The sequence below is a fragment of the Aulostomus chinensis genome, chromosome 2 (genome assembly GCF_037954235.1).
Source record: "Aulostomus chinensis isolate RoL2024-O1b breed Wild chromosome 2, RoL_Achi_v1.0, whole genome shotgun sequence".
NCBI classification, from domain to species: Eukaryota; Metazoa; Chordata; class Actinopteri; order Syngnathiformes; family Aulostomidae; genus Aulostomus; species Aulostomus chinensis.
The window spans coordinates 31,979,341-32,051,429 of NC_141321.1; the positions used below are offsets into that span (position 1 = coordinate 31,979,341).

The 72,089-nt window shown below is 44.7% G+C and overlaps 1 long non-coding RNA gene across 5 annotated transcripts; it reads left to right on the top strand.

Annotated features, from left to right (window-relative positions):
• Window positions 1-1,186: 1,186 nt before the first annotated feature.
• LOC147269755 (uncharacterized) lies at window positions 1,187-31,478 on the top strand. Of its 5 annotated transcripts, none has more exons than XR_015111581.1 (3): window positions 1,187-1,256; window positions 5,344-5,446; window positions 31,326-31,478. It is a non-coding gene; the product is annotated as an uncharacterized LOC147269755 (long non-coding RNA). The 5 variants fall into 5 exon arrangements; XR_015111583.1 differs by lacking the exon at window positions 31,326-31,478 and adding an exon at window positions 18,294-18,657; XR_015111579.1 differs by lacking the exon at window positions 31,326-31,478 and adding an exon at window positions 15,495-15,951.
• Window positions 31,479-72,089: the final 40,611 nt, after the last annotated feature.

Consider the following 72,089-nt stretch of genomic DNA (forward strand, 5'->3'; position numbering starts at 1 on the left):
ACCTGGGCTACAGGTAAAAAAAATTTAAAAAAAAGTATCCACACTTGTCAAAAAATGGTTTCCCAAGGTCGGTCTCTGTCATTTTAGGCTCCTCTTGTTAATTTTTTTCCGATACATTTTATTTGTCGGTTATTTAATACTGTGACTCCACCGTCTCCCTAAGGCTGAGTGGGAATTAAAAAGAACCAAACAAAAATAAAAGATGTGCGATAATCAGCAAACATTACACCTGGAGAAAAATGAAAAAGTTCAGGCACAAATAAAATATCAGCCGAGCCATCGACGCGCAGGTCACCTGATGCATTCTGAGACCCAATCAGCACCCACAGGTAAGCGCTGATCAACCCAAGAGGAGCCGTCTACCAATCACTGGAGGGGGAGAGGCTTCAAGCAACACGATGCTGACGTGATCTTGCCAGATGCCGCCTCTTTGCTCTCATTCTCTTACTGGTGAGGAATTTATGGGGTCATGCCAGGTTCACGCCCTGGGTCACGACTTTCATTTTGGAATTTAAAGTTCCCCCCAGGGCTTCTCCTTATATGTAGGAGCACTGTGACACCAGCGAGGGAGGGGCTGGTCTGTTAGGTGGCAGAGCTCTTAACCTGGACGCGGCATCACGAGAGACGCTGCTCTCGTCCCAGCTTTTCATGACATCTGGAAAATAATCAAGTGGCATATACTTTGGATGTTGGTCTTTATTTATAAGAGTATTGTCACACTCATTGCTTTACTTAATATACAACCAAAGGCAACACAACTTCAGTGAGCGCTGATGTGTCTCTGTGTCGCGGTGACTGTCCAGTCTCCAGTGTGTCCTGCGCCATCTTGGCTTTTTGTGACCAAAGCAATGGGAAGTCCTGGACCCATAGAAGAGGTAGAAGGACCAACACTAAACTGACGCCATGGCAGCAAACTGGCTGGTTACCAAACCATCAAGGAACTCAGTGACACAGGAAGTGGAAACACACACACCAAAAAAACACTTTAAAAAAAGGGAAACTAAACAGGACAATTTGTCTGTCAGTTGAAATAAATATTCTATTGATCAAAAAGGTGTTCAAATTCCAGACTTAAGTCTAATAGAATACAGAAAATAAAGGAATAATCACACCCCTCCCCCCCTTTTAGAGGCTGGCACTTGGTACGATCCAATTGGACTTCCCAAGACCTCACCTTCCAGGTGTCAGTCATTTGCCTGATACTGGACCGATGATCCTGGCAGATCCTGACAGAAGCAAGGAACCCTCAACCACCGGTAAAACCAAAACAATTGAAGGAGTCCTAACTTGATGAGCGCAGATATCGAGAGTATGAAACTTGACGAAAGGCGTTTAGAGCTACAAGTAGAACTAATGTGCTTTCAACAAACGCTGCCACTCGCGTTTAGGTGGTGTCAGAGGTCATCCTTCGACTGTCGCAGGGCTTGTGCATTGTGGGTGTTATGAAATGTCTAAATTTAAGAAAGCTAACAGGTTTGGACTGGTTTCTGTAGTCTGTCAGCACGCGTGGCCCTGAAAACGTGTGTTCACTTAAAGAAGCACGTGGCAGTGGTGAAAACTGGGAACGAAGTGGAAGAATGCTGAAAACAAATGGCGTTTCATTGGTTTATAGCTTGCGTGTAGCACACTGAGCTAGCATGTAGCACACTGAGCTAGCAAGTAGCAAGCCAGTCTGACCACTGATCATCCAACCAACCAACTAAATGGAGTTCATGCAATTAAGCAAGTCAAGTAAAAACCATGAAACCAATGTGGTGACCAGAGCAAATTCACATTCCAGAAATAAGCAATTAACAAATGATTGAAATAATCAGTCTCAGTTCATAGCTCCACACCTCTTCCGAGGCTTCCTTTTCAGCTCACTCTTGGTAGCCAGGAGTCTGACACGTATTTGACACTTGCACAACAGTTACTTTGCTGTAATGCTGTTCTTTGAGAGTGACGCAAGTTCAAAATGGCTGCCGTGGGGTTTCTCTGTGGTGTGACTGTGGTTCCCTCCTGTAGAATTCCTCTGTACATATGTCGGCCCCCCTCCGCGTTCACCCTCCTGTTAGTTTGGGGGGGGAGGGGGGGGGCGCGCGGTGCCTTTAAGAGCGGCATGCTCTTGCTACTCCAGGCCTAATGTCATTACTCTGTACAAACTTGGTGTGACAGAGGCAGGAGGCGCCCACAGATTGATGACATTTTATTGTTATTGCAGCGCCACTATTAACTGTTCACCACTCCGGCTTCTGCTGCTGAGGGCTCCGACCTAGTGAGAGAGAAAACACAAAAACGGCAAATTGAACACATTGCTGGTGTGATGCGGAGAAAAATGATTAATTTGAGTATACAATTGCTATTTTGATATATTTTCTGTCATGCATTTTCATACTATCATGTTACAATCCTCTGCACAGGTCTGGTGCACATTACCTGACCTGGAGAGAAATATTTAATTTGTGTACCTGGCTGGTTTTACGAACACGTTTTTTTTTTTTTCAAGTGTGGAGGAGAGAATGGCAGGTGGTACATGGAAGTGGATTTTAAAGAGCAGAGACAAAACTAAGGAATGTAAAGGCTGTGGCGTTGTGCAGGAATGAGTCATAAAATCCAGAAATTGGTATTGATGAACATCTGGTTTCTCAGTGAAATGAGAATCTCAAAACTACAGAATTTTGTCAGGCAGGTACAGTAAAATAGGAAGATGTAGTGCTCTAAACTCCTGAAACACAAGTGCATGTGATAAAATGATATTTCATTGTCTAGTGTCTGCAGAGGATTCCCCCCCCCCCCCCAAACACACGAGCGCTATTGGAACAATGCACCTGTGCACCTGCCATGCTCCATCACTGCGCCTTCTTCCCTCTCATTGGCCGACAGGCATTGTTGCCTTGGCATCTGGTTGCCACGGCCACCCACAGCCTGGCACTGCTCCATCACTATGATCAGGATTGCCACTCACTGATGACATCATCATTGCCCATCAGTCAGACCTGCTGTTACTGTCTGTCTGTGTGGCTCTCGTTCAGCCAAGCAGAAGGGTTGGGGGGCGGGGGTGGCGGCAAAAGGTGAGCAACCTCCGTCTGTACCGTCCAGTCACCATCACACCAGCATCCACGGCGCACAACCACATTTCAGTCAGACCGGATTTATTTGCCCTCACTCTTAAAAAAAAAAAAAAAAAAAAAAAGTCTCTCTCAGCCATCCACCTCTACTGCTGGTCCGTTCACCATTTTGGACCGGATGCAAGTATCTTCACAACTCTGTTTTCCACCAAATTTCTGATGTTTTTTTCATCGTCCCCAGACAGCGGTGCCGTGTGACTGGGACGATCCACCAGGGTCTCGTTAGATCTCCTATAACGCTACATTTTTGGCACGTCATGTTTCGGCTTTCCTGTCATTGGCGTCACGTTCTGTTAGCGCAACTAACGCTCCACACTCGACCCTCTCCATAGTAAAGGAGTACTCTGAGACTTGCACGTGTGACTGGAGCTCGGTTTACAGTATACTAGCTTGTTAAATGGAGGCTGGTGCCGAGGGTGTATGCTGATGTGGAAGTGCATCAACCACAACAGCAGTGACTACCGTGCTTCGTAACATCCTGAAGCATTTTCCCGTCTCCTTCGATGGGAGGAGCCCATTGTTCAACATTAATACTTCAAACTGCAAAACTAGATGCTCTGGTTCAGCCACCATTGTTCCAAGTACATGAAGAAAGTCTTTTTCAACTGCATAGAGGACCTGCTGTGAGCTAAGTTTTGTCACTGTGCTACATTGGTGGAGAAGTATGATGACCTACAGTGCAGTCTGAGGCTTCAGCGTAGGGTCCTCGTTGGCCCCCCGCGCACCTACAAATCAAGGTTAACCACCGAAACACACTGGAGACGTGCGATGTCTTACAAGTGGAGCTAGTTCTGTGGAGATGAGGTTGTTTTAGATTTCTGGAGCATAACGTAGCCGGACGATAAGAAAAATAAATACTTGTCACGCAAAAAAAACCCCATCTCGCACTTGTGACAAACATGGTCAGGGTAGCTGCTCCGCGTGATTACAGCGGTTGATGGCAATCGACACGTTATGCGGACGTACCTGGTGTATTTCAGGCCTGACTCTCGGCTCAGGTTATTAGTAGGAAAGATGAGCATATGAAAACCTTAATATAAGGGACTATGGTAAACAGTTCCTGAACACCAGCGTGTTAGAATTGCCATTCCAACCGCTTCGGTACACCGTCGTTAGCATCTTGTATTACTGCAGCAAAATTAATTTTCCAGGTAAATAACGAGTTCTGGTTTGTTGTTTGCTATTGTACAACAAATGCAACATTTGTTTGCTTTTATAATTTGATTATCAAACAAATAACCCAATAATAAGTTTCTTCCATCATTCGTATGCTAATATTGGATTTAATTTGGCTATATTGGGAGATTTCAAAGATTCTTGAGACAAAAGCTGAAGGAACTGCTCATGAATATAGCACCACAGAGATAGAATCTTCCGTTATCAATCGGAGAATCATAAGAAGGTGAGCAGCAGGACTTTAACGGTGTAGGTGAGTGCATTCTTCTGCCTCGGAGAAGATGCTGATTGGGTTCAGTTGTTTCTCTTCCTATTCCTTGCAAGCCGGACAGATATTAAAAGTGCTCCTGGCTAACAATGCTGATTTCAAGTCTCAAAAAATGCTTCAATCCAAAGTAAATTTGCCACGCTCAGCACTCCTCTGCACCTCCAGTGTGATCTACTGTCATGCCTGTGACTTGCATTATATCTCTGTATCTCTGAAGAAGCTTTGTCTCCCCGCATTTATCTGTAGCGTCATTGTCACAACATTCCGGCATTATTACTTAATATTTTCTGAATTCTCTACAAATATCTGTTCTGTTCTTATCTACAGTATATTTTTCTCTGTGCTGCTGCAACAACCCAATTTCCTTGCAGGGATCATTAAAGTCTGATCTTATCTAATCAAATTTGTGTTTATTTGCTGTGGAAAATGTGAGTTTTGTAGAAGCTCAGAGCAGTGCGATGCAACGCTGTGAGAAATTAGCCGCAGGTTTCCATTCATTCTGCCGCCTCTAGATAATACTGTCCTGTCCACTTGTTTCTGTCAATGGAGATTCGGGGTGTGAATAACTGTCAGGTGGATGATTCTATGAGGAGTTTGTATAAATGATGCCGAAAAGTTACCAAGTTTTTGATTGTGGTCTATGAGTGGGATTTAGAGGAAGAGAGAAAGCCACGGACACAGTGAGGTATAGTTCAGGGACAGACTTGATGGGATTTCAGGAATCTATGAGGCTGATGATGAATGTTTGAAATAGGTTTGTCTGCCCATTGAAAAGCCATTTGTTTTCATTAGCTCCTAATGCCAGGCTGAGTCTGCAGTGGGGGACGACGGTGGGTGGCTGAAACTCGCGCTGTGGATGGTTGATTGGATGGACCTGGCTAGCCAAAAGAAATCGGTGAGTGACCTCTTGTGGTTGTGAGTACAAGTGAAAACAGTAAAAAAAAAGAAAAGAAAAGAAAAGTGGTGGACAGTATTGTGTCACCCAAATTCAGTAGTAATATTTCATGATTGTCCTTCCAAATTCCCAAAGCAGTCGCCAGACGTGTATTTAGCTTGAGGCTAATGGAGACTGGCTTCTAACAGCAAAGCCATCCAAAGCCTCTACAACTGCGTCATCCAATACTCCACAAACACTTTGGTTTAATCTAAAAACAAAATACACAGGTGTGGCATGACTATGTCCAGCAACAGTGATGGTTGCCTAACCTTAGGGATGTAGTGACTTGAATTGTATTTAACGTGCATATTTGAACCAAAACCGTAACGTCACTCCAAGCATAAACGTTTGGATTTATTCCAAAAAACAAACCGGACAGCACCCATGCGTCGCGAAGCATCATTACTGAACAGCTGCAGGTGGAGTCGTTCAATCAAAACAACCATACAGGGTTCTCGCTCTGACCCTCAAAACTTGGTTTCCGCTAGTATTAGCAGCTAGGCCGTACACGCCAGCGGTGAAAACCCTCTATGCTCATGTAGAAGTGACTTGATGGTATCTTGTGGCCATTGTAACTGTGACTACTGGAAAGTCGGAAGTCATGTGATGTCAATAAAAGGGGAGAAAAATCTGTATACGAAGGTGGAGGTAGCAGCAGATGAATGGAATCTGCATTTGGTGATACAAAGCGCTTCTGTTTACGGGAGCCCTTTTTAATCTGATGGGTGAATTGGAAAGTTAATCAAGTTCTCAAGTTTGCGCCGTACCAGGAACACTCGTTTTGGTGCACACTTGAGCCTTCCCACCTGCCCAAGATGAAAGATGCCAACGAGACAAACACTCCCAGGTTTGTTTACCTGATCAAAACACAGGCGGTACGACAGAAAAAGGCTGTTGAAATGAGGATGTTTGTCTGTTTGATCTCAGGATTCAACCTCACAGCATCAACCTCACGTAAGAGTGTGGCGAGGCTGTGGATGGAGTCTGGTAAATGATGCAATCACCAAAGTGTACGCCCATTACCTTCCACCTTTAAAACCAAACAACCCCTGGCTCCAACAACAGCCCCCCGAGGCCTGTGTAAACCTCTATTTATAAGCTAAGAGTGTGAGTGTATAGCTTTATGTTGTGTAGATTGTAATATATAACTTGCGCCTTTTAGAGTAAAATCTGTGCCCATCTATGCTGTAGCGTCTCTTATAATACAAGAAGATCTATAAGTAGGGAATATGAACAGCCCTGGATTGGCCTTTCCCAGTCTGAAAGTGTTTGTTCATGTGGAGCTGAGAGCGGCCAGAATCAATAAGAGAGAAAAATAGGAAAATGACATGGCTCTCTCCAGATGAAAGATCTAATCTCCAATATCCATTTACAGCTCAGGGCCTCACACTAGAGCAGCAACACTGCATCCCAGTTACAGTAACAACACAGATCTCATGGGCAGATCATTGTCCACATCCATCCTCGCGCTTGCTCCTCAATGCTTTTAACAATGTTCCAAAGGCTGCCTGCTAAAAGCTACTTTTGCTGTTGTTGCTTTTATGTTTTTGCAGCTCTCTCAATTTCTCCCCCATAATTAGGGGATGAAGGTTGACTTGCATTTGACACAAAGCTGTGTCCTGTTTCTGATAAAGCTTCCACTTAGACGCAATGACAATTTAATACCCTCAATATAGTACTTAAAGTATTTCATTTGCTTCCCACTGCATTTGTGCGGCTCCTCTTTCTTGCAGCTGAATATTAACGTTGAATATTGGCGTGTTGCAGGCTCGCCGGGTCACATTAACAAACACTGACATGCATGTATTAAAACCATACGACATTCTGGGCCAAGTCTTTTGCTTGCCGTTTGGTTTCTCGCTCCCGCTCTTCTCCTCCTTCTTCATCCTTCCTTCTGAAGGAGAAGCGCCTTTGTAGTTTCTGTCTGCCCTTATCGGCCCTGGCATGAAGCACTTGCCTCTGCCACTGTCCTCATGTTCTCTGCAAGCTCCCACTTTTGTGTCGCCTAATGGACTCTGACCAAAATTAGACATACTCTTCAACTTTTAAACTGAAGGAGCCCCTTCAATGGTTCCTTTGTGAAGTGCTGCCACCGCTGTGAAGGGAGGGTGTGTGACTGGAAGCGTGTGTGTGGATATCAAAAAGTAGTGGAATGCTGGACTGTTTTATGGTAGACATGAGGAATTTAGGCTTGAGCTTCAGTCAGCCTTCAGGCGACTGGACCGCTCTCTTCTCTGTCAACACAGACTGAACACCCGTCCCTTCCTCTATTTGCATTGTTACTGGTGAAAAACAACTTCAGTTCCTGCATTTCAGTTCCCCCCCCCCCCCCCCAAATATGTTCATGCATTTTTCAAAGTTCTATGGGATCCTATTGGTCAGACTTTGTCCAGACTATTAAAAAAAAAATAACGAGGTCAAACTCCGGTTTAACACCAGACCGTGTTGGTCTGTGTTTGTAAAAGTGGCCAGTTTGTCAGTGGGTCTATAATGAATTCAATACAGCAATATATCGCTTTTTAAAAAAAAAAAAAAAAAAACTGCTTTATTTCATCCAGAGTGTCGACATCATTCAGCAGTATAGCGCGATAACATCCTATTGTGACCATCTATGTTCCTGCTGCTTTATAATGTGATGAACATATTATTAGACCATGTGGGACCCAGCAAGTTGTATTTTTAGCCCTGAACTTTACAGTAAACGTGTAGCGCACTCCAGTACATCGTGCTAAAATTGTACTGTTAGCCGTGAATGTTGATATGAATCGTATCGCGGGGTCCTTGCTGGTACGCCCTCCTTGAGGGTTCTACATAAAGGCTCAAGTCGTGGTTGGAGCAGATGCTTTTCGCAACCTTCGTTGAAAGCAGCCAAAGATCCCAATCAAACCGCCTTAAACCCATAATTTGGTTCTTGACTTAGACTTCTAAAACCTTCACATTTATTTAGCTTGTTCTATCGGGAACACAGTACGTAACCCTCAAACCTCCGCGTGTCGTTTCAGAGCATCGTAACCCTCACTGTAAACAAAAGTAGCAAATCGCCAAGCAATGATAAAAACGGTCTCCCGTGGCTCTCAGCCCAAGTTCCTTCCGATCGCACGTTTTTCTTTGATCAAAGCTTCTTGGGTTGATATGTAGGGGGCGGCGTGTTTGCTCTCAGTGTTCTGCGTCTTCACACTGGCCAAAAACAGACGTTAGACTAAGATGAACACGTTTGGTGTATTTTCTAATCAGTCCGGTTTTGGTTTCAAAGTGCACAAATTAGAGGGAACCTGCGGCGGTGTGCCTCCATGATGTGTGCTGGTCCCTGTCACCTTTGCCCCCTACAGTATTTTCAGGTCGTCCTTGTGACCCTGTGGACATTTGAGCCAGATTTGAAGCAATTTCCTCAGGTTGCTACACAGATTACTGCTTTGACAAGAATTAGACATACAACCCAAGCACATTGTGCCTCTGGTCTTTGACTTTCCAGTGGAGGTGCAAATGAGTGAAACTGGAAATGTGCTCACAGAACTCTTTAATTTGTAAAAAAAAAAAAAGAGCACCAGTAGAAAAAAGAACCCCTTTGGCCCAGTTGTCAAGCAACCATTTGACATCCAATAATCATCAGTGTTTGGGTTCAGTTCCTGCAATTGGATCTGAGATGCGTGATTCTCATCCGCTTCTTGCTACTTCGACTCCCCTCCCCTACAGTCAGGCTTCACCCCTCAACGTGGGGAGGATGGAGGTGGAGGGAGAGAGAGAAGATTATAAATCAAGGTAAACGGCGCCTGTTTAACCCCCGCTATGATGTCATTTCCATCAGAGCAGCAACACGCTGGCTTCCTCTTCTCAAAGCCCTACTGTACATTACACCTGCTACCATGCATGTTACCTTTGTGTGTGCGCGCGCACGCACACACACACACACACACACACATCCTGCTACTCCCTATGCACCAGACGCAAGGTTGTTAAGGCAGGCTGGGGGCATATTGGGGATAAGAGGGGAGGGAGGGCGAGTACCTTACAGCTGCACTGAAAATGGTAGGAGCCACACACACACACACTTAATATCTCCCCTGGCACACTTCAGACTCCTCATTAGATATTTATGTTTGTGGATCTAAGCTCCTCGTGTACCATGACTTGTCAGTTAGTGTGTGTGTGTGTGTGTGTGTGTGTTAAGTGCATATGTATGTGAACATGTAGTGTCCTCGGCATTTGTGGTGTGTGTATATGAAGGAGGATGATGGGTACCAGTGTTAGCAGGCTGTACTCTGAGCTAATGTTTTGTTTTTTTTTCCTAAGTGCTTCGTCTTGTGGCATTTGTGTGATACATTTCCCAGAAATCTCTGGCCACAAATCAAAAGGTTGTCCGTTCGCTTCTGTTGACGTTCCGTCTCAGTCCACTTACAAAAATAATAAAAAAAACAAAACCACTGGTATGATGATCCAGAACATGTCCAAGGACCGGTAGGTCAAGGGCAACTGGTTGTCCAGGACGTTTCACCTCATCTAGAAGGCGAAGCTTCTGATATGTGGCTCGGTCTTTGTTTCAGCTGTCACCGCGTCAGGTCTGAAAGAAGGTTGCAGATGCAAGCATTCAACATGAGTTCCCTCAGGAGGTGACCAGGCATGTCCCCGGTAGTTGCGAGGCACTTGATTCATATTAAAGAAATGACACATTGGAAACTTGAGTTTGAATCATTTGGAACCTTGATACTGAAGTTCCATTCTGACTGCTGCCGCACTCTGGCTACGAGGGGCATCTTGAGTGCGAGAGGGCCGTCTTCATCAGGATGTTCTGGGCTCCATTTAGCGCGATGATGCACGTCGTCTGACAGGTTAGTGATTTAAACATTTTTCTCGCAGAGACTGAGGACAGGCTCCAAGGCTTTGTTGCTAAAAGTGACTAGAAGCATTTATAGACCTAAACCTGCCGTCCATCACCAATCCAAAGTCTTTAGGGGGGCACTCTAAGTTGAGGCAGAGGTCGTGTACCTGTAACAACGGTTGACTCAGCGACAGGATGGCCCAGATTCTGTAGAAGAAGAAAACTTTGATTGTCATGTTTGTGGCAAATCATATCCATCTCTGTCTGGCACTGTGAGACCACTTGGTTAGGAAGTGCTCCTGGCTGTGGGAACCATAGCTGTTGGGGCCCCCCCTCAGGAGGTCGGGACTGAAGAAGCTCCTTGGATGAGAGGCTCCCCTTTTACCTTTGTCTCTGTGAGACCTCCATCAGTCCACGTCTGCAGCGAGGAAAGGAAGGCGGTGTCTGCCAAGCTGTGCGGCAATGAGGGAGCGATGGGGTCTATTGAGATTTGATTAGCGTGTTGGTGACTGATGTGCGCTTGAGATGGTGCCTGCTTCGCCCTCAGGTCAATGACATTTAAAACACTGCAGAGGGGGAAAAAAGGGAGGCGGGGTTTGGGTGTGTATTCCCAGAGACCCATTTAGGTTGGAGGCCCAGCCTGCCTCGGCTCTAGCAGAGTGAGGAGGGTGAAGCTGGAAATTACTCAGAGGTTTTTACAACCTCATTGGACATCAAAGACAAACATGCTTTTATGTCGAGTTATCCTTTGATCCTTTGACACCACGGACGAGAGGTTCAGGTTGGTTGGGGTAAATGGGGCTTAAAAAAAAAACTTTAAAAAAGGACAAATCAGTTTGGGACCAGCAGAATAAACTTTAGTTGCCATTTCAATTTCACCCGAACTCATCCAAGCAGCATAATGTTCGGCTAGTAATGTAGCAGAGGACAGACGTCGGCTTGGAAGTCATGAAAGGTCACAGGAACTGCTGCGTGTGTGTGTGTGTGTGTGTGTGTGTGTGTGTGTGTATTACTGAATGTGTCTCATCGTTATGCTATAGTTCCTTGGGGTGTTCAAGAATGTTGGCTAATGCAGTTAGCAGGAGATGACCAGCTAACGTTAGAAAAGAGCGCTAATGGCAGTTTTTGTTGTTTAAAGTGATCGCAGTATTTCTGTATTAACGGTACATCCATTGAGCGTGCACGAAAAGCGTCGGAACAAACTACCACTTGTTTGAAAGAGGAGTACCTTTGCTAATTATTGAAGTATGAACACTCACACAAACACACAGATGTCTTGGTCTAATCCTAGACTTGCCCCAGAGATTGATCGATGTGGTTCCAAGCAAGTCTGAGCTGGCTTGAATAAAACAAAAACATCTTGAATGGCGTAAATGGTGAATTTATGCACTAATAATAGTAACACATTTCTATCAAAACACTATAAATTATATTTTCGGGCTTTAGACTTGTCGGGGGAATTTTCTTAAGTTTAAAAAGTCTTGGCAGGTAAATCACGACACGAGGATAATATTTCCATCGCTCACTATCAGATGTTTCTAAACTTTCCACTGAAACCTTTAATTTCAGTATTTATTCGGTTTTTAATCTGTTATTCTTTTTAAAGGGAGAAACTAGGACCACCACTGCTGCCAGGGGTGCAGAACACACACACACACACACACACACACACACACGCTCACACCAGCAGTATGGACAACATACACATGGCCTGGCTGGACTTGATGAATGGGTCTAGTTTAAATTATTTTTGCAGATCTCATTTAGGCCCTTGAAGAAGAGATCCAGCCTGTTTATTCATTTCACATTTGCACCCTGGCTTCAATATCTCTGTCTCTGCCTGCAAAGGATGTTCCCTCCTCCATCCAAGGAAGAAAAAAGAAGCATGGAAAAGAAAAGACAGAAGGAGAAAGGGAGACGAGGGAAGAGAGGAAAAAGCAATTTACACAATGTACATAAAATGATGCGCTCAGAGTTTGATAACCTGCATAAATTATAGAGTATAATTAAATATTATACTCGGTGAATCACCAAGGAGATAGGATGGTAGGAGAAGAGACATGAGGATAAAAGCAGTGTGGGGGGGGGGGGGGGGCAAAAGATGGGGAAGAAGAGAGAGCGGTAGGTTTGGATCTCATAATTGTTTTTATTGATTATTTCTTAAGGTGAAATGGTTTTAAGATAAAAACAGGTGAGGGAAGGGCAGAAACCAGGGTGGTCTCTTTTCCTCCACTCAAAACAAAAAAACCTGAGGAGGATTCTTGACATTGTCGGCTTGCCTCAGTGGTGGCCCATATAAATTAAATGGAATATTAAAAATTTAAATTGTTCGGCAAAGGGTAGGCGTGGAAGTCGTCTCTGGTGAGCGCACAATTGACCCAAAAATATATTCAAATTAGCACAGCTAAACAGTGTCGCCCCCCCCCCCCCCCCCGCAGGCCAAGGGGTGGGGGTGTTTGCTAGTTTGTGTGTGCTGCTACATGGACACGTTTGTTCGCTCGCTTGTCCTCTTGAACCTGCAAGAGCTGTTATGGTGTTTGTGGAGAGGAGGTGTTCTGGGGTAGAGGCCATGACAGGCGAGAGAGGGGGCACCACTGGTGGGTTGAGTAGACCAGACTGGACCCCCTGTGCTGTCGTAGACCACTTATGTCTTTACGCCCCAGCGCCACTGCGCGTCTGTCTATCCCATGCTCCTTAACGCCTGGAGGAAACCTCCCCGAGCTCAGCACAAGTCCTCTGAGACTCGAAGATGACCTGAGAAGACTGTGGTCATCAAAGCTCAAGTGTCACCTCACATGAAAAATTGATTTATATTCCAAAAAAAAATAAAAATAAATAAAAGCTACCCTTCTTAAATCAGCCAATTTGCTATGGGGGTTTTGAATTGCAGTGTAGGCTAACAAAACATGCTAACACTTACGCTTGTGGGACGAAGTAAAGTTGTTGTTAGGATTCTAGATGGAGGTCTGAGCCCACAATACGTCATTTCCAGTTCCTGTGTTTAACCTGAATTCCACTCCACACTTTGGGGGGGAAAAAACCCCCAAAACAAAACAGGTTTTTCATTACGAAACCTTATGATGGCGCTTCTGTTAGCAGAGGACGCGAGGAGTTCAGTGCACCTGGATATTTAGCGTCCGCCGTGATGGCGAGCAGCTGGACACGGAAAGAAAAGAATGTTAGCTTCATAAAGTTTAATAGTATGAAGCTCTAAAACCGGAGGATTGATGGCCTGAGTGATGACGAAACATCAGCCGGAGCACAGATGGAGGGAGCTGCGCCTGCGAGGAGCAAACTACTATTTAGCTTAGAAGTAAAACCACATTACCTAACGACCACTCCATCTTTGTCTCTCCCCCTCTCTCAGCCATTGTTTATTCAAATTTTACAGACGGGGTACTTTTTACAGTTCAGCACCTTCGCCAGTTTTGTGAGCGAACGGCATTATGCCTGTATTATTATGCAATTCATCACCAATAATAGATTTGTTTACGGGGGCCCCTGTCTCTCGCCTGCTCTCAGCGCTGCATTTTCAAAATAATAATAATAATACATAGTGTATAATGACGGTAATGGTACGGAGGCTTTGATAATAGATGTGCTGGGAGGGATAAGGGAGCCTTGATCAGCCTGGGTCTCAGCTCAATTGTCTTCAAAGCGCTGTTTAATGTAGAATAGGCGTCCTGGGAGATTGTCTCGAAACCAAGAAAAAGGTGGGTGTACGGATAAGAGAAATGAACGCACCAATGGGAGTATGTGCACACACACACACACGTACACTACATACTCAAATAAGCTTTCACACACCCACCCACCGGCGTGTCTCTCCTCAGAGGGCTCTCTGGTGTAAATGTGTTAAAACTCTCCCCTGGTCTTTGGCTCCTGCTGAATAAATCTGTGTTTTAGTCTTCACTTTAGCACTTTAAACTCGGGGTATTTCCAGCATGTTTTCTCTCCGCCGCCTCCTGGGCATTAGCTGAGATCTGGAGCTGCCGACGGATATAGCAGCGCTCGTGTGTGTGTGTGTGTGTGTGTGTGTGTGCGCGCAGTGGTACATGAAGGTGAGAATGTTTTATTGCTTTCCCCAGGAAAAGTGCGTACATTCCAACTCCATCATGTTTAAACAATAATATTACAGTTGAGAAATATGTTCTTAACTTTCATTATCACTTGTTCTAATTCAAGATAAATCATGCAGACCCCATCCTGTGACGCCGTTGATGAGAGGGGACAGGAAAGTAAATGATGACGGGACGACGAGAGCATTAATTACAAATTGTGTTAAAACCACTTCAAATCCCTTGCTGCCAAGAGTGCAATATCACTGATTTATGGGAAAAGGAGAAAACATGTCAAACTGTTACAGGCTTCAAGAGAAAACTATTTTGAAATTGCAACTTTCTAAATTGATAATATCCTCATTAAATATTGAATACAATTATCCCTGACTGCATGTCATCACACGCTAATCCCACCACTTACCTGCAATCAGCCTGTCGCTAATAATGGGTTAGTAATGGTGGGTTGGATCGGGTCGATTAGATAGGCGCCTGTCGCTTTAAACTATTGGGTTGAATAGTGTGTATGTAGAGAATACAAGTACATAGAAAAGTCCAACTACAGCCAAACCGGAGTCTCCTCACAGCTCTGGGAGTCGGGTGCAGCCCTGAATTACTGTGCTTTTATCGTTCCTTTTTAAGAACGTCTGCATTGGGAACATGTTTGAATCGTGTTGGTGCTCCGTTCCGTCGGACATCTCAGCGCCTATGCGGCGAAAAAAATTGTTGTTTTATGGGTGTGAAATGCTTGAAAACAGTTTTGTCAGACAGCACTTGAGTAAACGTACCTCTGTCCTTGTCTGGCTGTCAATCATTCAGTTGTTATATAAAAAATGTAATCAATTTGTCTATCAGCTTTCACACAACTATGATTCTGTCACACACACACACACACACACACAGTCGCATTGCACAGTGACATAATCAGTTCTGGCAAGCTCATCACCTCTTCATCCACATGACAGAGTTCTCTCTCTCTCGTGTGTGTGTGTGTGTGTGTGTGTGTGTGTTCACATGCTCCTGTAGTAGAGGCTGTGAAATAAAAACGCTTTGTGGGAAATTTCGGATTTTCTGACTCAAACACACATATCAAGAGCATGTTTTGCATCGGCAGTGTCTGTTATTTTTTCAGATGTGACCAAGTTCAGCGTGGACGCCGTCAGAGTTTCTCCACCTGGCAGCCATGTTGGTCTCGTCTCCAGGCGGTTGTTTCAGGGGGAGTCGGCAGCAGGCTCCTATCTGGATCAATACAGAGATCCACAACCGCACATTCAACAACACAGCAGTTGGAACAATCATCAGTCAAATCTGAGAGGAAAAAAAAAAATACTGGAAAATTGTATTTGAAGTTCCTCTGCACCAACCCCTTCCTGCTGAAGCGGTCGAGAGCGTCCAGGTTTCTTGCTTCACCCTCGCTGCCGGAGCTCGCGCCTTTCACCTCTCTCTACCCGACCAATCAAAATCAAGAACAGGAGGGGCTTATGACCGAGGGGCTTGCAACAGAGTGCCGCAGGAATGTTTTAAATCTATTTTGATTTTACTTTTGTTCAACCAGGCAACTCAGTAAGAGTAAATTCTTAATTCCAAAGGCGGCTCGTTTTGAGGTCCGGGAGTAAAATAACATAAATTTGTGAACAAACCCGGACGTTGGCAACACTGCGAGTTCCCTCGGCCGTAAGCTCTTGGATTGGTTCACTGGATTTTTGATTCTTGCGGATGATAAACTGTGGTGAGCAGAAGTCGATGAAACTTTCGCGTTTATGATGTCGGGAAGATCGCCCTCAACCATGAACACCACTTTGATGATTTATGAAGCGCGAGTGCAACCATTGGAAGTTCAACGCTAACGTGAGGCTGTGAACGAACTGCACCACGGACGTGTGAGTTTGCAGTGACCACAACAAGCTTAGCGCTGCTTCTGTTCTCACTGGGATGACATTGAACGCCCTTGACAACCTCTGTAGCCTCTCTTGTCAGCAGCTGCCATTCTTAAGACGAATGAAAAAGCTTCAAAATTCTCGACTGAGGTGTTCATGAGTGCACTTAATGCCATTTAATCCAACAAAACAGGCAAATTTCTGAAGTTTGTGTTCACCACAGACTCATTTCAGGCATTCCACCAGAAACCATTTGGAGGAAGGTCAGACGTAGACGAGGGAACTGGACAGTGATGCGATTGTATCTTCAGGTTTCAGGACTTACTCTTGCCTCACTCCACATTGTCGGGAACTGACCCAAGCTGTTGTTAAGACACTAATATTGAATGATTTTACCAGATTTAAAATCAAGAGTGGGCGGCACGGTGGTGCAGGGGTCAGCACTGTCGCCTCACAGCAAGAAGGTTCCGGGTTCGAGTCCCAGCTCGGGCACGGGATCTTTCTGTGTGGAGTCTCCATGTTCTCCCTGTTCCTGCTGGGTTCTCTCTGGTACTCCAGCTTCTTCCCACCATCCAAAGACATGCAATTGGGGACTAGACTGATTGGATTCTCTAAATTGACCGTAGGTGTGAATGTGAGTGTGAATGGTTGTCTGTCTGTCTGTGTTGCCCCTGCGATGGACTGGCGACCTGTCCAGGGTGAACCCCGCCTCTCGCCTGTAGCCGCTGAGGTAGGCTCCAGCCCCCCCCCCCCCCCCGCGACCCTTAACAGGAATAAGTGGAAGACGATGGTTGGATGGATGGAAAATGAAGAGTGTGGTCGAATGCTGCTTTCTGTTCAAGACCCTCAACACAGTAAAGTTGTTGGAGGAAACGCTAAACCAGACTTGAAATTTGCGCTCTTGTTGTTCCAACTCGTCAGCGTAGCGTCTAACTTGTCTCCGCGATGTCATAACCGATTTTAGGGAATTCTGTTCCCCCAGTTTCCAAATCGATGGCCGTGTTGTTGCAAAGCCTTGTTTGCGTTCACTTTTAAACCACAGGCTGCTGTCTTCAGACGAGGGTGCTGACCACACCGGCCGTTATTGGTTTAATGTATGATTGTGTTTTCTAACGGACGCTTTGCCGCTTACGCTTTGCTTCTGAGTTGACGCCAGGGGGCTACAGCTGGCTGCAGAAGTGCTAGAGGGACGTTTTTTGTACGTTAAACACTTCTCCCTTGCAAGTGAGATCTCAGATCTCCAAAAAAAACAAAAAAAAAACAAAACACACATCTTGTTAGGAGGAAAAACTTGATACATATGGAAGGGCCTGACAGAGCAGCGGAGCGATGAGGGACAGGTGTGGCCCGATGTGACGGCAAATCACTAACACACACACACATTCCATATGTCGCCAGGTGTGGCTGTCACCCTCTCCTGCCCTGTGCTCCACAGTAATAAATTTAACAGGATAGTTTCATCATCAAATATCCAAATGATGATTGCTTACTTTGCCTAATCTCCTAATGCCGCTGACCTCTAAATGCGTGGAGGGTAATCATGTTTTCCTGCTTGTTGCTGCGATGCTGCACGGGCCGCCTGCTTTATTTTGGTAAAACACTGGGGAATGCTGAAGCACCGCAGAAGGCCTCTTGTAATCAGACTTCTTCATGTGTGTTAGCGAGTGTGTATGTGTGCTCTTTTTTTTTTTTTCTTCTTCTTCTGCTGTTTGTGATTGGCGGTGAATGCAAAGTGACTGTCAGGGATCCTCATGAATGCCGAAGTAGCTCATTGACTGTGAACCGGCTCTTGTTAGCAGTTGGGTAAGCAGGAATAGAAATATAAGCACTTGGACTATTTATTCATGCTGACTGCCTTCCTCTGGCTTTTTGAAGGTAAAGAGGGACCGTGTGTGTGTGTGTGTGTGTGTGTGTGTGTGTGTGTCCCATCTGCCTCTTTCTGCAGATGAGGGACAAATTAAAGGAAAAACAGTTTGCCGTGGCGGTGGAGAGTGAAGTGTTAACATGTCGAAATCTGCCTCACGTTATTTGTCGTGTTTCCGTTTAACTGTCAGGCAAATTTGAAGCAAACTGTGGAAACATTCTTTCAAGGTGTGGAAGAGACATCCCTGCTCGGAGGGACGGACGGACGACCTAAACACCAAAGAGCGCAGTTCCATTTATCTCCGAGTTGGTCTTCAATACCCGAGAAAACATTCCTGACCAGCCTCCATCCGTTTAGTCCGACTCACCACATTCTCCTCCCCTTCCCTCTCAAGGTGTTCCCCTTTTGGTTTTACTGGGGAACCGTCTGTGTGCCACGAGACGGCGGTGATTTTAGCCTTTTTAGTTGACAGCAGCTGTGTGATGAAGACGAAAGAGCCAAGATGGAACCAAACAGTTTCTGCGCTGCAACACAACCCCGTGAAATCTATCTAATTAGGCGCTCAAATTATGAGAATTGTTTTACAGTAGTTGTTCAATTCCCATTTTTGCTGTTTCATCTCGATCCTAAAACATCGTTCTCTGACCGACCCTGAAATGATTGCTGCTCTGTTGGCTTGCAAAAAGAAACACAGGTCATTTAAATCTGAAGCATATATGCATCCAGATCTCCAGTCGGCTCTAATCATCATCATCACTGTCGGCTACACAAGCTTGGACAAAAATATGTGTTGCCTGATTTAGCTTTGTTGGGAGATTTGTTAAAAAGGAAAAACTGGCAGCAGAGGGACAAAATGTTCCTCTGTTAGCTGGTTTCTAGATTATAAGTTTGCTCCAGCTGTCCTGCTGCGGGTCGGGATGGTAGAAGTCTGGATCCTCCTGATATTCAGCCTCCCTGGTAGTCACCTGCTGCCTTTAAAAAAAAAAAAAAAAAAAAAAATGAGACCAATTCATTTAGGGGTAAACAGCTTATATATAATATCAGTCTGACAGAAAATCAAAGTCCTTAAATCTGTTTTACTCCCAGATCATTGCTGGGTGTGTTCTGTCCCATTTCCAGCTGGGGTTGGGTCACTTTTTAATTTGTAAATGGGCCATAATGGGCCATATCTTGTAATCTACTGCAGCATCTGGGGGCAGAGCCAAGTCTCTCTGCAGCTTGTTTAATAGTCACACAATGCATTTGGTCGCTGGTTCAACAACACCCGGACCTGGACTTTTCAGCAGAGGATTGATGTTTGACTCCCGTCCAGGTCCCTACAACACTTTACACAAGTTTAAGTCCAGCTGACGATGTTTCCCAAACTATAAGGGTTAGTTACTCAGAAATGGGTGTCTTGAGCTCACAAATATTTTATTTCCTCCTGTACTACTTGTAGAAAGTAGCACAGGAGGGATTTAGCTTGAGGCTAATGAAACCTGATGGCTAAAAACGGCTACGCTGTCCAAAAAATGTCAGTTTACAAACGCTGAGCCTTTTTTCATTAGAATCTACGTCTTCTCTTTGCAGTGGACGAGCCTGAGTGTGTCGGGTCAGCCAAATGTCCCAGGTGGTCCCGCTGAGCGCCAACGTCATCAAGCACAGAACCAAAAGCGTTAGAGTAGCTTTCTTTTTAGTGGTTGCCAGTCCAAAGTTTGGACTCACCTGCTCATTGAATGTTTTTTCTTTATTTTCATGACTGCTGACATTGTAGGCTCTCACTGAAGGCATCAAAACTATGAATGAACACCTATGGAATTATGTAGTCAACAGAAAAGTGTGAAATGACTCAAAACATGTTTCACATTTTAGATTCTTCAATATCACCACCTTTTGCTTCGACTCCCGCTCTTCTCACTCCTGGCGTTCTCCCCATCAGCTTCATGAGGTCGTCACCTGAAACGGTTCCCCAACAGTCTCGAAGGAGTTCCCGGAGGTGCTGAGCACTTGTTGGCCCTTTGGCCTTCACTCTGCGGTCCATCTCATTCCAAACATCTGGATTGTCTTCAGGTCAGGTGACTGTGGAGGCCAGGTCATCAGGTGCAGCCCTCCATCTCTCTCCTTCTTGGTCAAACAGCCCTCACACAGCCTGGAGGGGTGTTTGGGGTCGTTGTCCTGTTGAAAAATCAGTGATGGTCCAACTAAACAGAAACCGGATGGGATGGCGTGCCGCTGCAGGACGCTGTGGTGGCCATGCTGGTTCAGTGAGCCTTCAGTTTTGAATAAATCCCCAACAGTGTCACCAGCAAAGGCCCCCCCCCCCCCCGCCCACACCATCACACCTCCTCCTCCATGCTTCACGGTGGGAACCCTGCATGTAGAGACCGTCCCTTCACCCTTTTCTGTGTCCCACAAAGACACGGCGGGTGGAACCAGAGATCTCACATGTGGACTCATCAGACCAAAGCCCAGATGTCCTCTGGTCTGATGTCCATTCCTTGTGTTTCTTAGCCAAAACAAATCTCTTCTACTGGTTGCTTTTCCTTAGTGGTGGTTTCTTAGCAGTTGTTGGACCATGAAGGCCTGATTGGCGCGTCTCCTCTGAACAGCTGATGCAGAGACGTGTCTGCTACTAGAACTCTGAGGCGTTTATCTGGGCTCCAGTCTGAGGAGCTGTTAGCTTGTGATTCCTGAGGCTGGTGACTGGGATGAACTCATCCTCAGCAGCAGAGGAGACTCTTGGTCTTCCTGTCCTGGGGAGGTCCTCGTGTGAGCCAGTTTCATCGTAGCGCTTGATGGTTTTTCTGACAGCGCTTGGGGACGCATTCGAAGTTTTTGCAATTTTCTCGACCGACTGACCTTAAAAATGAACCCCGACAAGGCAAACCTGAGAAGTGCAAACCGTTTCAAGTGACGACATCATGAAGCTCACTGAGAGACGGCCAAGGGTTTGCAGCGCTGCCAAAGCACAGGTTGGCTACTTTGAGGATTCTAAAATACAAAACATGTACACTTATTTAACAATTTTTTCTTTGCTACATAACTCCATATAGCTTACTTCATATATTTGATGTCTTCAGTATGAACCTACAATGTAGAAAGTAGTAAAAATAAGAAGATGAGAAGGCGTGTCCAAACTTTTGACTGGTCGTGTACATCGGGTATTTGTAAAAGGATATTTTGGGACAGTTTCAAATATATGTGGCTGGCTCTTGCTTCTGCAGGAATAAGTAACGGTGGAATTAAAATTTTAAAAAAGTTTATATTTGTGAGCTCAAGGCATCTATTTGTGAGTATCTGAAAGACAAACACTTCTTTTGGGTGAAGTATCCCTTAAATGTTAAAACCTCGTTTTGCCTTCAAAAACAATTCGGCTCAGGATTTAGACGCAAGTGTGTCAGGTCGCTATATTTCATTTTTTCATGTTTAAGTCAGAATAAACTGCGGTAACTCACACAGAGTGGTTATGCTGTGTTTAAGGGGGGGGGGGGAGGGCTGGTTTTCAAAGTTTTCGGTGCAATTAAATCTCCTCCTCCCGCCGTTTCTAATTCTTTGTTGTGACACTGTTGTGGGTTTTGTCTTTCAGAGTCACACTGGTGTGTGACATCCTTTTCCAGTTCGGATCAAGCACAGTGTGCAGAGACAGGAAGTGAGAAAGCGACGCAGGCAGCGCACGCGTGTGTGTGTGTGTGTGTGTGTGTGTGTTCAAATGAGTGTGCTTTTATTTTGTCTATGTGAGCTCGTAAGGTGAAGTGGGTTATAGAAGCAAGAAAGGGAAAGGGAATCCTTTTATGCATTATCAAATGTTTCTCTTTGGAAATTCAACACTCTTTTCAATATTGAGTCTAAAAAGAATGTGCTCAAGACTTTACCCTGCCTGCTAGAATTAGTCGGAGGACCATTTTTAGTCATAAATTATGCACTGAAACAAAGAGATAGTCTCTTTTTTTGTTCCCTCAGCGTACAGACCCGAGCAGGCGCCTTTTAAAAATCTTTAAAATTGTCCATTCAACTCAAAGTTACTGAGTGTAGCAAAAATGTCGAAGACATAAAGTCGGGGGAAGATTGAATAAAATAATGCGGAGGGACAGATTAGTCATGGAGTTGAGCCCACACGCTCTTTCAGTCGCAGCACAATGCCACTTTTTATAAGTGGCCCCCATCTCCACAAAGGCTGCGTTCAATATATCGAGGATGATACATGGTCAGACGTGTAATCTCCCTTTGATTCTCTGCTCTCATTCATCCCACAACCTTTTCAGCCCTGACACTGATGAGCTGCTGGGCTCAATCACACACACACACACACACACACACACACACACTTTGACGTGCACGCTTACCAGATGCGCTAACGTCTAAAAGTGTCTATACTTTTGTTGTAATAAATGTTCGTGCACACACTCCAGCTATGACAGTGACACACACACACACACACACACACACACACAGCTCATACTTCCAGGTCTTCAGAGTTCATTACAGCTGCAGCCAGTCCTGGCATCTCTATTGCAGCTCTGCAAAGTCTCCGTGGTTTTATTGACCAGAATATTCAGGTGGTACCGAGTCGACTATTGTTGGAGGATAATGGTACACAGTGTGATGTTAGCAGGCAGTGTGAACTTGTGAAGGTTTGGAATTATAAACGCTATTGGATTTCTCATATTGTGAAAATGTTAAGGTCCTCTATTTGGCAAAACACCGTCGCACTGCCCGTAAGGATCTACCTGTGGGCGAGCGGAGTTTCACCGGCAATATGTCACAGAATATTCATATTCTGCTCACGCTGGTGTATTATTATCACGAGTTAAAGGGCCGATCCTTTAAATTAATAGGATCTTTATCTTTGGTGCCCACTGCTGTGGTGTTGAGGAATGAGCTGCAGGAAGAGAAGCTTCTCCTGCAGAATCTATTTTAGACACGTACACTTTAGGATATTAGCATGTTGCTCCAGAAAGAGCTCGAGAGTGCAGTCCCAGTCAGGCACCTGTACCCTGCCAGAGCAAGTTCTTCCCCTAAAGTCTGGTTCATCAGACTGGTGTGAGTGCTCCGTTCTGCACCCAGGTGCAGTACACTTCCTTGGCCCTCGCACGACCGGTGCGTGTGCTTCAGCACTGTACACTCACATGTGCACGCTAACACAACATGGACAGGCCGGGTGTATTTTGACCACACATACAGGGAGTGAGCAAGTAGATGGAGTAGTGAAGTGTCCAGATGTGCCGATTGTGCCCCTCACTGGCTGTCTGGTAAATAAAGTGGATTCAAAACCTACATTTTGGTGTGTAACAAATGTAAACCTGTCCCTCTTTAGCAGTGTGTGGCAACGTGCGTGCAGTAAAATTTAGGATTGGAGACAATTTTCATTCTGTGTTGAGATACAACATCAGACCTGAGGGATCCCTGAGACGATGTAAGCGCGCTCAGACCCGGAGCTCCGTGAGGGAGGAGGGGGAACATTCATGCTTCAGCACGGTGCAGGGCAACCAGACCAAGTGTGTGCACACAAAATTACAGAAAGAATGGTGAGTTTGCTGAACAAGTAGGTGCTCACAGCTGATATTAGTACGAACTCCAGAGTGGACCAAAATCTCTGGTGTTGATCCCTTGCCACCTTCCCCAGACATTTGGTCTGAGCTTGCTTTGGGATCTAAAGCTAGCAGCTCTGTGGGGCTCTACTGCTACACTAGCATCTGGGATGGGTCACAGTTAGTCTTTATCATTAATGTTGATGTTCCTTACTCTAGTTAAGACCTGTCGGTCTGTAGTCTAGTTCTACGGTTCCTGTAACTTTTCTTGCAAATGGGCTTGATGTTGGTTTTACCACCAGACTTGAACCCGGTTTTAACCTGGTCTTGGAGATGCACGTTGTCTCAGGTTTTCTCGCTAAAAGTGGCGTGAAACATTTAGAGAAAACCTGCTGCAAAACCTTGAAGTTGGGGTGGTAACGTACAGGAGTCGTGTACCCTGGCGTAGTTGGTTTCAGTACCAAGGACAGCCAAGGCCAATAATTCCTGTCCTCGACCAAGTGTAACTGCCGCAAGTTTGTTAGCTGGCGCTCAAGCAATTCCAGCACCTGCTGTTCAAGAATCCCGTCCCCGGTAGGAGGAGGTCATCAGGTGGCTGCTACTGTGAGACTACACGATGTGAATGCCCGTGCAAATGTGGCTGTGACTGGGATACATTTTAATCTCCAGCTGTCTCGCTCAATTGTAGCTGATCATTTATAGTTTGCAGTCACATTATGGAGGAACAAAGAAACAGTAAAGTGATTAGCATAGATACAGTAGATCAGTGCAGCCCACATAGGGAAGCACTGGCTGCCAACAAGTCCAATTAAAAAAAACAACAACAAAACTTATAAGACGCAGTGACTCCGAGGGAAATAACAGAGGCCTTACACGATTGTTTGGACTCGGGTGGCCTGTGCTCCGGAAAAGTACAGGAGATACGTAGAAAAAGCAAAAAGCTCCCAAGCAAGTCAAAGAAATCAGATCATGTCTGGAGGAGTTCTATAAAATGTACCTGGTGCAGCATCTTCCTCCATCCGTCGCTGGGCTCTTAGGCCTGCACTCCGCCTCCTAGTTGTTGTTGTTGTCTTTACTTTTTCTGGTGAGGTTAATGTGTAAAGGTGGAACCCTGAACAATAACTGACTTAGTTTTTAGACCTAGCGTTGGCCTGCTGGTTCAGCCAAACCCAGATTGTCATGTTCCCCACGTAGTTTAGCATGTCAGTATGCCAGTGTCTCATGGTGGAGAAGCCAGGAGATCCCTGAAGTTATCATCTGTTGTAAGAGTTTGGAATTGATTCTGAACTTGAATCGGGTTGAGAAAATGTGGTCGACCCACCCCTGGATCGCAATCCAGTCCTACGCGTCCAGGGGTGGAGGACTGGATTGCGATCCAGGGGTGTAGGACTGGGGGAGACACTGGCTTCCAGGTGACCCCTCACTTGCCTGTGTGCTCATGTGAAGAGTCGGGATTCCATCAACGTATTTTGATGCTTTTTCCCCCCCTTTTTTTTTTTGAAGCATCGTGTTAGAAAAGGTTTACGGAAATGGCAGCATTAGGAAGGTTTTTATGCTTGCTTGAGATGTTGTCTGTAAGTATGAATAAGTAAAAATAAAAAGGAAGATGGAAACCTGTATTTCCAGTGAACTCTGACATGTATCTTTCATTTACGCGATTGACCAGATTATTTTTTTTTTAAAAGAAAAAAGGAAGAAAAAATACTACAGTTTTTGTTTTTCTATCTTGTTAAACCTCAAAGTTCCTCAGGTTCCTGTTACAGAGGTCCCGACCTCCCCAGCTGAGAAACGAGGGAGGAAGATGAGATGATTTGGGAGCAGACAGAAGTCAGTGGTCTTTGTCACCATCACACACACTCGATCGGTTCATTCAGGACTGGAACCATCCCACGGAACGCCGCCGCCCCTCTTGTTTCCTGTCCCAGGAGAATGTGTACATCACGTTCCTGCAGCGTACACACAGCAACGCAAGTGACAAACATACATATGTGTGCGCGCCCACACACACACTCTGACATCAGGACACATACTGTACATTTGCCACATGTGGCCATTTACTTCTCTCCGAGCTATTCATTTGACAATTTCTATAACCTCTTAGAATTTCTTTATGTGAAGAAGATTGCCGCCCTGCCTCGGATTCATTATGGTGATTGAATTCCTTTCAATAGAAAACTTTTTAGAGATAGAGAGAAGGGGGGAGAGAGAGAAAGAGAGAGAGAGAGAGAGAATGATGCTGAATGAGATAGATAGAAGAAACGTAAATTAAGAGAGTGAGACAATCAGAGGACCAGACAAAGTGAGCAGTCTGAAAACTGACGGCAGCGCGGTTAAAATATAGTCGGAGTGCCTGAAGTCAGATGAGCTCAGAAGCAGGGAGGCAGTGTTTGTCGCTTCTGCCTCCCAGTTGGATCTTCAGCTCCTTACTGGGGCCACTTTGACCCAGAAGTGAAGATTCAGTCAAGAACAAGGTGTTTCCTGAATCAACTCAAGGGAACAGGAGGCCGCTTTGCAAACCAGAAGCCTCGGCGAGCGTCCCTGCTGCCATGTTTCCAGCCTCACGGGAGAGTGAGGAGTGCTGCGTAAATATTATTTCATATGTACGTCACATCAGATACGTCGCGTCAGCTATAATTTCCATTCCAGTTTATTCGAATGAGATTTGCAAGTCTCACAGTTGTACACACTAAATGAAGCTGTCATATCAAAAAGGAGTATATTTACTTTTTTTTTTTTTACCAAAACGAGGGGTTGGAATATTAGAAATCTGTAATATTCCTGTATTGATCTCCCCAAAGATTGTAGAAATTGTTATTTTTACGGAGTGACAAATAAGAAACCGTCCACTATGACAAAGAATATCAAGAATTCCTGTTTCTGGATCTTGATCTTTGTCGTTGTAACAGGTGCAACCGAATTGAGTAAAGATAAAGAGAATCGGAATTCTTGATATTCTTTGTTCTGGATGAAGATGTAAATGTGCAAAAGAAAACCAACAACCCGATACTGCCAAAAAAAAAAAAAAGACTGTCTTAAAGTGAGTAAAGGGGAAGATTCATGACCCATGCAGACATGCACATCCATGTCCCTCAGCTCGTGTGGGGAAGGAGCTCCTCCTCATATGGAGAGAAGCCACCAGAACACGGCAAGCATATGTGGAGAGGCTGCCCTATAAAGAGAGGCTTGTTTATGACGACTTCCATACAAATGTCGCACACCTCTCCCTCTCGTCCTCTGTTTCTATCCTGCCATCCCTCCCTCTCTTCCCCTCTTTCCTTTTTTTTTTTTTTTTACACCGCTAGCACCTGGACCTGCACTATTCATCATGCGGCTGACTCGCAACATGAATTTATTTTCTTCTTTTTTTTATGGTGGAAGATGAGAGGGCCAGATGGCATAAAAATAAAAAAAAATAAAAAGAAAGCCCCTGGAAATAGAAAAAGAGAAGAAAAACATGGTTGCAGCGAGGAGAGGGGTTAAGGAAGGAGGGATGTAGCGGACATATTTAAAACGTTTTGTTTTACATTGTCATCTGTTCTCTACCCGCCTGTGTTATCGTAGAGGGCACATGGTGGCGTTGGATTAAGGCCTTGGATTTTTTACACCATTACGCTCGGCATTAGAGCTTCTCACACGGCCTTCATTGTGGCGTCTTTATACTTCAAACAAGAAAATTGTGAAACTCTAATTAGTCCATATAATTGCAGCTGCATGAAGTGCTGCCAATCGGCGTTGGTCTCATGCAAGGTGGAGTGGTTTTGTTCGCCGTCTTCCTTTCATGGTCGCACGGCCTCTCTTTCTCTCTCGTTTGGTCTCTCTCTTGGCTTTGTGCTCATCCTCCCCCCCCCCCCCCCCCCCTGTAAAGCAGAGAAAAGGCTCTACTGGAGAGGGCCAGGAGGTGAGGGATGCGTTATTAGAGCATCAATTGTAGCCAATTACAGTTGTGCGAGTGCACGCTCGGCACATGCAATTTGGCAATGGCGCACCATCGGCGGGCCCCAACCACTAGCAGGTCTCGCCACTTCAGCGGTGGCTTGTTGTCACCAGCAGACCAACAATACACTCACTGCCTCTGCTGTTTGTTTGCTCAGCTACTGTATTTGTCCTTATCTGTATTCAGATGGATGAAAAACAGGCTCGTGCTTCTTTATCATGTTGTATCAAGCCGAGCGCAAACAGCGGCGTCTGCTCTGTGATAACGGGCTGCCTTCATGGAATAATGGAGACATGCTCGGAGGTTTGCTGAGGATGCACAGATATGTTGGTAAACACGAGAGGAAACTTCCAGTTGATGACCGGCGGTTTGTGGCAGATTTCTTAATCACTGATGTCTCAAATCCAGTTAATTTCAGCAAACCACCCAGTGCGATTTAAAGCTATAAAAAAAAAAGCTGGTTTCAAAAGCTCATTAGTACTTTGCAGTTCAATTATTTTATTCCAGCATGAATTAAATCAGTAACACCTTGACAAACACATCAGGATATCTTATTGTTGTCGGTTCCACAGATAAATTCGGCAGCATAAAAGAGAGACTGCGCGCTCATTCAGATATCCCATTGCTGGGGAAACCAACAGGAAAATAAAGATCAGGAGAAAATAAATGTGGAATATAAGTGGGAATATTGGCTTTAAAGGAATACAGCAACTTTTTGGGAAATATACTTATTTGTTGTCCCCAGAGCCAGACAAGAATATACATATCTGTCCCTCCTCTGTACTGCATTAGGGAGATCAGACCCTTGGAGACATGCTGATTGCTAGTTAGCTTAGCACAATGAGCAGTAGTGGATGGGAAGTGTTAGCACACCTCCGTCAAAAGTTATCCAATAAATCAGTGTCAGAACGCCCTAATCCTCCTCATCCTGACTTACAGAGTCAGCAGTGATTGGTTCCTTGTCCGATTGTTGCATTACAATGTCTCGTCGTTGTGAGCTGTTGTAAAAACCTTGTTATTTGTACGGCGCCAAATCACAACAAAAGTTCTCTCATGGCACTTTACAAGTGGAGCAGGTCCGGTACCTCCCTCCTTCAATGAATCTACACCCAAGAAGTCCCCATGAGCAAGCACATCCTGCAACAGCGGCGACCGAAACCTTCCTTTATTAGGAGAATATTTGACTTTTGACGGTGGGATGCCAACACTTTCCTCCTATTCATTGTGCTAAGCTAACTAGCATGGCTCTCAGGTTCCTGTTGCAGCACAGAGGACAGGAGAGTCTCCATCACCTCTGGCTCCGTGGAGGACGTTTCCTAAAAACTTGGAGTGCTCCTTTCACTGTCGTCACTCTTTGACCACAAACTCCTCTGGCAGCTCTCGGATCAGTGGAGACAAAGACTGAGCAGGAAACACAACAATAACAGATCATCGCACTCAGACGCTCTGAAGACACGTGTGAACGTGTCGGTGCAGGGTCGAGCGCCAACCTGTCACGCTATCAATCACGGTTATGAGGCCAGCACCTCCTCGCTATGTTAACTTGGTGACTGCTGGACCTTGTCTCAGTTAAACTCCTGATGAATCTCTGATTCATTGAGTCTCCTGTCACTGGCCTGTCATTCAACACATCCTGACAAGAAACGGGGCCCTTTATTTTATTTTTGGACCAGATGCAAATACAGCAGCGGCTCAGGGATTCAAGAGAAGAAAGAGGATGAAAACATCAAGGAAACGATTGCGGGGAGGTTGAGTCTGTTCGCTGCACACCAAAGGGGGTTAAGACAGGGTTTGGCTGGTGAAGACAAGCCAACAGAGACACGGAGCTAAATCTAAAAAGTTTCTCAGACATTGTTTAGAATCCCTAACAAGAGGGACTGTGAACAACAAGGAACATAATTTGGATCCCCCCCCCCCTCTGTTTTCCTCTTCCATGTACCCAAGCACATAAATAGCTATCTTAACAACTTGATGCTATTTTGAATGGGGGCTGCATCTCCCTGTGGATTTCCATGAGTGAGGCAATTTGCCTGCGAACAGGTGCATTTTTAATGCTTTCATACAATTAAAAGAGAATCCACCTTCCCTGTTTTCAGAGGCGCCCTCCTTTCATACTTAGGTTGAATTGATTTAGTTTGTCTAATTAAACTCAGAATAAGATGTTAATTACCTAACAAGGTCACCTCTCCTTACCACCAAATTTACCGTTGGTATCCTCTCTTCAACAGTATTTTCTTCAAGGATTCAAAGGGAAAGTAGAAGAATGGTGTTAATTGCCAATATGCAGTGTCCCATTTTTTAACTTGAACGTCTTTTTTCCCCCAGAACTTTTCCTTTTCCTGGGTCTTTTTAAGCTTTTAGAAAATGGGGATTCATTGTGCCATTGTTCCTCTCTCTCTTGTCCTCCACTCAGAAACGATGCGTCAACTCATCACAATATGGCCTTTGTCTACATTTACCAAGTTTCCTCTACTCATTGTAGAAGAGGAGAGAACGATGGAGACAATGGTTTGTGTTGAGAGGGATCAGAGATGGGCTGCGCACTGATTTCCCCTCACCGCTGAATTCACCCAGTCGCACTTTGATGACTGAAGTTGGTTTTCTGCAGCCAACTTATCAAGACGTTTCTTATCAGAAAAGGCATCTCGAATAACGAAGGGGTAAAGGACAGGTATTAGAACCCGGTTTTAGAACCAGAACCTCCTCTCAGACCAGAGCCGACATCCCCGCCACGGGAGTAAAGCTCATCAAGCAACCAGCCGAAGTTATTTATGAATAAAAACAAATTGTTTCAGCGCATTTTTGCTGTGCTTGGGGCTTCAGTTGTTCACGCAGTTTCATTTTTACCGTAAAATCTCAGAGGAAAGAAACCAAAAGTTCTGGTTTCATTGTGCTTGCTGTGATTTTAACCAGAACGCGTGGTTATTTTCAGCTGTTAATCATTTGTTTTTAATCCAAACCAGGTTGGGTTAGGTTTAGGCACCAACCCACTTGGCCCTCATCAAGTGGTTTTTATGCCTAAACTTACCAGACCTCGATCAAAATATTGCATTTTGAAGGGAGAGAAAAGGAGTCTCGTCCTGTTGCAGGGTGTTCTGCAGTCAGGCTCCGCCCTTCACTGGCCTCAAACTCATCCAGGAGCCGCCTCCTGCTCTCCCGTATCACCAGCATGTATCTCGTTACACAACCACAACTCGTACCAACAAATATTTTGGTCACAAAATGAGAGTTTGCCGCTTCGAAGCCATGTTGGAAACGTTTGCGGGTGAAGGCTTCGACAAATGCTGACAAAAACTGGGAAAAAAAAGCAAAAAAAAAAGCGATGTACTTGAAAACTGACACCTGCCTTCAAGAGCATGAGTTGACCGGAGGGTTCAGTTAAGGGAGGCGAGGAGGGGGAGGAGAGATGGGTGAGGAGAGGAGAATGTAGCAAGGAAAAAGTGAAGAGGGAGAAGTTGGGGGCATTGGGGGGGAAGGAGGCGTGGGAGGGGAGCGCGAGGTAAATTAGGTGTGTAATGTGAGGTTGATAGGAAGTGATTGAGTGTGGTGACCTCCTGTCAGGACTCGGCCGGCTGTTCAGGAAACCTCTTCCCAACTGAAACTCTGCTGAACCTTCCAGTCTTCCAGTAAAGATGCCCTCCACCTGAGAGAGACGCCGCGTGTACCTCTGCATCCACTTCCTGTTGTGCATCTGTGACCTTCCTTCTATTCCTCAGCAACGGCATCGGGCATCAGGGTTATGCAGCATAAGGTGTAAAAATGTCTGCGTTGTTTATTTCAGTTCCCATGAAAACTGAATGCTTAGCAGAGACGAGGACTCCGGTGGGCGTGGCCTGAGAGAAACTAAACCGCGGTGAGCGGCGGCAGCACACCTCCACCTTTTGGCTTTAAAAACAATAAACTTACAAACTGCTTTGTAAAGTTTCACGTTGAAATAAATGATACTTGACCAGTTGATTAGAAAAATGAAAATGAATTGGTACGTACGTCAGCTGGTACTGTCAGCACTAGCCTTAGCTCAGCTGTGTTAGCCACTTAGCCTGTTATTATTTTTGAGGAAGTCTTTTCAAATAAGTGTTTTCCAGCGCTGGCCTTGCCACGGCGAACATCATTAATCCTCGTGCACGTCCCCCCGCCTACTGGCTAACGTCAAACCCGAGAAAGGGGGGGATTCATTGGAAGGGAGCGCCGCAGGTACGAGGTGTTTTGTAGGCCAAGTTAGCATCGCTACGCTAGAAGCCAGCGGGATCTCATTCAATAGATTTTGGATTATCGAAGAAAATAATCGCTATGGCGAACCAACGTTTAAGACTTGCGTGCTTTGTTCAGCAAGATCATCATCACTAATGAACGCTATTTTTTTTGGAAAATTAATTTTGCAGCTATGAGAAGTACAAAACTGAAGTTGGTCCATAAAGAAGCTACCGCTAGCTTCATGCCGCGTCTGCTTTTGGCCTGGTGACGTTTGTATTCCCCTCAGGAACCGTGATTTTTTTTTTCAAGACACAAAAACGTGAATATTCTTGAGAGTTTACTGCCACACCGAACAAACTCCTTCGAACAAAACATTAATTTATCTTCTGCAAACGATTATTCAGACTTTGTTTCAGGCATTTAACCCGAAAGCCAAGGACTTGGAGACGAAGGAACTGGAAGTTCATGATAAGTTGTTTCTGGGTTTTTAGGACTCATTCAGTCTCACTTGCACTCAGCCGTAAGAGACACGACTTGGACAAGTATGGACGTGTCCTACCAAGAGGGTGGAAAAGTAGAAAGTCTTTGTTTAGCCCTAGACAAAATAAGCCTTTAATGGCATAACAGTGGCCTTTATGTTTTTAAAAGAATATTTTATGGCATTTTTGTAGAAATCCTTTTATCTCATAATAGTCTGTTCCAAGTGCTCGCTGCTGCAGTTAAATCAACAACTCCTCCATGTTTTTGTCTCATTCACAGTGATATTTATCTCTGCAGCATTAATGTCATCAGTGCAACCACACAGTCATGTCATATTTAAGGAGATATACAGTTTTTTAATCCCCTTATTAACGGCTCTGCCTTGCAGTTAGTGTTAAGCAGAGAAACCTAATAATTCCTGCACAGACACGCCACATTAACCCTCCCAACCCCGAGCAGTTTCTGTTCTTTCTGTTGCTCATTGGGTTCATTTTTCACTGCAGCACAAACTCCTGCAGGTCTACGGGGTGCAGGTCCACGCGTGCAGGCCCGGTGCCAGGAGGAAGTGACTGAGGGGGCAGTTAAACATGACGAGGAGCAAATCTTTTTATATAGTACATATAACAGTAGGTGATCATCCCGCCGGGCTTGTGTCTGCATGGATCTGACACCATAACACATTCTTCTGGAGAATAAATTCTCCCGGAAATGATTGTGAGAAACAATCATGTCATTTTAAGAGGAGTTTATGACACTGACGTCGTCGCATGATAGCAAAATAATGCAAGAAAACCCTCAAAGAAGGATGAACTTTGACTAAAAACATTGAGCCGGAATGTGAAGTGATGTCATCAGTTCTCTCTCCCGGTGACTCAAACTCGACTTTGCATCCTGTGTGATAAAATAAATGGAAAGAACACGGAAAGCATGCAACTCTGACCGGAGGCGATGTTTTCTGCCTCCTCTCAGAACTGTGGACGGCCCCGCAATGGATTCTGGAGCTTCCCGTCTCAGAACCATGCCTGAGTGGCGTCTGTGCTGCTGGAGACGACGCTGGTTCAGGTAACAAGCCTCAGATGTCCTCATCCTCTCCCATCAGTGTGTTCCGATGCTCGTGTTGGAAGAATCGCGTCAGCTTGATGTTGATGGAACCTGAGAAACTCAGAAACACTCCAACAATTCAGCCAAACACTTGTCCTCGGTGGGTTTTGCCCTCTTTTTTTTGGTTCTTTTTTTTGGGGGGGGGGGGGGGGGACAGCAAAAGTGCAAAACAGGAAGTGGAATCGCCTCTCTTTGGAATGATTTTTGACCTAAAATGTAAACTGAGCTGCCTCCTAGAGACGATGACATCAGACAAAACAAAAACACAACATGAATGATGCTCATAAATTACACTACAAGCTAAACGACACCCAAAAAAATTCAAGTGCAAAAAAATGAAACCCAGCAGAGGTGACTGGAAGGAAGTTTGGTTCTTGCATTCGTCACTGGTGGCTCAACCCCCCCCCCCTCACTGTCCCTTGCTGTGTCAGTGTTTGTAGCGTTCGCCTCCCCTTTGTGGACGAGGAGAGGAACAGAATGACAATTATCTAAAACACAATTAAAAAGTGTTAATCTGATTATTTTTTACTAGATAAAGCACTTGTGTGACATTGAAAGGTGTTTAGTAACGGGCGTGCGTGCCCTTGTTTCAACATAGATTAAAACACTGTGTGTGTGGCGAGAGGGATGCTGAGTTGCAAGCTGTCGTTGGTTTTATTTTGGATAAAAGGTCCGGAAACTCAATATGGGTCACTGGCATTAATCTTTTTTTTTTTTTTTAACTGGTAGTTCCACATTTTTAAATGCTGTCGTTGCTAACCAAGCGAAAGGCGAAAGCTTCAGTTTGTGAGTCAAACATCACGCGTGCACGCACGCACGCACTTCTGTTGAAATGATGACAACGCACACGCTGAGGGCCGTCACAACCGCAGCATCATAACTGAAGATGAGAACCAGCTGCGCTTAAGATTCGCAATAATTTTAACTTTGTATTTTATCCTTACAAATTTAGTAGATTTTATTTGAAGCCCTCACGAACTCTCGAGAGACGCTTGGATATCTGTCTGCATGGGACTCCTGTGTCCTGGGGACTTCTCTCGCAATTTCTAATAATTGCAGACCTCGTTTGTGTTTTTTCTTTTTTTTTTTTAATATCACGCAAATGTGACACGTCTACATTCCAAATTGCCGATAATGATTTGTCAAACAGACGACCTACGATGATGATAATGGAATTCAAATCTGCATCTCTGTCATTTGAAGCCGTATAAGAGCGTTTCTGTTAGCCGCCGTGGTGCTGCTGTGCCGTGTGACGGACAGCAGCCATCTGCCTGTAAGCCGCTTTTCCAAGTTGCTGAAGTCACTGAATCATTTCCGGCCTGTGTTGTGGGGAAAAGCCATCAATGTTTCTCTCTTTCGTAAGATAATAAATCAGAATAATAATATCCTCGAAGTCTGAACAATCTAACATACTCCTGCAACCACAGAAGTGGCCCCCTGCTGGCCGTTGCAAAGAATGCAGGCTGTGCTGGCCACACCTCAGATGACTAGTGCTGCAATCGAGCTAATCCCAAGAATATCCTGCGATCAGTCATGATTAACGCAAATGTTTTATATTTCAGGCGGCCATTTGTTTGGTGGATAGAACCGATACCACTGAGCATCAGAGCTGCAGCTGCTTCGGAAGAAGCGCCGACCCACATCTGCTGAAGGTACAGACCTGTGCTAGGGATGGCACTCCAGTAAATCTGGAAGGTTTCTAGGTGAATCACAGGAGTAGACCCTCACTCGGGCTGTAGCCGACTCCAGTTTGGCTGTCGTGATTGTTTGTCTAACGAGAGAGAGAGATATAAAGATCCCATTAAACCCAGGGTAGGCCAGCAGGAAGTGCTAGCACGGTGAGGTTTTGGTTCCTCCAAAAAAAACAGTCATCACTGTTGATGCATCACCAAGACGAGTCTCTCGTGGAAGAATCGAGTTGAGGCTATTTGCTGCCCCCAATGTCTCCGTAGTGGTTGAAGATGGGAGTTTGCTAGATGGGAGTTCTGGTGATTCTGGGACAGCTAGCTTAGCATGCTAACAGCCGTGGCTCGTTAGCGTGTTAACGTAACATTTTCAGTGTTATATCTGGAAATTTTAGGCTTTATCAAGAGAGAAAAGACAACTTGTATTAAAGGTTTAAACACATTCTCACCAAAACGAGCCCTTCAGTTTTAGCTTTAAATATAGCATGAGCATTAGAACCGAGAGTTGAGCGAGAAGCTCATCTTAGCTTAGCGTTAGCATTGTTTTGCCCCTGTAGACTCCAGGAAATCGACATCCCAGGCCAAAAAAAAAAAAAGAAAGAAAGAAAGCAAGAAATAGGTCGCCTCGTACAAAGCAGATTGTCATTTTTGGCATTGATTTATTTCTTCGCATGAAAATAATAAGCAAGAATTTATCACTTTTTTTTTTTTTTAGCATTTTTCTCTTTTCTCCACGACTCCTCCATCTACTTACACCCTCCTTTTGCTCCGTCACTGCATCTTTCCTCCATTAGTCCTCCTTTTCTACGCCCTCAGCCCCCCTCTCCGCATACACCCCCCCTTTTGTATATATGGCAGTATTTATTTCTGCTGAAAAGCCAGTCTAGTTCATTTGCTAGTCGAGCGGGCAGAGCAGGGCCCCTATTCTTAGGCTTTTATTAACATCATGGACTGCACAACAACAGCTCCAGAATCTATTATTCATTAAGTGTAACCAATATAAAATTTAAAACAGTCTGGGTTTTTTTTTTTTTGTGAAATTATGTAAGGTCAGCATAATTTTCTGCCTATTACTAATATCTATATCATCTTTTCCTTAGTCAGCTCTATTTAAATATGCAATCATTTACAGCTTTTGACTGTATGTGTGTGCGCACCCAATTTCCAATATTCCTCTAGTAGACTTTTTATGCTGACATCAATGGCAAGCTATTAAAGACAGTATTTCATTATTGGTTCCTCTTCCCCAGTGGTTATTTACAATCCCATATATACTAAGCACTGATATTAAAGGAGACCATTTTAATGAGGTGCTATCTGCCTTGGCAATATGTCTTTCTCCGAATGAGATTGTGTGTTTAAAGATTTTATCAAGAAATGGCTGTTCGGCAGGGTTATGTTTTGTCCATGAAATATGCATTTCATATCTCTTTCATTTCATTAACATAATTTAATTTGTGCTTTGCATTCTGTGCATAATACATATTTGATTTACAAAACAAATATTTCCATTAGAAAATGAATTTCATGCACGCAAAAAGGCAGAACTGAAAGATGTATTGTAAAGAAATAAGAAAAAAGGAATTGTATTATCTTTGACTCGGGCAAAAAAAAAAAAAATCCTTGGCAAGGAAAAATAGATTTCTTATGTGTGTGTGTGTGTGTGTGTGAGTGTGTGTGCACGTACTTGTGTTGCATGTGTGCTGCTGTCCGTGCATGTTTGTGCAGACATTATGTAAATGTGCATTATGGAAGCAATGAAAGCTGAGAGTATATTGCATAAAGTTTAGAGCAATATCACTAAGATTGATTTACACAGCTTGCGTTGGGGTTTCCTCTCTAATGTTAAGTGCAGGAGTGATGCGGTTCACTTTTTATTATCAGTAAGAAATGCGCGTTATTGTCAACACGTCTCCGGTTTTAACACTTTAACAGACGTCGCAGCTGCACGTTTGACTTTTACCTCGCGGCCAAATCGCCAAAAATAAAACCTCGACAAACCCTGTTTTTCTTTTTTTTTTTTGCCCCGTTGACCCTCATCCCCTCGCGAGCTACAGCGTGTAATGCCCACCACATCCAGTGGATGGCACTGTTGCGAACAACATCTAGTACGGAAGATGCGAGTGACCCACAAGTTGACTGGTGACACCAGCGACTCCCACATGTTGATGCTGAAGGTTCAGATGAGGTCGTGTTCCATGTTCTAGTCAAGCTGACGACCATGATTTTTATCTCTGTGGGACTCGTTGTTAGAAAACGTGGGCGCCCCCGCAGCTGAGTTGCCCAGTGACGTTCAGCTGAAGCTGACAAGCGTGTACACGGTACAGAGATGATGATGATGATGATGTACTTGCCAATTTTCTTTTGACTCATTCCATAATAACTTATGCACTGGCGGCGCTCATTACTTCTGCCGTAACCGCCGTAGCTGAGCCTCGTTTGCCAGTCAGGGTGCAGGGACTCGCAGTTTCAGCTGTCTAGCTAACATAAACATTCAGTTTTATCATGGCAGATATAAAACCTATATGAGACTTTATCACAGTACTTTTACTTTCTAGATTTCTACTACATTTTGTAGACAATCGCTCTTTTTATTATGTCTCTGTGACGACGAAAGCTGCGGCCTGGAGGCACTGTGTTATTTCGGGTTGTCTGTCCGTCCGTTTGACCCGTTCTTGTCAACGCGATCTCTCGGGGACGACTTGAGGGAATTCTTTCAAATTTAGCTCAAACGTCCTGAACTGAAATGATTGTGGTCGCCAAAGGTCACTGTCACCTCACGTGCGCGCGATATATTCAAACATAGCAGAAACATCCACTGTCACTCAAAAATGACCTGCCAAAAAAGTTGGAGGTCAAAGGTCAAGCACTGACATCAGTCGAGAATGAACTTAAGAGGTGTGTTGTTACACGAGACTGTTTTTCTTCCCATAACTTGATGAATATTGTGAGCATCTGGTACCATGCGTAATGTTTATGATGAAAACTTCGACTTAAGTTACAAAAATGAAAAGAAAAGGAAAAAAAAACATCGATATTTAATAATTCATACGGAAACACTGAACTGGCTGAGTTAAAAAAAAAGAAAAGAGAAAGGAGGGAGAGAAAAAAAAAACCTGAGGAGCTTGTAAATGTGAGGTCAGGAACACAATTTACCAGAAGATGAGTTTTGGAGGGTGGATTTCTTTGTGTGTCTGTTCGGGTTCATACACGGAAGTATTTTGTGCTTTTATAAGTGAGACCTGCAGGAATCTGCTGGAGAAAATACTGCGTGGTGTGAGTAAGTGTACATAAAAAGGCTTTCATTGTTGTCTCCAAGGTGTGTGCTTTCAAGTGGTCATCTTTTATGCCTCTGCTTAAGATGTTTGCTCTTTTTCCTCCTCTTTGAGAGCGGGAAAGCCCTTTGGTAAGATGAATTATGAAGCCCCTCTGTCCCTCCCTCCTCCCCTGCTCTCCATTTCCTTTTTTTTTTTTTCTCGGCGAGCGCTACTACTTTTAATTAAAGCACTTCACCTTGCAAGTTTAAAGGCTATCACAGCCCCCATGATAACTTGAGCAAGAGGGAGATGGCGCACAGGGCTTTGGATAACACGAAGCATTTAGAACCGTCCCTGGCGAGTTCATATTAATTTGGCTTATCTCCCGCTATAAAAAAAAAAAAAAAAATCCAGGTAGAAGTGAGACAGATCCCGGGATTTAATGAGCTCAAAATGTAAAGGCAATGTCAAAACAGTTTTTTTTTTCCTCCTTACTTTTTCCTTTTGGAAAAGTGGGGGGAGCATGGAGAGAACTTGTCTAAGCTAAAAGCCAAACAGTAAGATCAGTGTTTCAGGGGTAACTAGTATTAGCAGGGATTTCAGGCTTGTTTGACACGCGGCGCTAAAGGAATGGCTTAAAATAGACGGCGGCAGGTAGAGGCGGTGCGTGGAGGGAGAAGGAGCGAGACAGGAAGAGAAGGAGGGCTAATACCTGGGCTTCACTCCACTGTGTCGCCCCGCTGATAGGAGAATGCTCCAAGGATTTTAGCGCTTTTCAACCCAATCGCTCGTCTCCATCCCCATCTCTCCCTCCATCACCGACTCTTTTTCCGCTCTCTGATTGTCTCTCTCTCTCTCTCCCTCCGTCTTCTCTCCTCACCACCCACAGCCTTCCCTCAGGGTAAGTATTTGTATAAGTCTGTGACAGGGTGCTCAAGTTGACGGCGGGTGGGGTACGGTAGGTGGGGTGTTGAACAGGAGTTAAGGGAGGCGATAGCATCACTTCCGTCTCTTTTAAGGAGGTGAGCGAGTGTCTCAGGATGACTCCCTTAACATAAGCCTCTTCTGAACTGTGGTTTTAACACCCTCTCTTCAAACCAAATCCCAAACGAGAGTCTGGAGTTTAAAAAGAAGGAAAAAGAAGCTCTTGATATCATAATATGTAACTTCGCAGGCTCTGGTGCACGAGGGTTCTTATTAAGCATGCACACGGGCTGCGCCACGCACACAGCCAGTTATTGTATTGATTTTCCTGATATAGAGTGAAACCCCATTTGTTTCAGTGCACAGCGCAAATATGTTTTATTCTCGTTTTGCCTCATATAAATCATGCAACATGCATTTCCCCTTCAGTTCAGTTTTCTTGATAGGGCCCCGCTCGTCGGAGGGGATCTTAGTGGAGCCAGAAACAGAGCACTGCCTCTCATGTACCACGTCCATGTGGATCTGAGTGGATCCTGTTTGTATTGGAATCCTTGGTTCTGTCCGGCTCCAAAACAGTTTCATTCAAGAAGAAAAGCGAAGGCGCAAACAAAAATGACAACAAACCCAAAAAAAAGGCACCGGGTTGTACGATGCTGCAATGGCTGCCTCTCACCCATGTACTTGACCTTTGACCCTCCAGAGCTTTTCGCTTCATCCCTGGGTAGAGAGACTGCTGCTGTTCTCTGATACGGCCATGTTGATTATCACATGATCTCACGCATTTACAAATCCAGCTTCAAGTGGAGCTGAGTCACCGCGTGGCGCTCATGTGACCTGAGGAATCCCGCAGCAAGTTTAAAAAAAAAAAAAACAACTTCCGCCACACTCTTTTATTTCCCTTTGCTACGCATGTCCAACATTAGTTAGCTAGATAACGAGCTAACAAGCCAATATTAGACAGCAGAATTTACACACGCTGGGGAGTGAATGATATGAGGACCAAATCATGACTACAAATTTCATCGTATCCTCAGAACTGGACTCGATTTGACCTGTAATTAATCTTTGCTGTCAAACTGTTGTTTGCTATCAAGCTTTTTAGCTTTGACGTGCAGGGCCACTGATGAAGTGTTGAGTTGGGAGTGAGATTGTATGGAAATCTGATGTTTTGGGGGCATGAAAGGACGGTCTCCTGAAATTACTGCACTAAATACACTTTAACTGTAAATTAAAGCTCTGACGGAGAAGCGCTCTTCTCTTTCTCCCTCCAGAAGTTTTGACCTGTGGTGGATTATTTTCCTCTGAAACGCTCCGATGTCTAATCTGTTCATCAGGACCAGAATGCACAGCGCATGTGCGCACGAGGGCATCAGTCAGACCTACAGTAAGCAGCTGTAGATAGATAAGCAGGATGTGAAGCCTCCAGTCCTGGAGTCTCCCCTCCTCAGATGACAACACATCGCAAACATATCCCCCTCTCAAACAAACATGTCCCCATCTCCACATTATCACCTTAGCCCGAACAAAACGCTCGTCTCTGCTCTCGTCTGCATCCATGAGTGCAGGTAGCTCGGCTTGTTTGTTAACATCAACACCAAAGAGAGGCAGAGAGGGAGGGGAGACGGGGGAGAAAAATCAATCTAATACTGCAGAACTATCAGATCATATGAAATTATGGATTCTTGGTCTGAGCATTCAGCCCTTGTCTGCCGAGCTGTGCAAATCAATTCAAACAGACACAAAGAGCAAACACACGCCGAACGCCACAATAGGAAATTGAAGCAAGCGGAGCCTCCCTTTTTAAAATATGCCACTACATATTTGTTTTGTGGATTACCATTCTGAAATGAAATTTGAACAGTTACTTAAAATAATATGCAAAAGATATTTCCTGTTGTTTTTTTTTATATGATTCCTCTCCTCCCTCGCCCCCGTCCTCGTGTTTGTTGGAGGAATGGGGAGCGGCGGTCGAGGCCACAATGTAAACAGACACACAGAGCTGCTATGATGCTGATTATGTTTCCAAAACATATTTTTGGGCCTTATCCCCTTTGCAGGGAGCCGAGTATTTATCCTTTTTGTTTTCATGCTGCACTGTTTCCTCTGAAACATTTATGATGGTTTCTGAGGCCCTGCAGTGGGGTTGGAGGGGTGTTGTTGAGAAAAATGTGTCATGTTAAACACTAAATACATTGGCTTTCGCTGGACTGATACATTTTGATGTATGGCGTTAAAAAAAAGGTTGATAGGAAAACTGAAAACTGTAAAACTCTGGAAATACTGCTTGATATTTTTTTTAACATTCACTTGCGGTGCTTGTTGCCTTTTACAGAGAAGAATAAATCTTCTAAGAAGAGACAGAAACCCCTTTTTGGAATAAACTCTTATCAAGTGAGTCTTCAGCCCTTTTTAGACACAGAATGCACCAAATTTGCGGCCCGGTAGAGGCAGGAATGTTGCCGTCTTGTCTGTGTGTAATGGAGGCGGAATATTACTCTAAAAGCCGCCACTTGTGTGGGCGTAAACATGTAACGTAACGTGCAGTACGAAGTCACGCGTGAACTGTGAAGTACAACATACACGTCGGGAGAAGATTCAGCCCCGTGACAGTCTGGCAAACCTCTTGTGTCCCAGTCCAACCTCCGTCTGCCGCTGTTGTGGTCACAGACCTGGTGGCGTTCTTGCTGGTGACGTTCCGTCATCCAGCGATAGCCACGTCGACCACGCTCCTCCGCGACCTTTTCATACAACAAGCCATCCTTCACAGTCCCGTGAGGTGGTGATCCACGGTCCTCTGGCCCGCGATGGCAGCAGCTCCCTGATCTCAGCGGCTCCCCGGTGCTCATCTTGCCGAAGTGACGATGCATCGGAAGAATATTCAGCCCCGTGACAGTCTGTGAGTTTCAAAACAGCAGTTCACCACTCGGGCTGCCAGCAGCGTCGGTGTTGACATTCTCTGACGTGTTTGATGCGGGACAACTGCCGAACCTTATGTTTGCAACTTTGCGACATCATCGACACCTCCGTCCACCTCACACCGGGCTGGCACATTAATGGCTTGGATTCACACTGCAGTGGAGGCGGCAATAAGTGTACCCTCAGAGGAGGAAAGTTGCCGGGCGGAAACTGACGCCCAATTTGCCGCACTCCATCTGAAACCTTGGACTGAGCCGCAAAAAAGACGGGTGAATTCGAGGCTCGATGGCCAAAGCGCCTTTGAACTCATACGACCAACCAGATGTTTCTGCTGTTGTCTTTTTTTTTTTTGTAACCCTCCTGCGTCACTTCTTTCACTCCAGATTGCGGGAAGAGCCAGCCACCTATATTAGCTCGAAGCTAAGGGAGACTGATGGCTGACAATAGAAAAAAATGGTAAAATGTCAGTTTACAAAATGCATCATTTGGTATAATCTGCGTTTTCTTCTTACTCACAAATCCATAAACGCTTTGGTGCATTCAGCTGAACCAACTCACCCGGGTTTGTCTACGCCGACAGTCACGCCGCACCAGACGGGTTCCAGTTGGATTTGAACACACACTGTAAGGTTACTGATTATTGACCATGAATAAAGAAGACATGACTCATCATTCGCCGTTCTACAGTTTCTACAGTTTACTTCAAAATTGCCTGGCAACTGAATGGAAACAAAACTATGACTTGTTTAAAAAGGTCCCTGGATCCCAGCTGGGAATCTTTGTGATATTAATGACGACTATCCCTCCATCTCAGTGGCCTCATTTCTGCTCTTCTACCTTTTTTCTTTTGACGAGGTCCCTTAAATGTTTTTCATCTTTGACACCTGAGTGAAATATTAGAAATGCTGTTTGGAGTCAAATCCAGTTCAAGACACCTGCTAAATTGAGAAGCCTTTTTTTTCTTTTTTTTTTCTTCTTCATGAAGCAGTGTCAGTGTCGCATTGCAAAGGGAACAAAAGGCTCTTCGATTATGTTCCACTGAGCTCCCGTAACACTCCTCCACCCTTTTATTTCTCTACCTCCCATCTCCTTTCTCTATCTCTTCCTCTGTAAAGGTACTAAACATTTATGTCCTACACTCCTTCCGCTCTGTACTGCTTTTAAAGGGACTTTGTCCTACTTACCTTCCTCCCAGCACTGCTTTGTAATGTCTCTGTTCTCCCAAAGGAGCCCCTCTGTCCCACCTTTAACCCTCCTCTACTGCTTATTTGTCAAAGAAACTTTTTTAGGAATGAAAGGCGCTGGCTGAAAGTTAACAGCGTAGAAGAGAGCAAAGTTTCCACCTAATAAGGGTGTGCTTCGACCGCTGTGGATGTCCACATCTGCCTTGTCTCAGTTACGGTTCACCCATTCTTCTGGGGAGAACCCTCTTTGATTCACTTAATTATTTCATCTTTAGCCATCATTAGGGCCGAACTCGACTCTCGGATTTGGCTGTTCAGTCAGATAGTTTAACATTCCCTCTCCATGGATGAGGATCATGTTAAACACAAGCCCTGCGGTTGTTAACTCGTTACAACTCCCGGCGCAGAGACGCGGCGTGACTCCACTCGCGGATTCTGTTTGGTATTGTGGAAACGTCTCAGCTGACGACTCGATTCAGCTCATAACTGGTGAGAACAAGGGGACAGTAGACGGAACGGAACCAGGAGAACATTAAAAGAGAATGAGAGGTGACACTCTGACTGGTTGCCTTAACACCCAACATTATTTTAGATGCCCATGATGACCTCTTTGCAGCTTGTGACCAGGTTAAGTGGGAACAGTTGTATCGACACACCCAAAAACATTTGCATTTTAGTTGTTTTACACTCTCAAACAGATCTTCCATCTTCTTGGCCTGTGGTCACATAGTTATCTTTATTTTTTTAATGTTCTTTATCAGGTGTTTTTATTATAATCCCGAGTTTTCTCTAGTCTCTGTGCATAAACCCATCTGTGACAGTTCTGTCTGCTTTTATTGGCGTCAGAAATGAGGACGTCTTCCTTCAAACAACACACCTGCGTCCCTCGGCTCCGCGCTGTCCTCTGAACTACTTATCAAGAGACACTTTAAGTAGCTCGTTATGAGGTATCTCTCTTTTTACTACTTTTTTTTTGTTGTTGTTGCGTGTGTGTGTTTTGGTGTGTCATTGACACAGCAGAGACGATATTATTTTTAGGTGCCTGGCAGACGCTCTGCTGAGAGTAAAATAACTCGTGTTGCACTTCAAGCTGAGGTGACACAAAGCAAAAGCTGTCAGGTACAGTAAGTATCACTATGAAGGATAAATCGAAGGATCTTTTGGAGTAATCGCGTGTTCAACCTGTTACTTGTGATGCCGAACTTGTTGCACTTAAAGCAGACTGGATACAGCGAACACAGCGTATTCAGAAATTGCATCCAGATCAGAAAGAAAATATCTTTAAATGTTGAGTGGCGACAGCAGTCTTCAACTCATCTGCTTCTACTCATGGCCTTGTGTGATTAGCACAGATTTAATAAAGGAAATTAACAAAGGGATTAAGCCTCGGCTTGGACTGACCTCATCCTTTAATGATGTGAAAATGCTATTTTGTACATTCAGTGTCCTGAATCAACCTTTGCAGTGAAAACACAGCCACGAGCATCGTTCATGATCCAACTTTGCAGCTGTAGGTTATTTTATTCCATGTGGACCGACAGGGTAGAGAGACTTGTTTCAGCTTGTGTTGACATTTGCTTTATTACAAACAAAGAACTTATTCATTGGTAGTTTAATCAAGTATCACAATGGATCATCAGATATTATTCATGTGGGGGCATCGTGTCATCAGCCACTGAACAATGATGCAACAGCTCCTATCATGACGCTCTAGGACCCTCGAGCACCAGTTTTGGAGGTGCAGACTTAAAGGTGTGTTCTCACCAAACGCGATGCAAATTTTTTGCGTGTTAAGATTGCATGTAAAGTCTATGCAGAGAGGCGAATAGAGACAAATTCGCGTGTACACTCGGCGGGTGGTGCGAATGAGGCGAATAATGCGACGCGAATGGCGTTTTCATGTCCCTGCGCAAGTTGAAAATATTCATCTTGAGCGACAAATCAATCCGCGGCATTGTGTCGAGAGAACCTATCAGCATTTAGATTGCCCTGTCTCACCAAAAGGTGGGCCCTTGTCAGCCTGAAGTACCACTGGAAACGGCCTTAGTCCAGGCGCAGTTCCTGGTGGAGGCGGTGAAATTCACCCAGTTGTGTGCGCCTCCGGATCATGCCATGGATCCAGATACGGCGGCGTTTGGTTTTCTGCTGTATCAGGGACTTCCACTACAGGTACAAGCCAGCAGCGGTTGTAACATCCGCCATGGTTGATGATGGAAAGAAATGACGCAAATAAATTCTCCCTGTGGGGGAAAGAATTTTGCGCGAAATTTGACGCGAATTGAACACACCCTTAGAGATGCCTCAAGATGACGACCACAGCAAGATGGCACTTGTGTGATGGGCAGATGGGACTGTGGACTGTTTCCTGTATCGTCCAGGCTTTGCTCAGCATCAGAACACTTTTGCGGTCGACACTGAAGACGCTCCAACTCACACCTACTGATGTTATGACCCCTACCATGAATGGCGACCTCATCTATCGTATAACTTTGCATTTTCCTCTGAAGAGAAAAGGAACTTCTGATGTTCTAGTCCCCATCGCAGAGGCTAATGTATCTGAATGCAGGGATGTTCAGACAGACTCTGGCGCGCCTGCCTCAAACTCACACCCTCTTGCTAAGGGGCGCCCGCTTTATCATTGCACCAAAAGCCCCTTCTTGTTAGTGACCATCACAGTACGTCTCATAAAGGATACGCACATCAAATACAGGGCTACATGCCGGCTCGGGAGACAAAACTAGGCAGTGCTGCTCAGATATGAATGTAATTGTGTTGCAACGTTGCATGTTTCTAACTTAAAAAGTGTTTGGAAATATAGTTTAGTGTTGGTAAAAACAAGATGCTCGCTCTCTGCTGCCAAATTTGAAACAACTGAAGCAAAATACGCTGAGGTTTATTATTGTATCGCTTCACTACACGGTTACATTCATTTGTAGTTACATGCTCAGATAGCAGCGTGACCTTTCGTAAGAGATAATACAAATATTTGTTGTCTTCATACAAAGCCACATCAATAAATCTGAACTATCCCTTTAACAGTATGGAGACGCTATCAAAAAGATGTCCTTCCTGGCACACTTACCTGACAGTTGCCTTTTGGAGCTGGTGTAGTTTGACATCTTCTCTCAATCCGTTACACTCCTTAGCTTCATGGCTAAAGACGTGGGATGCGTCTTTTGTTGCTCCGTGTTCTTGTTTTTGCTGTCTTTCCTCACTCTGACCCGAACCGTACCAACAGTCTTGGCCTCCTCCCTCCACCCGTAGAGCTCTGAAGAGCACCCAGGTGCCCAAGAGGCCGCTGTAATGAGAGCTAATGAGCCCATTGACAACCTCAGTACAGACTGATTGGTGCTGCAGGCTCTCACCATGCGCTTCACGGAGCACTTGCTGGCACGGGCCTCCATCCTGCTGGATCCCTGCCCTGCCCTGCCCTCCATATGAGCCGAATGTACTTACAAGAGCAGGAGTAGTCAAGGGGGTCACACATCTTGTGCTCAAAATGAATGTGCTGTTAAATTTTGGTTGCGGCTGTATTACACACACTCAGGGACCCCAACCGCGTCTATGTACCTGTTTTGGGAGGGTGATTCTGGCTGCCGCCGGTTGCTTCCTCCTGCTTCCTGTTTGCATTTCTGAATGGTCCAACAAACAAGCTACATGCTACAAATAAAACAATGAGCTATGGATCTAAGATCCAAATGCCATTGACTTTGTTGTCTGTATCTGTGTTCTTATCTTGTGAAATATTCAGTCGTGGACACAAATTTCAACTGCGTTCTTACATCTTGAAGGTGCGACCTGGTCTTTTCTCTGTTTAAAATAGGAGTTGTCAAGGCAATAACTTTTGGAGGGTGTCCAATGGACCCAGAGATCTGTAGAGCTGCTAGCAAGACACAGGAATGCATCCACTAGGACATTCTATAGAGACCTGCATCAAGGCCAGTATGGTAAACACGCAGTTTTTAGACGTAATGTGTGCATCCTTGGCCGCGCACTTCACCCCTCCAGAAGGTTTTATGAAATTGGGCCTTGTGGTTGTGTGTAATCCCACTAACAAACACACCTACAGATACGGGTGACATCATAACCTCCTCACTGAAGGTGAAAAGCCAGAGTTATGCTCCAACAGGTAAGCTGACTCTCTCAAACTTTGTTTATTCCCTGACGTACCGGCAGCACGGAATCCACTTTATTAGTGCTCGTCAACGTGGCCAGTCCTCCGCTCGGAGTTTGACTGCTCACGGATGTCCCATTGTAGTGCTTGTCAGATGAGGAATATTCCTCTCTCTTCATCCCTCCGCTCCTCCTCTCCTCCTGTCCTTCCTGTCATCTCCGTGGCAGCAGGAGACATCTGGACGACTGTCACGGTTGACACGGTTGGTTGACGAGCGCTGACAAATCCCCATGGACGCAGAAAACAGGAGGAGAGGACTCTTGATGACGGACTGTGTGTGTTCACAAGTCTTCAATAAGAACAGTCCCTGTAAGAGGGATTTACATTTCAGTTAAATGATCCAATACATTCTGTCTGGTCAAATGTAGAATTTAGGAGAGTCCACTGTCACAGCTGGACTTGGTCCCGATTCAGTCCCCCAAGGCTGAATCCGTAACGCCCCATTAAAGCTGGACTTTTGTTCCTTTTTTTGGTCTTTTGGATTTCACTGACTCCCGGTCTGTCCCCTCAGCTGCTAAATGCTCCACTTTGTCCACCAGCTATTTGCTAACTGCGTCTTTTTGTGAGCAGGTAGAAGGAGTGTTTTAAAAGCCTTTTCTCTGGAAACGGCATCTTGCTGCATCTGATAAGACGAGGGATTCACAGTAAAGTTGCAGCCAGACAGTGAAACATTGGTCCTCATGCAAAAACATTTTGCTATTTTCATCTTTAATATCTTGTACTTTTCGGATGAGGTGGCACCGTACGAGTGTGCCATGTCACCAAACGCTTGTATCGACAGAGAACGCTCATGGGTGAGTTGCGTAAACGGGACAAATCTAAGCGTGTTTTGGAGGCAGGGAAATGCAAATGTCACGTAATATGAAAGGTTGTCCCATTTGATAACTGTTTTACCACCAGAGAGCGTGTTTCTGAAGTGACCACTGCAGCTGTGTGATTAAAATAATTTCAGAGTGTAGGTTGATTGCTGGACTGACTCTCCCCTGGGGTACTGACTCAGCCACTACTTGCCCTGAACCTAACCTTACCCACGAACCTAAAAATCAAAACTTTACCATTTGGGGCCATGTGTTTTTGTCCCAAAATAGCTAAACTTGTGGTTTCTGTGGTCTAAAAACGATGGGAACTGGAACCGGTGTTGGCAGTTTGTTGCCACAATATGTGGCAATGCAAAGTTAACTACGGTGTCATTGGAGTTCTTCTGAATGTCATCAGTGGCGAGAATCGATTGAAAACTTCAAATGTATTCAGATAGGTGGATGAAGACTTACCCTGTTCCCACTTTATTTTTCATGCTCTTCCGAAAAAACCTCCTCATAAAGGGGGGCACCCCTACCTGGCAGAGAGACTTCCTGTCCCTGATATTTGTCCCACATGCTTTAAAATGTTAAAGCTTAATTTAAACACTCCCCCATACACAGAACACCCTTAAACTCCTGCCTCTTTAATAGTGATGCTCAAAAACAGTACATCTGAGAATACTGATGAAGAAATTAACATTAACATCACATTTTTGTCACATTCTGGCTGCCGGTACTTTGAGTTAAGACAACAGGAACTCAGCGGTACCTTCTCTCACTTGAATAGTCCTAGGAAATATTCATATTTATTGTTTATTAGGAGGATCACACAGTCATATTTTGCTCTGCAGCAGGAGGGAGGGAGTTGTTACATTTGCTATGAGGTAGCTTTGTTGATCCCAGTGGGAATAATTCATAAATAAGGTGGTGGAGGTGGAGCTGCCTCGAGTGGATGGGAATTAAACCCTCCTCCTTGTGGATTTGCGGAAATACCCCTCAAAGAAACCGTGTTTGTCATTTATAGCCCCGGGCACAGAGTAATGCTGGATAAAGTTGCATTGTAATGACATATAGAAACGGTGATTACAGCCTAATTCAATTTCTCCCTAATCTCATTTCCATAATGGCATTTATTTGGAACCTCAATTTATTGTTTTCCCTGAAATCATTATACAATTTAGCCCTTAAATCCATTTTGAATATGCGTGCCCACTGTAACGGGCACAGGAAAAGATGCGCACATGAATATCGTACACCAGTAAGTGAACATAGGAAAAAAATAAATAAATAAAAGCTCACACGAGGAACAGGGCCAGCCACACACACACACACACACACACACACGCACACACACACACACACACACACACACTGATGGCATTATGGTAATGGATAGGCAGGCCCAGCTGGTATATCTGGTGACAGCAGTGTGAGAAAAGAGGAGGGTTATAATGTGCAAATATTAATGATCCTGGGTTTGGGACTCTGGACACGCATGCATCTTTGTGCACATATCTGTGTGAGTGCACGCGCATGTGTGTGGTCAAGTGCCAGGGGGTGGGATCCAACAGCCTGGATTTAATCACTGGGACCCTTCTTGCTAAGATGACTATCATGATCTGCCAGCTTCACTGAGCTCCTCTGATATGTCTATCCCTGGTGACACAGCTCGATCTGGACCGCAATGTTCGGCCAAGTCACCAAGATCACCATAAGTCCAAATCAGGCATCAGACCAACGGCGGTCTTAGGCCTTGAATGCTGCCTGTAACCCTGTACAAAGCTTCAGTTCAAATAACCCTCAGTCCCGGCGCCGCGACTGAGCTGCTCTTCGAAGGGTGTGTGTCGGGGATTCCAGCAACGCTGGGATGAAAGATTGTCTCGGCACTTTCTCCAGAGTCTTTGTGCATGACAGAGCTCGGTGTATGATATCTGCTGTGCAATTTCTACATGGATAACCCGCTCTCTCCCCGTCTCCGAGCCACTACGCGGAGCAGTCATGTGAGACTGATTCCTGTGCTTTCTTAAGAGGATATATAATACAGCTCACCTCTGCATACTCCTGCTGCTGAAAGGACTCCTCGACAGCAGCCACCAGGGAGGACTGTGCTTTATAGAAAAAAATCTAAATCAAGCAGAACAAAATGAAATAATATCGAAACATGGGAGAAGAATAGTATAGAGATTTGCTCTTGTATAAGCCGCCATGACTGGTGATGGATTCAAAGCCAAGGGCAAATCCTAGTCTAGTCTTATAACACACTGATGACTTATCACCTTTTAAAAGTACAAATGAATCCTTCCACCAAGGAGGTCGTGTTCTCATCCACGTTTGTTTGTTTAGGAGGAATTAATCCAGTTATCAGTGTTTTTTTTTTTTCTTTTCTTCAGTTCATTTGATACAAAGCTCAAATTTTTTCAGTAATCAAACTAGCTGTTTTTAAAAAAAATTATTGTACTTCTCAAAATTCAGACATAAATGGCACATACTGTTGTTGTTTGCCAAAGTGTAGTTATCCATGCACCCACTAGATGGCTCTAAACATGGTATTAACTTAAAGGTGCTATTTGTAAGTCTTGTCTGATCTGACAGGGGGCGGCATTTTTACCAGAATGTTGACCTCTTTGGCGGGAATCAAGAAAATGACAGTTTCATTGGTACGAGCCATTTTTGTCCTTCAAGCCATCAAGTCGTAAAAGTTTACGTAATTCAAAGAGCAGCATCTTGTTACACCAGGATACTCACGTAGGCGGACGGTTAAAACGCATCAGCAAATGTTGATTATGTTGTTAACAGGGCGTGTAGCCGATGGCCATTTTAACAGCCCTTTTGTTGGTGCTCATGTTTGATGCAAGTAAACCTCACATGAACTTCGTAGTGGGCCGCCTTACCCGAGAGAGTAATACGACGCCACAGATGACAGCGTTAGCATCTCCTCCGCTACATAGCCAGGGACACGTTCCATAATTTCCTCATCGGGGTGATGCGTAGTTCACTGTCACGTTCTTGTCCCTACCACCCACAATTCCAAAATACAGCCAGCCACTCCAAGTGCTGCATCTCCCTGTCTGAGCTGCACATGCTCAGTGACCTGCCGCTGACCTCCGCCCTGTGGTAGTGAGACAGAATCAGCGCGGATGTGCCAGAGACGTTCTACGCTAAATGAATTACTTACATTAGCGCGTAAAATCTGTTTGTTGGCGTGTTTTTTACCTTTTCTTACTGAGCTAGTATGTTACTCCCATCTTGTTTTTCATTTTGCTCTCTTATATATATATATATATTTTTTTTTTTTAAAGTTCTGCACTAAAAGTTATTTGGATTGATTACTTGAATTGTGAAACAAAGATGTTTTTAGTTACCACAGAAAAAGTGTTCTCGAATGGGAACACTGGTTTGTGACAAATAATGAAGAAAAGGAGAGGAAAATACAAGATAATGTGAGACGCCATTGGACGCATTAAAGAAAGCCTGCAGATCTAGAAATAAAGCAAATTTCATAACAATCATTATTTTTATTATTAACCATGATCTGTGAGTGTCTGCCATAATACTCAAGGTCACCTCTCATCATGTAAAATCAAAATACGGTCAACGTGAATCGGAGCAAATTAGATTAAAAAAAAAAAACCCTGACATTTAATGGAAGTTAAGTTGCAGTTGATGTAAGTCGACTACACAGACGAGTTCTGAGTGTCCGTGTCAATATGTGATGATGAATAAATGCAATTCAAGTTACAATAAGTTCACTCTGTCCCCCAGCATGTTTGATGAGAGATGGTTACAATTAAACATCCTGGCACATCACACACACATGCACACACTCACGCACACACAGCACAATGTCACAGATTCAGGCGCTGCTTGGCCACCAGACACAGGCCGCCGTTGCCGCCGATTGGTTGGCGTTCTGTCAGATAGCCAAGCTCTAATGGAAACGCTACAATGCAGCCAAAGTATGGGAATCATTTCAGTGATAAAGTTATATGTTCAGCCTCGAACAACCGCTGGAGATAATGTTTGGCCTCATTATAATTCTCACCATGTTTAAACAGGCGGCCGCAGAACGCAAACAAAAGCAGATGAAATTTGAAAAGTATTATCAATATTGCAGATAGTGGATGCCCTTTCCAATCACAAGCTGCATATCTCTCACAGCAAATATATGGTTGAGTAGTTCATTCATTTCTATTAGGCCCCTTGTATGTTTCCCCGTGGCTCATATATATTTATGCAGAATTGATGAAAAGGCCAAACAAGCTGCCATTAGATATGGGTTGAATTCACTACCCCAGCCACGCTAAAGGTACATTTAAAAGGCATTACTTTGCCGTGACGGATCTTTCTCTTTGTTCTGCTCCTTCTGTGGGATCATTCCTCATGCAGGCCGCCGTTTCTGTTGCTTTAGTTTCAAGAGACATAAAAGGGAGACTGTATGCATTTCCAGGTTCACACTGTAAGTATATGAACCTGTAAATGCGCGCGCATGTGTATGTGTGTGTTCGCATGTATACGCCCGTGCATGCCTGCGTGTGCAGTCGCCACTCTGCACGCCACTCCATGTATTCTTCAGCTCTGTTAATAGCTGGCTGCTGGAGCAAAATAATTGTCATTTTCCAGCCAGTGGGTCTAAAGTCATACAACATAATGAAATGTATAAAAAAGAGGGGGAAATGGCAGACAGGAGGCATGCTAAATCAAATGTAGAGAGATCTGAATAATTTAAGGCACAGGAAGGCGAGAGGAGGAGGAGGAGGAGGTGCAAATGGAAAGATGGTGAAAAGTATCATTTAGGTTGACAGCGCTATGTGCTAATGTGTGTGCATCTACCAGGGCAGGCTAATGGTGAGTAGAGGAATATATGTGGGGGGGGGGGGGTGTCTGTGTTTAATTTGATAACTTTGTTCACTGATCGATTGTTTGGCTCACCTGTTATCTGGAGTCCCTGATGCCGGCGTTGCTGGCAGGTGTGTCTGTAACTAACACATTAACTAACCAGGCCAGAGCACTCGGCGTCCTCTGACAGCCTGTCATTTAAGCTCCGCAGCCAGTGAAAGGTAGAAAATAGCAGGGAGAGGAGGGAGGGGAAACCAAGAGGGTGAATATAAAAGACAAAGAGAGAGGGAGAATAAGCGGATGTAGAGGCTGACCTTGTCCAGCGAACATTTTGGGGATCAGGTGGGGTGGATTCTGGTCTCAAGATAGAGGTAAAGAATATAGAACATCTTTTTTGCATCTTTTCTCTCTATTCCCTCCTCCCTCCCTCCCTCTCTCTCTCTCTCTCTCTCTCTCACTCACTCACTCTCTCCCTCACACACATTCGTAAATCCCTGATTACCATGTTGTACACCTGTCCAACATTATGATGGTATCTGGCACAGACCACTGTGTTCTCCAGAAAAGGTACACACACACACACACACACACACACACACACACACACACACACACACACACACACACACACACACACACACACACTTCCTACAAGGACGCTGTGTGTCTAATGGCACATTTATCTGAGCATATGTTGTGTGTGCACATGCCTGCATGTTTGTGTTTAAGTTGTGTGTGTGTGTGTGTGTGTGTGGCCTGCAGAGGCCTGCCTAATGGAGACACCATTTTATTGTGCATCAAGCAGGCAGGCGGACAAACAGTTTGCCAGTTTTTCTGGAGCTGAGCTGGGCTGCAGCTGGTGATGAAGTGGAGCCAGTCGAGGCTGACATACAGTGTCCACCTGTGACAGCGGCGTCAGGGAAACGAAGGCTTCACACGCTCACACATAAACACAGCAGCATCGCCTGCAGAAGCCCAGTTAATGCATCAAAAATGTTCCAATAAAACTAGAACAGATAAATTTAAAGATCGACACTGGTGTCCCAGAGTTGGCGTTTTCAGAAGAACTTATTTTGGCTGATGCTGAAACGACTGCTTTCTTCCACACATGGCAAAAATAAAAGTAAAATACAATTTTAATGTACTTTTCTCTGTGTATGTGATTCCTCTTTTAGAAGTTATGCATTTATTTTTAAATCTAAAGGTCGGAAAATGAAATGAAATTGAAGTTAGAAGCAACAACATCCCGTTTCAGAGCTGATGAATTAAGTGAAATCGGATCCGATTGGTTCACGGTCGCCAATGTTGATACTGCGTTTCAAGCTAGTAGCAGAGGCTTTTCCAATACTGGTATTTGAATTTGAACATTTTTTAATTTCACCTGGAACATCTGCATCCAAAGCCAGAGACATCCACAATTTGAAGAAAGATGATGGATGAATGCTGAAAGCAGTGCTGTTGTATGGGGTTTCACCGCTGTGGTTACGGTCTGGTTACGTTTGAGCATAAACAAAAACCCTGGTTTAGGAAAAGCTCGTGGTTTGGGTACAAGTTACCTTCTGAAGGTTGTTTTGTTGTAACTTTGTTTAAATGTGGAAAATTCCAGCGTTGGTTTGAGCCAATCCCACCACTCCACTGGGTTATATGAGGTATAAGCCACTCTCACACAGCAAGAACTTGTGATGGTTCCTGTAACTGTTGGAGAACCCATCTGCACATAACCAGGCTGAAGGAACTGGATACCGTTGTAGTTGGGGGCCCTGTTTTGAGGAACCTTTTTTTTTTTTAGCTCTCCGCATTCCTTCAAACAGTAGTGCTTCAGGATTTGTTGGAGGCAAGAAGGCACAGCAGCTGGAGGTTGTATTTAAAAAAAACAACACCACATGTGACCAGCAGCAGCTCCCTCATAAACGGCAGCGTACCGCCTCCGCCTACCGCTGGCTGGCTTACGTCACCTGATTGTTCCCACGAGTGGCACCATTACAAACAGAGAAAAGGCCCTAGAGAGAAGTAGTTCTCAGAGGAGCTCCCCGCTGGTTAGTTCCTATCACTGCTTGGCCCAAAAATGTCTCTTGATGTCATCCTAATGACTGATTTTCTCTGGTCCTCAGTTGTATCAGGTACACATTTGACTTTAGCATTGACTGCATGCAATTTGAAAGTTCACGTACAGCTAAACAAAGCACTGGTGTGGAAAGAATAGAGATCTTTTATTTTGAGTTAGAATACTGTGAATGATTAAAAACTGGAGAGTGACCGCACAGATTGAGGATCTGTTTCTTTTCCTGTAGCTGCAGAAAATCTCATCGATTGAATGAAGACGAAGACCAATTTTTCATCTTTGGCAATGCAGCTCTGAGGGAAAAAAAAAGAAAGAAATCATTTAGTTTAGTTTGTAGAGTTGTGGAAATCTCCATTAATTAGCTGCAACAGTAAATGGGTCAGCTTTAGAGTCTTGAGCTCCAAAAGTAACCCCACCAAAGCTGAGGCAGGTGACAGAAGCTGCACGTTCTGGAGCTCAGGGGTGTTGTATGAGGACAGAACATGTTGTCGTGTCGAGGAGAGGAAGGAGACGACGTGGATGCCACAAGTGAGGCCATCTGTTACGCGTGTCTGAAGTATGACCAGATATATAGGCCTCGTGTCCTGCAGGGCTGCAACCCACATGCATGCTGACATTGACATTAGCTGTGGCTAGCTAACAATGCGCGCACAGACTGTTTGTGTGTGTGTGTCAGCTAAGAACTCACAGGAACTCGGTCTATTTCTGAATACTCCAGTCTTCTCCTCTGAGTGTGGTCACGATCAGCTGAATGAAAACATGCAGCGATTTTATGTCCCTGCGCCAGCAAAAGCCACTGAAGGCATCATCTCATCCACCCTTCCAACACTTTTGTGTGTGTGTGTGTGTGTGTGTGTGTGTGTGTGTGTGTGTGATACATCTTGGGAGCAGAATTTCTCCCAAGTTGGCTCACTTGTCCACTGAGTCTCAAGGATGAGCTGAAACACTTCTGGTCAAAGGTGAAAGTTGTGACAGATAAACATTGTGGATGCATACGACCACAGTGCTGTGGTTCCAGTTTTCTCCTAGAATGTCATTTTTTTCCCTAGCAGAGGGAGGATTCCACATCTTGGTCCGACTGGTCACCACTGCAGGGATTTTAAAATTGGAGAAATGTGACTTTTTTTTTTTTACCTCCATCCGTTGTGCCTCATGCTGCACTATCTTGCGCTGTTGTGCTAATCGTTATCATTGGCTGTGTTCCCAAATTGTGCCTTGTTAGTGGGTCACCTGCAGAAACTGCTACCCCCATTGGTGCTGTTTTTGGATTGCGACCTCGCAGTTTTGTGCTGCCGAGTACATCCGGCCCTTGGACCGCAGGGAGGAACACTGCTCAACTCAGCTCAGACCAGCTAGCAGCCTTGGTAAAGGATGTTAACAGCTGAATCTATGAGCTTCCTGTGATTTGAGCGGCGATACGAACCATCGGTCTGTCATCCGCCGCTCTCTGGGTGTTCCTGCAGATCAGAGAGAGAACGAGAGAGAATGGGCGGAGGGGAGGGAGAGAGAGGAAAGCAAAGTCCTGTCCAAGAAGAAGTATTATTGTCCAAGAAGTATTAGTTCTCTTTTTAATTTTAGCAAGACGAGGAAGTCGGAATTCAAATGAATGAATCGGTTTCCATCCAGCTAATAGTAATCCATAATCCCACCGACGTGTCTAAAGCACAATGTGGTCGCTGTGATTAACGTTAATGCCTCCCCTACTCAATTTATTGAAATGTTGGAATGAACACATTTGGTTTGGAACCAAATGCGCTGGCTTGTGTTTAAAACTGTGGAGGGGTGGGGTGGAGTTGGGGGGGGGTGAGGTGGGGGGTGGGGATGAGACAAAAGTGACAGAGGAGAGAAGAAAAGACAGAGGAAGTTAGAGGAGGACAAGAGAGGAAACAGGAGGGGATACAAGGGAGGGAGGGAGGGAGGGAGGAAACGGTGGTTTGAAGAGGTTAAAAAAAATATGAAAATGATACAAAAAGAATTGGAGGCAGCGTCACATGAACAGACGAGAGATGAGAGGAAACAAAATAACTTCCTCGATGAAAATTGGTCCACCCTGGTCTCATTTTAAGGCTAGCCTGATGATTTTAATTTCTCCAAATGGCACACTCACAGACGGACAAAAAAAGAGAACGAGAGCAAAAAAGAAAGTGGTATTAGAATAATTAAACTCGGGAAGAGGGTTTCATTTTCAGCAACACTTCAAATGAATTCCTGTAATGATCCTGAAACCTTGAAAAGGCAAAATCCAATCAAACAATATCTACTGGGCTTCATTTTCCTCTCCGGGGCGATGACCCCTCTTTGTCAAAGGGCGAGTCGCCGAGAATGTGGGTCGCCGTGGACATACAAATGAAGGGCGGACAATTTGGTCTAGTTAAAGCTATTATGCCTACAAGTGCACGTGTGATTATGTTGGTGTGTGTGCCTGCAAGCTTGTGTGGAAAAGAGAGTGATTATCTATCACACACACACACACACACACACACACACACACACACACACACACACACACACACACACAAGTGCACTGCAGCTTTAACACTTTGCGGCTGTGATATGACTCATTGTAAATGATGCCATGGAAGGTCAATTGTGGAGATCAAAACGGCCGTTGATGGAGGGAAAGGGAGAAAATGTGTCATGTTTTCCCCCTCGCTGCATGCCGCTGCCGAGGCATTTTGATTTAAAAGAATAAATGGATCTGCTCTGGGTTATTTCTCTCTGACTGGCGCCGTCCAAAATAACACCCTTGGCCCATATTTCTTGGAGGAGCCCGATGCCTTGCACCCATTGTTTTTACTCCCTCCCCTACCTTTGACCATTGGAGGGGTAATCAGGCATGAGTGCTGTGGATTACAGCATGAGTGGATGAGCAGCTGCAATGCTCCAATGACCTTTTGTTACTCATTACTGGACCTCCAAAAAAGAAGAGGGAGAGACAGAGAGAGAGCGAGAGAGAGAGAGAGAGAGAGAGAGAGAGAGTGAGAGAGAGAGAAATGTAAAGGAAAAGGCAAAAAAGAAGAGAGGCCTCCTCTGAAATCTTTAGGGATATTCAGTTCAGTGACCGTGATGTGTTATTGTCTGCCTCGCCGTACCCAGAGCAGATGTTAAATGGACTGATTGACAGACAGTCATAATCTGCTCCGCGGGAAAAGATGAGGGGGGGGGGGTGACGATGGAGGAGGAGGAGGAGGAGGAGGAGGAGGAAGAAGGGTAAGAATGAGAGGTGGAGATAGAAGGTGACGTCGAGGAATGGTTTGGCCAAGTTGGAGGAGGGAAAAAAAAAGATGAGGAGGGGCGGAGAGAAAAAAGGGGAAAGAGGAGGTGTTTCGAGTTTGTAATTTCGTCACCGGAGGGGGCTGTTTCTTACGTTTGACCCCTGGGTCTTGCAGGTGCCCCCCCCCCCCTCCCTCTTTCTCACACACACTTTTTACAACTGTATTCTTGCCACAGAGGAACATTTGAAAACGTTTGCAGGCATTTGGCAAAAATGTCATGCTTTTTTCTTCTTCTTTATTTCTTTATTTTTTTATTAAGACGCACGCATACATACATACTGCAATCTTAGTGAGGACACGCTTTGGCATAATTAATTCCTTAACCCACTGAACTAGAAATATGCACGATGTGTTCAGTGACTGGTGTAGAGCTGCTGTTTTAAATTTGCCACACTGTAAAAAATAGATATGCACTGCACAAGCCACGAACGCCACCGACCAACACGCTCAGCCGACTGCAGCTGCTACGCCTGACGACGAGGATTGAGCGCAGCGCCTGTCACGACACTCATGTTTGGAGTAGTTACGGTTTAACTATAACAGCTAAGTTTGTAACCTGTCACCATATTCTAAAGTGTAACCTCACCCCAGGCACTCATAAATACAGTTGGCGTCTTAAGCTCACAGAGACATTCTCCATCTTTCGTGCAGGAAGAGCCAGCCACGTGTACTTGGCTTGAAGATAATGGTGACTGATTACTAACAACACTAAAATTGACCAAAGTTTTAAAGGCTTCGGGAGTCATAAAGTAGAAATATAGGTGGGGAAAAAAAAAAAATTCTTTGTGATCACGAGACGTGAGTTTTTGAGCACTTGAAAGACAAAAAAGCAACACTTGCAAGGAGTACCGCATTCACCCAGAAATCTAAAAAATAAAGCTCTTTAATTTGTCTCAGAAATTGAAGACCAGCCAAAATGTCCTCAGTCCCTACTGACACACACACACACACACACACACACACACACACACACACACACACACAAACACACAGGGACGTATGCCAAACGAACAAAAATAAATAAATCACTACTTAAAACAAGGTGGCGCTCTTCCTCTGATGTCATCCGTGCAGATGCTTCAAAACCTCTGAGCCCTCGACGCTGAAAGCCGTTCAGATGTGAATATTGAGTGATTGAATACATGCCAGAGAAGAGGAGGTGGCGGAGGACCCCAGCACCCTCCCCACCCCTCCCACCCCGCCGATGAAATGGTTTCTCCCACAATTAATGCGGTGCACCTGTGATGCTCGATAAAGAGTGCCGCACTGTGCACAGGTGTGGAACATTAGTTCTGGGGGTGTTCCTTGAAGAAGACAAGCTTCTCCCTCTCTCCGCTGTAATAACACACTATGACACACAGCGGCGGGGGTGTGCGCACACACATTTTGTAAGGGAGCTGAAAAAAAAGGGTGCTGATGTTGTGAGAAAAGTAAGAATATGTAAATGAGCACTAGAGTGAATCCCGTCATTCACAGTGCTGCTCCCATCAAGGTAAGCAAGTTTTGAACATCCTCATGCTAGCGTGCCTCTGTTTGTGTTGCTGTGTGAATGTGTGCATGTGCTGTGAGTGTGTGTGTGTGTGTGTGTGTGATGGGAGTCCATGTGGAAAGTGGGACAGGACTGCATTTTGCTCTCTTAAAGCTCTTCCTTTCATCATGGTGATGACGAGGTACCAGTTATGGACCAACAGATTGAATAAGTTCAAAGAGGAAGTCTCACAGAGGCTAAGAAAATAAAATGTGTTTCGATGCCGGAGACGGGGACTTGAGTTGCACTTAAAGGAGCATGCCAACTTTTGTGGACTTTCATTATTGTCCACCATTTTTAGAAACCAGACAAGCGGATAGATACCTTTCTCTCCTACCTTTGCGTGAAGGAGCTGTAGACCCCCACACCAGACAGCTAACTGCTAGTTAGCTTAGCATTGGGGCAGTAGCAGAAGTTACACATACGCATTAATTTCAAACAGTCTTTCCCTGCATCAATGCAGCTAAGATTTTGCTTGATATCTGCTGTTAAATTACGGAGATGTTACAGTTGAGTCAGGCGGATCCCTGGAACTGCTGGAGCTAAGAAACCATGACGAGGAGCAGCGCACCAGCACAGTTGTCGCCACCATTACATGCAAGGTTGGTGGTGTTAGCAAACGTGTACCGTTAGCTTAGCTGCAGCATCCGTATATGGGGTTGCTACTAGTTTCGTTGGGACATTGACTTCATTCAGTGGCCACTGAATATTTAAAGATAAGGAAGAAGAATGCGTGTTTTCCAGTGCCGGTGTTGTCATGATGACTGTAATTTATCCACTTTTCCCTGCTGCCACTTTCTAGCCAATGTTAAATTGAGAGCAAGACATAATTGTGGGCATTGGCATAACTTCTATATTTGGAAATGGGGAGGGCAAAAGAGCAAGAGACTTGACATGCACTCGTGAGAAAGACTTGAGAGCATCTGTTTGCTGCTCTAAAAAAGATGGACGGATAAAGACTCTCAAACTCAGAGATGTGTGATAAACAGTAACATTATCAAGACCTATTAATGAGCAGATGCAGAGAGCGATAAATGATGAGAAATGCTCTACTGTGCTTGTCTTGCTAATGTGTATTTTGATGCTCTTAGCTTAACCCATACTCTAACTAGGTCATTAAGTAGACTACCAAACACAGTCCTAGATAATCCTTTAGAATTAACTGTGTCTGCATATTCATGTTGAATATTCAATACAGAGTAAATATAGCTTCAATACGCTGAGCTGCAATCGCAGACATGTGCAGTTTTTCATAATTGCAGCTCACATTGCATTGAAACGACACTTTTTAAACCAAAGGGATTTGTGAGAGGAGGTTTTTTTTTTTTTTAAAGTGAGAGTGTGTGACTTTTGAGAAAAGAAAGATCTCTTTCGTCCTTTCGCAAATTGAAAGTTGAGTTCATAAGACGAGGGGCGGCATGGCTCAGAGGTTGAGTGGCCGTCTAGCAACCATGTCCAACGATCCTTGAGCAAGATACTGAGCCCCTAATTGCTCCTGGTGGCCCTGCGACGGACTGGCGACCCGTCCACTGGTCGCCCAATGTCAGCTGGGATAGGCTCCACCCCCCCACAACTCTTAACGGATCAGCGACCTAGAAAATGGATGGATGGTTAAAAGATGTAAACCTCATCACTCAGGGTTGTCCCCCACTGCAGCTGTACTCAAATGACCAGGGGCTAATGATGGTGTCAGCTCATGATCGCAAACTTAACTGGTAACTGACGTCAAGGAGGCGCACGCAGCGGCGGGGAAATGTCACGTCAGTGGACCTCATTCTTGAAACGATCAAAACAGTGTTTGTGGGATGTCAGGACACGTTCAGCTGTTTCTGGTGACGAAACCGGGGTTTTTTTGCGAGACGTCAGGACATTTTCAGACGTTTCAATTATGTTGCAGTGAGTGTGGGGGGAAAAAATAATTGTAACTTTACATCATCTAGATGAGATCGTAATGTAATAATAAACGGATGCATGTTCATTAACTTTTTTAAAAAAGAAACACAAAATTACAGCATAAATTCAAGTAAAATTGCACTCCTGCGTTTCTCAGATGCCTTCAGTAACGACTTAAATGCTTTGTTTGGTTGGAAATGTTGGAAATGAGCACCACTAAGCAGGTGCACGACACTGCACCTCTCACAGAGGGCGTCTACCGATCGTCGAGTAAGACGTGGAAAACTTCAAACGTTGTCAAATGTTATTTTTACGCAATCCCTTGAGCCTCGGCGACAGCGAGCAGCCGTCCTCAGACTCTATCTGAGGCGAACGGCAGTGGCTGTAAACGACGTTATTTGGGATCTCCCATCATGAGTGCAGCCCACGCGGCGCTGCGCTTCCAGACCAGCTATCATTGCAGGATCAAGTCTTATGTTTGAGCCTAGGTGTGGGTGCAGCTGCCTCCTCGTCTACCTGGAACTTAATTGATCCATTAATCACTGGATTGGTCACAGAGTGAAGACACCTGCTCCCCCCACCTGGGTCTCTGTCAGATGGGACTCCGATCAGATACAAATCCACTTGTCATTTCCAGGAGTGCGTGTGTTTGATATCTGGATGATAGTTTGGCAGGCAGGAAAGAAACCCTTCAAAATCATGGTTTAGAATTAGTTGTGTGACAAAATCAATGCGAATGTATGCTGCAAACACCTTCCCTGCATTCAGTTATGCTGCTTTACACGGAGTTCCTCCTGTAGGTGTCATATTTTCAAATGGAGCTTATCCCATTTGGCTGAACAACACTTCTTTTTTCTCAGCCGTAAATGAGTTTGGTGACTCAGATCTGCATCATTAATTACGCACTTGAATTGAATCGGGAAACATGTGAGTAAATTGTTAAGCACAGCCTGTGACCTTGGGCTGTGACAGTCCTTTAGTGACCTTTTTCCCTCTCGCTGTGAGAACAAGGGCCCACATACAGTATTCCCACGTCGTCATCCTGAGACATCATTGTCCTGTCTTTGCTTTTTAGTTCCTAAGAAGAATGAGTGTATTGTTGCATTCACGTCATATGGAAATAACTTTTGCAACAACTTGGCAGTTAAAAGCAATGGATTTGCATTGTTCGCACACTCAAACTGGTGCCAGTAGGCCCAGTTTTCTGTGTTTCCAACAATGTAGATACGTTGAATGCTGAGTGTGTGTTGAAGCATTTAGCCGACTTGATGCAGCGTCCCCAGGCTGCTGCCTAATGGCTGATTAGAATGAGCTTATTAGTAGCTGTGGTAGTAAAATTTACCTCTCATTAAGTGACTCAGTTGGCTTGAAAATGTAGACTGTGGGGCTGTGGTGTGAACACAGAGCAAGAGCCCTGAAACGGCTAATAAATGTAAATAAATACTAGTCCAAATCAGCCAGTTGCTGCTGGTGAAATCTCGAATTGTGCCTGAGATGATAAACCACATCCAGTTGCGAATGACTCGGAGGAAGAGAAGTCAACAGGAAGGTCAGCGACTCTGTGCATTGTAAAATTTGTACATTGAGACTGCAGGAAGTGGCGAAGCCACAGATTAGGTGGATAATAACGAATGAGCTTCTCTGACATACCCTGTTTCCTGACGTGACAAAATTGTGTTCGCTGTCTGGTTGCGTGTGTCAGTGTTCCCAACTGTCACAGCTCAAGAGGTCGTAGTCGCAATTCAAATAACACATTTTTCATTTTATTTCCTATGCATGACTTGCTTTTGTTGGCAAACAGGAACGTAGCATCACCACTAGCTCCCCTGGCCAAAAACGAATGGGATTTTTACTTTGGACTTTAGATTATTGCAGAAACTAAACTCTGTGGTGAGCAAAAGCCAGTGATCCTTTTTGTTGAAGAGGATCATCTCCACGAATGAACGCCTCCTTCATGAGTTCTGATGCCTAAACACAACAGTTAGAAGTAGGACGCTAACGTTAGGCTCCGACAAACAGCGCCACAACTAGCTTGGCGTTTCTTCTGGTTACAGCATGATAATGTTTACCGGCCCCATTTAGCCACTCGTTAGCGCCATAAATAGTTGGAATTCTTGAGTTAAGTATTTACTGTTGTGTTTAGTTCCATGGAACAAAATATTAAAATGTTTCCAGCTTGTGTGAACCACAGGCTTTATTTCAGACATTTAAACATTGTTGTTAGGACTTCTTCCTTTGCTGCTCTAGATTCCTCGTCCCATATGGTTTACCTGCCACATAAATCACCACTTTAACAAAGAACACGGTTGTTTACCGTCATAAATACGTTAAACAACCGTATTCCTCGGCCTATATGGTTTGACTTACACCTCCAATCACCGGTTTAACAAAGAATCCGGTTGTTTACTGTTGCACATTTATGACAAGCTGCTTTTGTCGGAGCAAACGATGATGACCATTCACACCATCAAAGGATCCTTATTTGCAAAAACCATATTTTCAAGTAAAACCAGCGCTTGTGATATCTATTTTTCCCCTCCTGCTAGACGGTCTTTAAGTGGTGTTTGAGACGGCACACGAGAGTCACTCTTTGATGTCTTCCACAATCTCCGATGGCACATAAAAGAAAACAAACTTGAACCTGCGACTCCGTTTTCTCGAGCCGTCTGCTACATTTAAAATGCTAATATAAGACTAAACTGATTAATAATTAAACAATTACGGTCATGAATCAATAACTTCTGCACATATTTTTCATTAGTAAATTGCACAGAGTAAACAAAGAAGCAGTATTACCAATTCAAATGCGGATGAAGGGTGGGGAAAAAGGCGTTCTAATCGTCCTAACTTTGATGAAAAATAAACATTTGAGACAGTCACTCAAACAGTGAGGCCTCGGCGACAATTTTCCAAAGTAGACCATGTTGTTGCTTTAGATACACTTAGTTGCTTGATTATTCAAGTAAACACGGTTGGAACATTTTTAATGAAGTAGTCCAATATGAGAAATTCATGATAAATCTGGTGTGTTGTCAATGTACAGAACACTTGGACAGATTCGACGCCCATCTGAGCCTCTTGAACTGATTTCCAATCTGTCTCTCGTTTTTAGGAACTCAGATGTTGCAGCATAAAGGAAGAACTTGCAAAGTGTCTTTCATGACTGCCTGATTGACTTTTTTTTTTTTTCCCCCTTTCCCTCCTCAAAGATCCCCTGTTCTGCTTCCACTCTCTGAGAGAAAAGTCGCAAAGCATCCGTGTGGGATTTGTCCATTAACGTCAATGTGACACGTGCATGGATCATTCTTGTTTTGTGGCTCATCGAGCACCTCACCTTCTCCCTTCCCCAAATGCCGGCGTGGTAATAGCTGATGCCATAGCGGTAAGAGTAGAGCCAGAGAAACAAGGATAAAAGCATAAACAAATCTGTGATAAGAAATATGACATGGCTATCAGCATGCAGAATAAGCGCAGCCCTGCGAGCGCAGGCACCCAGATTAATGATAAATTACGAGGACCTGGGCTTGTTTATAGCACTCATTTTCCCCGCTGCACCTGCTCATATTCTCTTGGCCTAGAGCAGCCCCCCTCTCTCCTTTTCTATTTTCACTCTCCATCTCTCCTTCATCTTCTATTTTTTTCCTTGCACACCCCCCCCAACACACACACACACACACACACACACACACACACACACTTCTTTTTCCTCTTTTCCGTGAGTATTTAAAATGATTGTAGCACTCTGCCAAAACCAGTGGGACACACAGGGACAAAAAAACGACAACCACGGTTGTATAATTGATATCTTAAAGATAAGAAATTCCTGAGTGAGGTTGCTCCGGAATTGCACTGACAAATGACAACAAAGAGCATCGAATAGGTGAAATATAAAAATAAGGAAAATTAAAAAAAAAAAAAAACTGTGTAAAAAAAAAAAACCCCAAAAACCCAACAGAAATACAAAAATCTAAAAGGAGAGAGAGAGGGGCATATTAGAGGGGTAAGAAAAGTGCATTCAAGGGAGAGAGAGAGAGATGGCGAAATGCAGGGGGGAAGTTGGTGATGAACAGAAATATTTTAACGAGAGAGCGGCGGGCCAGCGCGGGGGCCTTTTGGTGGCAGCTCTTGTAATAATACACCACACAGCATCAACGCGATGCTTAATTTTAATATTAATTACAAATATCTCTCTGCACAACAAGGAAATAATTTGACAATCACTTTGGCCCCGAGTACTGTATTAAATGCAAACTGGTGCTGAGGGTGAGAGCAGTCAATATGGAGACCCCCCCCAGCCCGCACCACCCCATCCCCCCCCCTCAACCCCTCACCTCATTACATGAAGTGTGAATGTTAATTCTAGTGGGTTTATTAGTTAGAATCAAGGAGGGAAAAAAATGAGAAGAGGTTAGCATTTTTATTGTTCATTACAAGTGGCGCTCCGGTGCTACCTGGGAATTTTTTTTTTGGGGGGGGGGGTGGGTTGCTACTGTTCGGCCATGTGTGAGGGCAGGGTGATAAGGGGGCAGCGGGTGGTGAAGGGGGGGGTCCTACGAGTGGCTATTGTCTGATTCATAATTATATTTTTATTATGACTGCGCTCGGGGGGGCCCTCACACTGAACAAAGCAATTTCTAGTAGAGAGCGCTACGAGGGCAAAGTGTTTACATACCAAATTATAAGAATATACTGACAGCGTTGGGTTGTTAATAAGCTGTAATCACTTCTCCTAATTCAATCCGGTTGCTATGGTAAACAAATGACACTTGAGGCTGATGGCGGAGGAGGAGGAGAGGAAGAGGTGTGCCCAGCCAACGGAGGGAGGGAAGTAGCTGATAATAGACAACTGACACACACACACACACACACCACTGACAAGACACCTGCTGTCCTTTGTGTTGCTCCTTACATGTTAGCTGGTTTTGTATTATCTGTGAGCACGAGAGGAGACATATATATATATATATATATATATATATATATATATATATATATATACTGTGTGTGTGTGTGTTTGTTGGTCAGACAAATGTCTGTGCACTCAGCACTTGCTGCTTTCATCAAAAAGCAGAAAATTGAGCTGGAATTGGGCTAATTGTACGGAATGATTGATGCTAGTGGGAACTACAGTACATTAAAAACACAATCGTGGAAGTGTGCACGTTATCACACACACACACACACACACACACACACACACACACACACACACACACAGCAGTTTTCAAATCACACAGAAATAGCAGAGTTCTCCAGGTGCACAATAGATGAGAGCAGAAAGATCTTAATATTGTCTTTTTTTTGCGGGACAAGACATTAATTCGAAGAATTAAAAACAAAATCCGATGTTGGGGGCGGCACGTGGAGCAGTGGTCAGGACTGTCGCCTCACAGCAAGAGGTTTGCGGGTTCAAGCCCTCACTGTGTGGAGTCTGCATGTTCTCCCTGTTCCTGCTGGGTTCTCTCTGGTACTCCAGCTTCCTCCACAGTCCAAAGACATCAAGAGGGACCAGGTTAATCCAGACTCTAAATTGACCGTAGGCGTGGCTGGGAGAGCCAATGGTTGTCTGTCTCTATGTGTTGGCCCTGCCATGGACTGGTGACCCGTCCAGGGGGAACCCCGCCTCTTGCCTGAAGGCTGCTGGGATAGGCTCCACCCACAACCCTAACAGGATAACAGGTAGAAAATGGATGGATGGAGGATCAGAAATTGTTCTTAGGATTTTTGTTTTTCATGATTCTAAGCTCCTGTTCTGAGGGATGTGATGGAGAGCAAAATGACACAGCTCCTCTCTGCGGAAGAGAAGCCTGCAGCTGTTACTCTGACACACCAAGGCGCGATACTTTTGCGTTGTCATCATTGCTAACGGAATATCATCAGTTGTAGACGGGACGGGGAGGGTGGGGGCCCTGGGGGCCCTGAGTCGTGCTTTAATGGCCATGTAAAGAAGCTTATTCATTAGATCACATGTAGTTGCTTAAAGACAAACCTATTGATAAAGACTAAAGAGCTTTAAACTCCCAGTGTCAGTTGGTCAGGAAGTTTAATCTGGATCAGTATGGACCAGATTTAGAAATCCAAGGCACCCAGCCAGGATGAGGTCATCCCAATGGCTTTAGCCACCCAGTATCAAGATAAGCCTCCTTTTTCTGGATCAGAAGTTTTTAATTCCACTATAACATATGCTTCCTTTTAAACTTGTCACTTTTAAGGAGACATATTACATAATGTGCCTCTGAAGAGGTTTTCAAGTGGAGGAACCAAAGTTGCTTCAGAAAGTTGTCACGTGGCAAAGTTCTCACTTCGAAAGAAACCTCTTGGGTGAGAAAAGGAGACATAAAATGCTGTTTATGCGAAGCCAGGACGCCTTTGCAAGCATCCATGAATATCTGGCTTTTGTCTGCAGTGGGAACAGGTTTACTCGTCACGATGCAGTAGACGCAGGTAACTGTGAACCTGAAACCCTGGTGAACGCAGTACTTTGCTGCCGGATTCTTCCTCCTCTGGGACGAGTGTAGTGGCCGGTCACACTTGTTGTTGTGAAAATACCTTTCACGTCTTTCGAACAGCTTCCTTGCCTTAGTGACAATAAGCACCAGGAGGGGGAAAAAAAAAACGTACAAAACTCTCAATAAACATGGAATGAATTGTCTTGTATTTAAAAAAAAATCAAAAACCTCCAGGCAGGAGTGTGCAGTGGAGAAGGAGTACAAGTGAAAAGTACTTTGACCCATTAACTCCGGCTTGTTAGCATGTCAGCTAAAAAAGTGAAACACGTATGAAGGTATGTTCACACCAAACAAGTGTTTTCTTGGGTGGTGTGGTTAAATGACATAGAAGTCAAAGGGCCGATGTGGAATTTGCCTCCATCGGGTGACACAGTTGAATCTCACTTCCCTCAGGGCTTCCATCCATTTTCTACCTCTTACCCTGTTAAGGGTGGCGGGGGTGAAGCCTATCCCAGCAGCCACCCGGTGTGAGGTGGGGTTCACCCTGGACGGGTGACCAGTAGATAGACAACCTGGAGAGAACCCATGCAGGCACAGGGTGAACATGCAGACTCCACACAGAAAGATCCCGTGTCCGAGTGAGGGCTTGAACCCGTAACCTTCTCGCTGTGAGGCGACAGTGCTGACCACTGCACCACCCTGCTGCGCCCGTCAGGTCTTCACTTAAGTTAAAAAAAAATAAAAATTCAACTTAAGTGACGGATTCACCTCGCGACAGTCAGTCAGCATCGATTGCTGGATGAAGAAGACACATGAACTATCTCAGCAAAGATACCTCACCAAGCTGTGCGCGGCTCTTCGGGGCGTTGAGCACGCAGGACAAAGCAGCGACACCATGACAACCAGTTCTTGAGTAATCAGTTCCTTCCAGAAAAACGTGGAGTTTTTTCTGATTGTTGCGGGTAAAAATCCTTGCTTATGTGGCAAGTTTTCTTGAAAAATGCAATGGAGTATTTATGCATATCTATGTGATGAAATTGCGGGGGCTTGCTAAAACTGCGGTTCGATGAATAAGAAAAAAAAAAGGGATTCCCCCAAAACTCTGTTCTCACTAGGCTACGGCGTAAATGTGAAGAGTCATTTCTAATGACCTCCTATGATAAGCAAGCGTACTGCGTCACAGGAAGCGCTGGGAATAAGGAAGTTCTCATCTCGTTTTATTTCAGACCTCAGTAAAGACACGGCTCGAATTCACAAAACCCTGACGAGTCAAACGAGTTCCAAGCTTATTGGTGTTGGCAAATGAGACTGATTTGCGGATGTCGTCGGCTCGTCTTTGCGGGGGTTTGCAGCGTTCCGATCACATCGCTTCACAATGTTCCCAGGGCAACAGAAGGAAAATGGCTGTTCGTGTGAAGTAAACGCAACAATTTTCAACTTTCTGCGAAGATATGTGCGATTTTTTTTTTTTTAAATGCAGGGATTGAATGATTTTATAATGCCTGCATTTTTATTGCGGCGTCTTTGGAAAAAATGCAGCCCTCGCATAAATGAGGGGACTTTGGTTGATTATTCTTTGAATTGTACGATCGCACAGTCACGTTGTTCAGGAGGGACTGGATAATGGTGGACCGAATATGGACGGAGGTGTCGCCTTGGTGTGAACACAGTTTTACTACATTATAGAACAGACATCTGCAGAAACACCTCGAATTTTCTCAATCTTTAAAGTAAATGTACCACAAAGACTCTATAAACCTAGCGACACACGTTGTTGGTGATTGTTAACCTTGTCGCCGGTGTGTATTGTGATAGACGAATGTGAGTTGGACGAATGATGCGTAGAGTTCAGGTTAATTGCGTTACTGTGTAAACTGGCTACAGCTGTTGCGTCACCATAATGTCTGACTTCTGTGCCGCCATTAATTGCGTGGAAGCTTGTCCCTCTGGGTTTCTTTCTCACATGAATATTTCATTGTTGCATAAGACATCTTCAAGTGTCAGTTAAAAAAAAAAAAAAAAGTTGGTTCAAAAAAATGTGAAGCACAATAGTCGCGGATACATGTTTATAGGAACTGTTGTGCATTTATGAAGGTGAGATCTGCGCGTTCATTCCTCTCTCTCTGTTTAGGGCCACACGATGTACAGCAGGTAAAAGTTTACAGTGACGCATTCTTAAGTTTCGGTTCAGATGAAACCCAGTTCTGGATAATCCGATCTCAGTATTTCCTCTTTTACCGTGTGATACAATCCGATCAGATTTACTGAAAAGCTGATTCTGGGTGCAAAGGAACTGATAATATCCAGCAATTACCACGGAGGAGAGAAGAATATTAGTCAGAGGAAGCTGGTGAATGGATGGTGACTTGGCTTTTAGAGGTTTAGTGATGATTACGGTAAAGTCACACTAATCAGCAGCCACACACACTTAGTACACACGGTCTTTGTCACCTCTTGGACTTCTTACCTCGCTAATACATAGCATGCTAGGCTGCTACTATCACATGAGGCACTGATTATAGATTCATCTCAGTGATTGTCTATTAGGATGCATGTTCACTGCTGTCAGCTGGCGGCTGCATCCAAATATTAACACTTCAAACACACTTTAGCATCATCCCGTTGGCTGTGAAACAAGCGGGCCTCTTTCCTTTTTAGGGCCGTATGAAGAGAGGAGAATCCAGGTAGTCTCCTCTATTAGCTTTATCTCCCCGCAGACTCTCCCGCTGATTAAATTTGAAAACCTAAAGAAAAATCTCCACTTCTTCGCTCTAATCCAGCAAATAAGAGCGAGTGAGGAGAAAGGGGATGAATGGTTGACAATGGCTTTCAATTCAAACCCCTTTCAGCCGAGAAAATCCTTACCTGTCATTCTTGAGCCCGTGTTGCAGATGATTGCATCGCTGATAGTATCACTATCGTAAATCCGGTCGGCAGTAAGCTACTGTATCAGTCAATGTTTCCTAACAAGATTCATTTTCATGTGAGTAAGCATTCCCAGCTGGGAATTATAAGTTGTTAATGGCGGACGCCTCATTAGGGGATACGGCTCCGGCCCGGCAAACGTGGATCTATTGGACAAGAGAGAGAAAGAGGACAGGAGTCCGGGCGTCTCCGGTAATGGTTTTCTTCTCTTATAGATGCATATCAATACATATCGTCGCGTCTGCATAGAGCCAGCCACATCCAATATCGCCTGGACATTTTACATAATTATTATTTTCAGGAGTCATCGGGGTCTCATGGAAGGGAATGTAAGTGACAGGCGTTTAAAATGGTTTTTAAATCATGCGGGATAACCAGGCCCTTTCAGAAATAATTGTGTCAAACTGCTTTTCACCTTTTTTTGCCAATCAATATGCGCACTTATTCACGGGCCGACGACTATCCATCACCGCTGCTCTTTAATATACATGCTTGCATTTTAATGGGCTACTTTAACAACAATACCGCCGACAACAATGAGGTTCTGTGTAATATTCCCGTTTTTAAAAAGAAAAAAGATGATACAGCCTCTTTCACCAATGGAATGTGCATGCGCGCCCCTCTGTGCGCGCGCACACACACGCACACGCACACACACACACACACACACACACACACACACACACACACACACACACCTGCATGCATAGTGTGTGTGCAGTTTAAGTGGCGGCCTAAGTCGATGTAATCGCATTCACTTTGTTACACGGCTCTTAAATGATTTAAAACTAGATTTCATGCATGCTTTCATACTAATTCACTCACTCTTATTTTTATTTTTTTTTCCATTTTGGCCGCAAAA